Source organism: Cryptomeria japonica, chromosome 9, assembly GCF_030272615.1.
Source record: "Cryptomeria japonica chromosome 9, Sugi_1.0, whole genome shotgun sequence".
Lineage (NCBI taxonomy): Eukaryota > Viridiplantae > Streptophyta > Pinopsida > Cupressales > Cupressaceae > Cryptomeria > Cryptomeria japonica.
This window is the reverse complement of record NC_081413.1, coordinates 281068292-281140380: the sequence shown is the minus strand read 5'-3', so window position 1 is coordinate 281140380 and position 72089 is coordinate 281068292. Positions and strand designations below refer to the sequence as shown.

General features: G+C 36.4%; 1 protein-coding gene across 1 annotated transcript; it reads left to right on the top strand.

Annotated features, from left to right (window-relative positions):
- The first annotated feature begins 42724 nt into the window (after positions 1–42724).
- On the top strand, positions 42725–44375 carry LOC131048612 (12-oxophytodienoate reductase 3-like). Its single transcript, XM_059211601.1, has 4 exons — positions 42725–42834; positions 42984–43124; positions 43227–43357; positions 43567–44375. The coding sequence occupies exons 1-4, from the start codon at positions 42725–42727 to the stop codon at positions 44373–44375; spliced, it is 1191 nt and encodes a 396-aa protein (XP_059067584.1).
- Positions 44376–72089: the final 27714 nt, after the last annotated feature.

Here is a 72089-nt window from a genome sequence, read left to right as displayed (position 1 = left end):
CCGTTTGAATTCCTTAACCTAACAAGTTTAGGGTTTAGGGTTTATGCTACCGACCTATCTGTTTTCCTATAAGGTTGATATTGTGTCTCTTTCTGAGGTTGTTGGCAAAAGTTGTGTGTGTGTATCCAAGAGAAGGGATACGTGATTCTTGCTAGACCAAAAGGAGAGAAGTGATACCTGTAGAGTGTAAGTGCAGAAGGTGAAGAGGAGCTTAAGCGGATCTACATTGGCATTGAGTGCTATTATCATATCATTGTAATACCTGTTGATCTCTAACCACCTCAATAGTTGGAAAATCCCTTAATAGGGTAGCCTTAATCGGCTTGTTGTAAATCCTTTAACAGGGTAATTCAAAGCTATTGAGTTTGAAATCCTTTTGTTAGGTCTTGGAGACAATTGAGAGGGGGCTGAATCAATTGTCTAATAAATTGAAACCAAAAACTAATTAACCAACTTAATGCTTAATACTGGTAAACCAATTAAGTATGTCGGTAGACAGTGTTAACAGTCAATTGCTATACCGGTAAGGATTAATGCATGAAACATAAACATAAAGTCATCCACAACACATAACACCAATATTTGTACATGGAAACCCTGTAAGGAGAAAAACCACAGTGGGAAACCTTACCCATAATCAGATGATACTACTACAAATAGTAAGTGTACATAAATGGGGTTTGCACATGTAGAAAGGCCAACAGCCTAGAGCTCACTACTCAATCACAAAATGGGAGTCACACTGACTACAGTTGGATGATTAAATCCAATAAGAATGTACTGCACAAAATAACATCTTCATATGCTGGATTCAGTACTGGTGTAATGCTAATATGATTTTACAAAAACCTAACTTCACTTTCAAATGATGTCTTCATGTATATCCCTACTTGATCTCGCATATACCTTCACTCAATTCTTTTTCGCATTCCACACTTGATCTTACAAATAAGATCTTACATTTATACCATACCCTAAGACCAATTTTAGTAGGTGGACTCTACAAGATATTACAATAAAACATTTTTATACAATATAATATCCGATGCAATAACCAATTAAATATGTCAGCTAAATGCATTTACAACAATAATAAATCATCTCCATAGCGTGCCATGTTGATCTGGAAAAGATAAACCTGCTGGTGTAAACCTAGATAACCTGGACCTATTTATCGGTAAAAGCAAATATGTGAATATGAATATACCAATGATGAATTATTTAAATCAAAGTGTCCACACGATGTCTTTGACATTACCAAGTGTCTTCCATATCATTCCAGGTACTGGTGAACAATATATCTTGCTAGTGAACCATATACCAGTAACTGTTGCATAGTTTACTTGCTTGCTAGTGAATGTTGCTAGATCTTCAAAGTGCTTGTATTCAGTAGGTGTTGACATCAATGACAAAACCATACCAAAATACCAACAATCTCCCCCTTTGGCATTGATGGCAACACAAGATGGAAAAACCATCAAAGTGCCAAATCAGAAATGCCAAATACAAAAACCAACAATCTCCATTTCTCCCCCTGGGAGTAACATGTGTTTATCCAAAGATTTATTTTCAATACCAATCACTCCTTAAAGGATAATGTGTTTTTCCATAGATATCTCTCCCCCTTTGGCATCAAATGCCAAAGTCAAGTTCTTATAAAATACCAACTACTCCCCCTGGGAAGTAGCTTCCTCATCAAATACTGGAATAAAAGATTTGTCTTTTTAATTTTGCCAGTTGATGACAATCATCAACTGTCTAAGTCTCTACCAGTGGTGGTATGACTCCAAGCTAATCTCTAAGATATTGAAAAGTCTCCTTAGGCAAAGGTTTTGTGAAAATATCTACAAGCTGTTCTTTAGTATTCACATAAACCAGTTTTATCTCCTTTTCTTCAACTTTTTCCCTTAGAAAATTCGGTTTGATAGAAACATGTTTTGTTTTAGAATGTAATACCGGATTCTTAGATATATCAATTGCTGCAGTGTTATCACAATATATAGTAATGGGTTCCTTGCATTTTACCTTTATGTCTTTCAACATTTGCTTAATCCATAATACCTGTGTATAGTTAGTTGTTGCTGCAACATATTCTGATTCTGCTGTTGATAAAGATGTACAACTCTATTTCTTACTCAACCAAGAAACTAATCTCTTTCCGAGAAAGAATGCTCCTCCAATGGTGCTTTTTCTATCATCTACATCTCCTGCTCAATTTGCATCTGTGTATGCACATAGATCAAAATTTTCATCTTTAGGATACCATAATCCAAGATTTGTTGTGCCTTGTAGGTACCGGAAAATCCTTTTTACTACTGATTCATGATTTTCCCTAGGATTACTCTGAAATCTAGAAACAATACATACTGCATTCATAATATCAGGCCTGGTTTGTGTTAAATATAGTAAACCTCCTATCATAGATTTGTATCTAGTTGGATTAACAAGTGTAGATTCATCCCTTTGAGATAATTTTTCATTTGTAGTCATAGGTGTGCTTACCGGTTTAGAGTTTTCCATCCCAAATTTCTTTAGTAATTCTTTCAAGTACTTGGATTGACTAAAAAATATACCTTTACCAGTCTGAGAAATCTGCAAACCTAAAAAGAATTTTATTTCTCCAATCATAGACATTTCAAATTCTAGCTACATTTCAAGAGAAAATTCCTTACATAATCCATCTTCTCCTCCAAAGATTATATCATCAACAAATACTTCAATAATCAAGATGTCATCATTAGTTATTTTGTGGTATAAATTGCTATCTGCATTTCCTTTAGTAAAACCAATCTTCAAAAGATACTTATCCAATCTTGCATACCAAGCTCTTGGGGCTTGTTTCAATCCATTCAGAGCTTTTCTTAACTTGCAAACCATATCATTGTCATCTGTCAAAGAAAATCCATCAGGCTGTTCAATATACTTCTTCTTTAAGATCTCCATTCAAAAATGCACATTTAATATCCATTTGATAAACTTTGTAGTCCTTGTGAGCTGCAAAAGCCAAGAATAATCTAACTGCCTCAATTCTGGCTATCGGTGCAAAGGTTTCATTGTAATCAACTCCTTCTTTCTGAGAATATCCCTTACACACTAGTCTTGCTTTCTTTCTGACAACCTTACCATCTTCATTAAGTTTTTTTCTAAATACCCATTTAGTTCCAATTACATTTTTATCTTTAGGCCGGGGAACTAATGTCCAAGTATTATTTTTCTCAATTTGTCCTAATTCTTCTTCCATAGCTTTAATCCAAAATTTATCTTCACATGACTCATTGATAGATGATGGTTCAATTTGAGAAATAAGACATACCTCTTCATTTGCCAATCTTCCTCTTGTCATAACTCCTTTAAATTTGTTTCCAATTATCTGATCTTCAGAATGATTCAATCTTACATATCGGGGTGTCTTAGTTTGTTGTTGTTCTTCAATTATTGTGGAATCTTCTAATGATACCGGGGTGACTGGATCTTCATTTTGTACTGGTGGATTCAGTATAGGTTCATTTGTCACAATTTTTGTTGCCGGTTCAGAGTCTATATATCTTGAAGTTCCTTTGAATTGTTCATCAATCTTTACATTTGTACTCTCAACAATTTTCTGCAATCTTTTATTAAAACATCTATATGCCTTGCTCTTAGATGAATAACCAAGAAATATTCCTTCATCACTTCTAGGATCAAATTTGCCAATATACTCATCTCTTCTAATATAACATTTGCTTCCAAAAATTTTGAAATACTTAAGAGTAGGAGTATTAGCAAACCATAGTTCATGAGGGGTCTTACCGGTTTCACCTTTGATGTGAACTTTGTTGAATGTATAGACAAAAGTGCTAACTACCTCTCTCCAATACACATGTGGTAGATTTGCTTCTGATAACATACTTCTAGCTGCATCCAAGATAGTTCTGTTCTTCCTTTCAACAACTCCATTCTACTATGGTGTCCAAGGTACTGATAACTGTCTTTTGATTCCATTCACTTCACAGAATGTATTAAAGTCCTTAGATATGAATTCTCCTCCTTGATCTGATCTTAAACATTTGATTTTCTTACCAGTTTCATTTTCAACCATTGCTTTGAATAGTTTGAACTTTCCAAGTGCTTCTGATTTCTCTCTGAGAAAAGTAACCCAACACATTCTAGAGTAATCATCAATAATTAGCATGAAATATCTATCACCTTGTAAGCTTCTAGTTCTATCTGGACCACATAAATCAGTGTGAATTAAATCAAGAGCATTATTGGATTTTTCTGGAATACTTTTGAAACTAGCTTTAACTTGTTTTCCAAATTGACATTCCTTACAAATTGTATTATGAGGTTTCACAATTTTAGGTAGATCTTTGACTGCCTTAAAAGAACTGATTTTAACCATGCAATCAAAGTTTACATGACATAATCTCTTATGCCATAACCAAATTTCATCTATATGTGCAATTAAGCATGCCTTTTCATTGTTATTCAAATGAAAGATATTGCCTCTAGTCTGATTATCAGTTGCAATTTCCAAGCCAGTTCCATTCATGATTTTACATTTTCTATTTTTAAATTGTAATTGAAATCCCTTCTCAACTAATTGACCAACACTTAAAAGATTATGCTTTAATCCTTCAACATAGTAGACATTGTCAGTGTTATGCTTACCATCAAGAGATATTGAACCCTTACCTTTGATTGAACAGGCTTTGTCATCTCCAAATCTTACTAAACCTCCATTGTATTCTTGAAAGTTCAAGAATTTACCTTTGTCTATAGTCATATGATGTGAGCATCTTTAGTCAATGATCCATTCATCCTTTGCTTCAACTTTAGCTGCTAGGGCTTGTTCTACCGATTGAGCAGTAGGTGTCGGTTGATCTTCTGTTATAGCAACAAAAACCCATCTGTTGTCTACTGGATCTTCATCATAATCATCAGTCACACCTTCATCAGCAATGTAACAAGATTTATCTTTGTTCTTTTTAAATCTATATCTCTGATATTCAGGATTAGGCTTGTATGTTCTTCTAGCTTCTTCTCTTAGTCTAGCATGTCTATCAGGGCATCTTGAAGCCATATGACCAATCTTATTGTAGTTAAAACATTTAAAGGGTGCTTTATCTTCATACTTACTTTCAATTGGACCTTTTGGCATTTTCCTTGCAAATAGTGCTTCAAGTTCTTCAAGCTCTTCATTCTCCTTTCTGGATTCTTCAAGTTCTCTTGCATAAAAGGCTCTCCAGTCTGATTTGTCAAATGATGGAGTAGATGATGTTGATGCTTTAAAGGCCAAATCAGTTTTTATAGTAGCAACAAGACCAAATTCCTCAATTTCAAAGGCTGAAATTTTTCCAATCAATGTATCCCGAGTTACTGATGTATTAGGCATTGTTCTCAACTCGTTTATAGTAGTAACCTTCATTTTATATGCTGGTGGCAAACCTCTTAAGATTTTTGAAACAATTTCATCCTCACTCAGAGTTCCTCCACAACATTTAATACCTAAAACAATTTCATTTCCTCTTTCCATAAAAGCATAAATCCTTTCATCTTCTTGCATTTTCAGATGTTCATACCTGATTCAGAAGCTTTCAAGTTTTGCAATTTTGACTATGGAATCTCCTTCATTCAGTGTTTCCAAGTGATCCCAAATAGCTTTAGTAGTAGACCTATCTAATAATCCCATTATTTGTTGATCTGATAATGTGCTCAAAAGTGATTCTCTTGCTTTGCAATCATTTTCTTCATCTTTAGCTAAGGTAGTTGGAGCAATCTGACCAGCTACAACAATAGTATAACCATTCTTAGTAACTTCCTAGATGTCTTTACCAATGCAATTCAGATGTGTCTCCATTCTGATCTTCCATATCCCATAGTTGGTTCCATCAAGTTTAGGATTTTCCTTCTTGAAATAATTAGTAGACATTAGATCTCCTCAAGTTCTTAAACTTCTACAAGAGAGGACTAAGCTTTGATACCAATTGTTAGGTCCCGAAGACAACTGAGAGGGGGGGGGGGGGGGTGAATCAATTGTCTAATAAATTGAAACCAAACACTAATTAACCAACTTAATGCTTAATACCAGTAAACCAGTTAAGTATGTCGGTAGACAGTGTTAACAGTCAATTGCTATACCGGTAAGGATTAATGCATGAAACATAAACATAAAGTCATCCACAACACATAACACTAATATTTGTACGTAGAAACCCTGTAAGGGGAAAAACCACTATAGGAAACCTTACCCACAATTAGATGATACTACTGTAGATAGTAAGTGTACATAAATGGGGTCTGCACATGCAGAAAGGCCAATAGCCTAGAGCTCACTGCTCAATCACAAAATGGGAGTCACACTGACTATAGCTAGATGATTAAATCCAATAAGAATGTATTGCACAAAATAACATCTTCATATGTTGGATTCAGTACCGGTGTAATGCTGATATGCTTTTACAAAAACCTAACTTCACTTTCAAATGATGTCTTCATGTATATCCCTTCTTGATCTCACATATACCTTCACTCAATTCTTTTTCGCATTCCACACTTGATCTTACAAATAAGATCTTACATTTATACCATACCCTAAGACCAATTTTAGTAGGTCGGCTCTACAAGATATTACAATAAAACATTTTTATACAATATAATATCCGATGCAATAAACAATTAAACATGTCAGCTAAATACATTTACAACAATAATAAATCATCTCCATAGTGTGCCATGCTGATCTGGAAAAGATAAACCTACCGGTGTAACCCTAGATAACCTGGACCTATTTGCCGGTAAAAGCAAATATGTGAATATGATTATCCCAATGATTAATTCTTTAAAAAAAAGTGTCCACACGATGTCTTCAACATTACCAAGTGTCTTTCATATCATTCTAGGTACCGGTGAACAATATATCCTGCCGATGAACCATATACCAGTAACTGTTGCACAGTTTACCTGCTTGCCGGTGAATGTTGTTGGATCTTCAAAGTGCTTGTATTTAGTAGGTGTTGACATCAATGAAAAAATCATACCAAAATACCAACACCTTTAGCTATTGAGTTCTTGAAATTCTCTAACAAGGTAACCTTTAATAGGGTTTAACCCTTAACCAGGTATTCTAGCCATCCCTTAACCGGGTGATCCCTAACAGGATCAGTTCCTAGCAGAACCTATTGTAATGTCTCTAACCGGACAAGGCTCCTGATAGAGCAGACTTCTAAAGAGTTCAAAAATAGCTTATGGGTATTCATCCCCACTGTGGTTTTTCCCAATTGGGTTTCCACGTGAAAAATTTGTGTGTCATGTGCGATGATTTTATCTTGTGATGCTTTGCTATTGTCTGTCAAGCATATGATGGTTCTGTGTTTTATGCCTGTCAATAAAACATGTTGAACTAGCTATTATTATGGTTTGATGATAGATTACCTGTTTATGCATAAGGGTGAAATCGTAGTGTAGTCTTGAGTTGAGTGAAAAGCTAAGTGAGTAACTGGTTAATGCTTGTCTCAGTCATTCTTAGCTTTACCAGTTGCACTCTGTTTCAAACCGATGTCACTATTTGCCAGTCATTTGAAGTGTCTGCTGTCAAACTGGTTTAGAACTGTATTTTTGTCTACACTGATTCACCCCACGCCCTCTCAGTACCGGGTTAGTACTATCCATTCATCATTGAGTTATCAGTGTCCTCATATTAACCACTCCTAATAACCTAAGAAAGCTTAAATAATATGTGTAGGAAAAATAAATACCCCCCAACATAAGAAAAATAAAAAACCTACACTAACAATTAGAAGAATAGTAAAACTTGTCCTAGAGGTGGTCCTATTAAAGATAGAAAAGCACTCACTTGACATTTGGCTAATAGATTACATATTTCTTTGGATGATTCAAATATTATTTCTTGGAGCTCTAGTCCTAAAGGAAAGTATTGTGTTAGGCTTGGGTATAATGCTTTGGAGGTACAAAAAGGAAGAGATGTTGAATAGTCTTTATGTGATAAAATATGAAACAAGTTTGGTTGCCCAAGTTTAACTTCTTTGTATGGCTAGTAAGTCAAATAAGTTCCTTACCTAAGAGAATATTGTTAAAAGAGGTTTTCTGGGCCTTCCATTTATGTTTTTTTGTGGCTCTGAGGAAGGCATGATTTACCTTTTCTAATGCCCTTTCTCTATTGAAATAGGAAAGCTTTGGTGGCAACTTTGGAATAGGAGTACCATTCATTCCACATCTTTGTCTAAATTTTGGAAAAGTTTCGGTAGGCCCCTTGCATCAACCTCTTTTCTTGTTATTGCTTGGGATATTGTGCCCTCATTTATTCTTTAGAAAATCTAGTTAGAAAGATACCACCACATATTTTAAAATGATCAGAAGGAAGTGTGTGTGTGAAAAGTGGAACACGTATCTGCAAGTTGTAAGACACAACACTTCAATTAAGTCATTGCATGCATGGTTAGACAGATATAATCATGAATATAAAAACCATAAAAAATTGACTTATTTCCTTCTAAAAGACACGAGCATAGACTTGCTCTCATATTTTTCTAAGCAATACTAGTGACTAGGCTACACCAAGATGAAGGATTTAATCTATATGAGCACAAGAATAAGCTACATGGATGCAATATTAAGCTAGATGAATGAATATTAAGCTAGATGAGTGAATAATAAGCTAGATGAATGAATAATAAGCTAGATGAATTCAAACAATCATGATTAAACTAAATATGAAAAAAAGCTAAACTAAGATGCAATAATCTCAAACCACAATATTTTCAATGACTCTAGAGAAAAAACTACACAATAACAATAGATCTCTAGGGTGTTTTGAATGAGAGATGAAGGCTGAATTTATAGAGACTCAAAAAAGAGACCAACGATCAAGATCGATTAACAATGAGTGGTTGAGATTCTTCAAGAAAAAGCACAATCCTGGTTAATTGAAATAATTGAGAGATCAGATTAAGTTAATCTTGAGATAGATTCCAATTATAACTTGATTGAATCCATTCAGATTATAAGTCTAAGTTTGCATTGGAGATAAAATTTAGTTGATTCCATGCACTTGAGATAAAAATAGGTGATTCCATGCACTTTTCTTTAATTTGCTCAAGATTTTTATTTAGAAAAAGCCTTTTCAATGCAACTAAACATCTTTCCGCAAGAAAAGCTTTGAGTTTTATTTTTAGAGAAGATGATAATGTCAATTTGATTGTTTTTCTAATTTCTCAAGTTATCTCAATTTTACAAAAAGAAATATCTTCAGTTTGATTTCTTCTCTCAATTTAATTCTTTTCTTTTGTTTTCAATTTAACTCTTTCTTTTGCAGATTAATTCCTCTTTTTCTGACAAATCTCTTTTTGTAAATTAATTCCTCTTTTTGTGATTAAATTAATTCCTTTTTTGTGTGGTTTAAATGGCAGATTGATTTATTAATTAGATATGCTAGGACATTTAATTAAATAAATAGGATAATTGAAATAATTGATTTACTTGGAATGATCTAATTAATTAAATAAATATTTAATTAATATAGTGATTTATTTGCCATGTAACATTAATGATTGAAGAATTAATTAATTATGTGCTCAAGGTTGATTTAATTGCCTTTGGTTAGGACCTTGGTGATGTTGTCAAGATTAGGGGCCCATGGTTTAGGTGACCATTTTTAGGGTATTACATTTGCCCCTCTTTGAATTAATGTACGAGCAATGCATTGGTTCAAAGAATAGTTGATGTCAAATAGATATCAGTTCTGAACTTGATGGATCACAAACTGATGAAGAGCAAGATGTTCAACTTGATTTTAAGTGATGAAACTTAACAGATTGATTAAAGCGATACCGATCCTAAACTTGATTGAACTAGGACAGACAAAGAGGAAGATGTCGTTCTTGAGCCTAATTGATCAAGAAACAAGCACCGATATAGAACTTGATTGAACTAGATTGAGCAAGAGACACAACTGATTCCAAAATTGATTGAACAAGAATCAACTAAGAAAAATGATAAAACCAATTCTAAACTTGATTGAAAAAGAACCAATTAGCAAGAGAAAATGTTTAGCTTGATTTGATGTGATGAAACTGAACATCGATTTGAAGATTGATTAAGATAAGGACAAAAATTAAAAATTGATATGCCTTTAGAGATTTCTTTATTTGACATAGAAGAATCTCAACTTGATATGACATGATTAAGTTAAGATACCCCTAGTAACAAGGTTTAGTTGATTTTCTTTGTTTGATAAGACTTTTGCTTGACTTTATGAAGATTTGAAAAATTTCTCAACTTTTGATGATGATAATCACTGAAAGGATGTAATCAAGTATGCCCCCTCGGGAGAAAAATTGAAAGATAGCAAGGGTACAACAATTTTAGGCAAATTTGAAAAGATTAAAAAGATTTAGCGATGATGATTTTTTGAGCACGAAGATTGATGTAAGAATTAATTGGAGATCAGAGTTGAATTGAGCACAAAATAATGAGAAAATTGACTTGAGGATGAAATTGCTAAGTGGTACAAATTTTATGTCCATCGGAGCAAGTTTGAAAATTAGGGTTTAGGCTATATAAGGGGTTGAATGCCATTGTCAATTCATTTTTGCCTCTCAAAGTGAAAATTTGAAAAAACTCCCGCGAAGAAAAATGGCAATTCTGATTCAAGAGCATCGATTCGAGCGTCAAAGATGATATAATCAATCACAGAACTACGCCCCAATAGTAAGTGATCGATCTTAAGCCTTGCATTTCTCATTTTATGATTTTTTGCATTTTAAATTCCGTTTGAAGTTGTTGTGAGTCGTTTTACCGTGCAGTTTGTTACTGTTTGTCGTACGAGTTTATGTCGCTTTGTATTTCATCGTATGGGCATATAGGGTTTTTTGTTTGGTAGTCACCCTTCTTTTGTACAAGAATGTGTTTAAGTGACCATTTAGTCATGTGACATGTAATAAATTGTCGTTTGGGCCTGTTTACTCATTCGGCTCATCATGTTTGCTTGTACAAGTTGCTGCTTGTCTGTGGAAACTCATATGAAAAACAAGTAGTTTTTAAGGTTCAAATAACAATTTTTGATTTTGAATGTTGTGTATTTAGATTCATTAGCATGTTTATCACATTCTTAGTGAAAATTTGATCACATATTGACGATTTATATGTTCGATTTTGCAGATTCAATTGCCAAATATTCAGTTTTAGTGTACATATCTGTCGATGATGAGGCTAGTGCATGATTTGTCTAATGCACAGAGAGGTCATATTGGTTTATGTGGATTCGGATACCTGTTACAGATACCTGATATCTATGTGAATCATGGTATGTTGACCGCTTTAGTTGAGCATTTTCATTCTGAGCATAACACCTTTCATTTACTAGTTGAAGAGATGACCATCATGTCGGAGGATATATACAGGATATTGAGGATTTCGTTTGCTGGAGATAAGGTGGATTATGATTCTACTCCACGATCGAGTATTTTGGCTCTAAGATGGATATTCCATGATGAGACTATCCTTGATCATGTTATCACTTGGGATGATTTGATGAGTAGATATGGTGCATAGTACCCTCTAGCTTGCATGTTGGTTGGTATGACTGGTTGTTTTGTGATGCCTGATAGAAGACAACAAGGTTTTCTATGTGGTTGGGGTAGAATGATTGAGAGGTTGTTGACTCATCCAGTGAGATTATGGTGGGGATCATGCTTACTTGCTCATATGTACCATGAGATGCATGAGGTTGTCTATTAGGAGGGGAAGAGCATGACAACAAGTGTATTAGTTTTACATATATGGGCATGGGAGCACATCCTGGTATGCAGATCAATTGTAGATGATTCGCGGGAGGTGCACTAGCCTATTGTATGTTTTTTCTCAAGTTATGTTACATAACCCCACCTGGGCAAGACTAATTATTGGAGGAGGTAGTTGGATGATTTGATTGCTGTGGTATGGAGACCATATAGGGGTCTAGAGCTATGGGATGATTGGAGAGTACATAGGAAGGATATGTTTATGACTCAACCTCTCATTGGAAGATTGGTGTCTATCATTGAGTGATTTATAGTATCTAGGGTGATGAGACAGTATAGGAGACCACAAAGTATATCCCAGGAGTTCACAACCTATGCTTGATATGGAGAGGAGGAGAGAAGAGGATGAGCACCAAGACTATCATATGTGATAAGCATGTAGGAGTTAGCGGGTTTACAACTGTAAAGATGGGACTACCTAGAGGGTGTGGTAGATGCGGGGGTATTGCCCCAGTATAGAGATTGGTTTCAAAGACATCATTTTCCTTGGTTTATAGATCTTGGAGAGCGTGCGCCTCTGATAGAGGAGGTTGAGGAGGATGCACTAGCATAGGCACAGGTACCAGGTCAAGTACAGGGACGAGTACAGGTACAAGGGCAGAGAGCGGATGTACCTAGGCGAACATGTTGTGATCTTGGTGCTAGTAGTAGCAGGGTGGGTACCAGTGGGAGGTCGATAATGACAGAGAGGGGAGGGTGGATCCTTAGGAGCTGTTGGGGTTGAGGCTTGTAGTTCTAGGGCAGTAGAGGTTAGAGGTGAGGAGGAGAGAGCGGATCCTAGGCAGGTTAGGCAGTGGAGGGATGTGAAGGGAGGTGGAGAGGGGGATGTTGGGAGAGAGAAGGGAGTACCAAATGTAGTACAGTCTTTGAGGGCGAGGTTGATAGGTTTGCAGTCATAGTTGACAGTGGCATAGATGTAGCTATCAGAGTTAGACCGACAACTTGCAGAGGTCAGAGCTGAGTGAGATGCTCTTCAACGAGAGGTTTTACATCAGATGAGTCGTGTAGCTTATAGTGTAGTGGTCCCAGTAGAGCAGCAGGTTGTTCCATATTCTCAGTATATGGCTCGATCTGAGGGAGCTAGAGAACCCAGATAGGATGTTGGTCAATAGGCACCACCTCCTCCACCTAGGGATGAGGGAGAGGCAGAGAGATAGATTTTTTATATCTCCTAGATTTTGTTATGTACCCCATTTTTGTAGTCTATACAGTTCTTACTCCGATGAGACATTGTATTTGATAGTTGATATCATTTGTACTCTTAGACACTAAGATTATGATGAGATATACAAGCTCTTGATTTGATTTCATCGTACTTGTGTTGATTTATTATAAGATGTCTTTCTATATGCTTTATTCTATATGTATGCATGTCTTTTCAATATGGATGTATGTAATTTAGATGAATATGGATGGTTTTTTGTTTTTGTTTTTCATATGCAAATAAATGATGAAAATGAGTAACTAGTAATGTAAATGTTTATTTTTCATGTAGTAATATGAATGCAAATAAATACATAATAAAATATATGGATGTATATAAGATGCTAATGTATGCAACTAACATCTCAATGCACAAGTACTCGATCGGAGAAACAATGATGAAAAAGGGACCACTTAGCTGAGAAATGACGATTGCTTCAGACTCTCATTCAAAAGACAAAGAGATCATTGTTATCATGCCAAAATCACTTGAAATACATAAAATTTAGAATGAATGCAACTTAAATGTAGTCACTGGATTTGGTATGCTTAATTTTCATCACTGAGTGTTTACAAACACAACAGGCAAAATAGAGTTCCTTCCTTTATATATGTAATATTAATTATCTTGTCCGCAATGACCCTTTTATCGTTCATATCCTTGGACAGATTACACATGCATCCATATTGCACATTAAACAAGTTCCCTCAAAACAGACAAAGAAATGACGCCAACCTCCCTGTAGCATACAAATAAGCGGAGTCGAGGCATACATGGCAATTTCACCTTGATGTGAAGGCACTTATCACAGACACCCAACTTAATAGATGTTTCTAGATCATTGGAGTATGGCCCCAATCCTTGCTCCTCTTAGTCAAGATAGACTTCCTCAAGTTACTCAAAGGGAATAATAATCAAAAACCAATTTAAAAGACAACACACAAAGAACATTTCAATAATATCTCAAATAGTTTAGTGATTGTTTTCAGTAGTCTTATTTTGCTTGTTTACTTAGTGATAAAACTCAATGGTAATGTGGAGACAGGTGATTGACTTGGTTTGGATGACCTGGTACTACTGACAGAAAGATAACTTGGTTAAACTGCTTAGGACATTTAGATTATCAGTTGATTACCCTAAGACTAGGACATTGATCAGTTTCAATCCATGAGGGTTCCAAAAGAACCAAGATGTCACAAAAGTGACTAAATGATATGTACAAGTGAAAACAAAGATGTAGGAAAGCGGGAATGAAAATGGGAAGTGCCAAATTTGTGTTGATAAATGGAGTGCTTGAGTACAAGAGGCACCTGTTTACCAGGTTTTCACCTGCTTAACAAAGATCCTTTCTTTTTTTTACTACCAGGTGCTTGTTTACCAGGTTTTCACCAAGGCATTTGATTTTCTTTCTTTCTATTTATTTATTTATTTTATTCAAATTTTTATTTGATTTTTTTATTTATTTTATTTTTTCAAGACTTTTTAGCTATACAAGTTGCTGGAGTAGAGAATACTAAGTGAAGAATTTCTTTAAGTGGATGGTGTTGATCAGTTCACGGAGCTATTCTCCTTCTGGTGTTGAAAGTTGATAGGCACCAGAGCCAAATACTGTAGTAACAATGTAGGAACCTAGCTAGTTGGGTTCAAACTTCCCTTTGTTGTCTCAAAACTTTTGATTTTTAGGATTCTCTCTCAAAACAAGGTCACCAACCTGAAATTCTCTTTGTCGAACTTTATTTTTATAACCTCTAGACATTCTCTTTTGGTATGCTCTCAGATGATCAAATGCCACTTGCCGATGTTCATCTAGCAACTTGATTTTTTACAATCTAAATATTCTGTAGTCTTCATCAGTAATAAGATCTTGCAAAGAAACTCTCAAAGAAGGTATTTCCACCTCAATAGGCAAGACCACTTTGGATCCATACACCAAAGAAAAAGGTGTAGCCCTAGTAGGTGTTTTGATACTTGTTCTATAAGCCCATAGTGCAAGATTGAGCTGAAGATGCCAATCCTTTCCAGACTTGTTTACCGTTTTGTGTAAGATAGTCAACAGATTTTTGTTAGATGCTTCAACTTGTCCATTACCTTGAGGATAGTATATGGATGACCAGTGCTGTTTGATTTTGAACTTTTTATAGAGCTCATGTAGATCTTTGTTTTTAAACTACCCTCCATTGTCAATCACAATTGAAGAAGGTATCCCATACCTGCAAATGATATGGTTAAGGATGAACAGAGCTACTTGTTTACCAATTGCTTTGATTAGCAGAACTTCTTGAACCCACTTAGTGAAGTGCTCTGTGGCAGTTATGATAAACTTGTGTCCTCTAGATGATGTAGGATAGATTTGGCTAATGAGATCAAAAGACCATTGCTGAAAAGGCCAATGTGTGATGAAAGGTATTATATCCCTTGCTGGAGCATGTATGAGATTTCCATGTAGTTGATACTTCTCACAAGTTTTAGCAAATTTTATAGCATCTTTTTTTATATCTCGCCAGTAGTAGCCAAACCTTAGTAATTTTTGAGCTAAAGTAAGACCATTTGAATGAGATCCACAAATACCTTCATGCACTTCAGATAATGCATGTTGAGACTCTTTAGTTTCTAGACACCTAAGAGAAGTACTATCCAAACCTCGCCTATACAAATTGTTAGCAATAATGACATACCGTGAAGCATTTCAGATTAGGTTTCTTTTCTCATTACGGGTAAGATTAGTAGCAGTAATTTGGTCACGCAAGTAAGAGTAAATATGGTTGTAGCGAGATGAGTCATGTCCAATGATAGAATATACCATCTGGGAATCAGGGGAATCATAAGCAAGATAATGTAACTCTTCCACTAGGAATTCATAGCGGAACTCAGATTCGTGTAGCTGTGGTATAGATGCCAAGGTAGACATAGCATCTGCTGCTCTGTTTACTGATCTGGGAATCCACTGAAATGATACAAAGGTAAAGTATTTCTTGAGGTCATCGACCATTCTCTTATAGGGCATCAATTTTTCATCTCGAGTTTGATATATATCATTGATTTGGTTGATAATTACCTAAGAGTCTCCATAGATGTGTAACTCAACAACCTTCCATTCAATAGCTAGCTTAATTCCTTTTACCAAGGCTTCATATTTTGCAATATTGTTTGTGCAAGGAAAGAGAATCTTGTAAGCCTTTGGGATTGAATATCTCTGAGGAGTGATAAAAATTATTCCTGCACTAGAACCTTGTTGAGTGAAAGACCCATCAAAGAATATTTTATAGGATCACTGAGTAAGGTGCATGATAGATTCATCTGGGAATTTTATGTGTAAAGGTTGATTGTCTTCAAGCGGAGCATCAACAAGTTGATCTACAATGACTTGTCCTTTGATATCTTTGCATTCTATATATTCAATGTCAAATTCTGTAAGAATCATGACCCATTTAGCCAATCTCCCTGTAAATGTTGCTTTGCTGAGAAGATATTTGAGTGGATCAATCTTAGCCACTAGCTTGATAGAATGTGCTAGCATGTATTGTCTTAATTTATATGATGCAAAGACCAATGCCAAACAAGCTTTCTCTATGATAGCATAGTTCATCTCATAGGACACCAAGGTCAGACTGATATAATATATAGCTCTTTCCTTTTAATTCTCATCTTGTTGTACCAAAAGTGGCCCCAATGATGTATCAGTAGCTGATATCTAGAGAATCAATGGCTTGCCTTGAATTGGTGGCATCAATATAGGTGGAATAGAAAGATATTCTTTGATTGTCTTTAGATGTTGTTCACAATTTTCATTCCAATTATATGTGACTCCTTTTCATAATGCCTTTGTGAATGGTTAAGCCTTATTTTATAGCTGAGAGATGAAACATCTTATGGATTGGAGCTGCCCTTGGAGAGTCCTCATTTAATTGATATTCTTTGGAGGTGGCATTTCCATTATAGCCTTAACCTTTTCTGGATCCACTTCAATTCCTTTCACTGAAACAATGTATCCTAGGAGCTTACCAGATGTAACTCCAAATGCACATTTCTTGGGATTCAATCTGAGTTTTAATTTTTCCATCCTGTCTAAGATTGGACCTAGTTTTGATAGATGTGTTGACCTTTTCATAGATCTGACTAGAGTATCATCAACATAGTCCTCCATGTTTTTGTGCATCATATCATGAAAAATTATTGTTACACCTCTTTGATAAGTAGCGCCTGCATTCTTTAAGCTGAAGGGCATTACATTCCAAAAGAAAATTCCCCATACATAGGTGAATTTTGTTTTCTCTTGATCCTCAAGTGAAATTTTGATCTGATTGTATTAGGAAAAACCATCCATTAGAGAGTACATTTCATAGCTAGTAGTCATGTCCACTATCATTTCTATGATGGGTAGTGGAAAATCATCTTTTGGACAAGCTTTATTTAAATCTCTAAAATTTGTGCAAACACATATTAATTTGTTAGGTTTAGATACATGTACAGTCTTAGATATCCACTTGGAATAATCAATTGCTCTAATGAATCCAACCTTTAACAATTTTCCTAGCTCAGCCTTAACAAGTAATGCAACATGAGGATGCATTTTTTAGAGTTGTAATAGGTTTAACTCTGGGAGTGATAGAGAGATGATGCATTATGAGGTCAGGATCTAGACTTGACATATCAGCATATGTCCATGCGAAATTGATCTTCTTTTCCATGAAGAAATCAACACATTCTTTTAGTTCTTCGACTGACAAGGATTGAGCTGTACATGTATGGTGTGATGAGCTTCTTTTGTTCCAATGTTTGCTGGTTGTGTAGGTTCAATTAGAACTGATGATCACTCTTGAAAGTGATCAGGAAAAATGTCTTGTATCTCACCTTCAGGCACCTCAGAGAGGTTTTCACCGTTAGGTACGTCCTTTATTTTTACTATTTTTTATTCTGACACCGCCACAATGTGGTTTTCGCCATCAGAACTCTTATTTTTCTTTTTTTAATTTTTGTGACTAAGATACTTGACATTTACTGTTGTCATGTTCTCACTTTGTTCACTGGTGGAAGAGCCCATTTGTTCAACTACATTAAGATAATAGGCTAATGTATAGTGATTGGCAAAGGTAGGTATATTCAAAGGTTGATCTTGGAGAGTATGGTCAATAAGCTCAGGATGTACCTGGGATAAAGTGTTAACAAGTTCAAGGGAATTCATAGTATCATCATCACAACTTTGGACTGACAAGTTGAGTTCCAGAAGACTACCTTGCATAAGAGTCTCGAGACCAGGAAGAGTTAGAACATGATTATCAAAGTTGACGTTAGTATCTAGGGAACCTAACTCAATAGACCTACCACTAGCACCATCCTCTACTTCAGACTGGACTACATATCATGGTTCAATAGTAACAGGTTCAACAAATAGAGTATCGACATTCATGATGAAGTGGTCATAGTTTGGTGTCAAATAGGTAATGTCATAAATAGAGCTTATTTCAGAGTGATAAGAGTCAGAAGATGAAGCCTCTGACTCTTCTTCAAGTGGCTTAGTGAAAGCATGTGTAGTATCAATATCTACATCTTTGATGTTGCAAGTTCCTTTATGATTTGGTTCAATGATCCCTTGTAGTTGACATACCTATTCATATATCCTTGATGACTCTCCTAGTCTCTGTCGCCTTTTTCCATTTAGTTTCCTCTAGAATAATGACCATCCCTGCTTCTGTAGCTTCCAATTCTTCATTTGTAGTCCCATATCTGATTTGTGTTATCTCATTAGAGGGAGATATAGTAGGTGAAGAATTTTCTTGTGCTCTTTCTTCTTTCAGCTGTTGTTCATAGTCTTCTTGTCTTTTGAGTCTGATTTCCTCTATTTCCTTTTGCAACTTCAAGTGCATTATCTCTTGTGCTTCATCTATAATATCACTAGGTTCTTCAGGAGTTTCCTTAGTAGATGCATCTGAGAGAGTCTCTAGACCCCATTCATACTCATTCAATTTTGTTTCTGAATCATCTACTTGCATTCTTCCTGTATATGTGACCGAAATATTTAGTGGTGCAAATAATTCTTTGATTCCTTCCATCTCTTCTCTCATATCTTCTGGGATTTCTACTCCTTGTAATGTTACTGTTGATACAGTTGGAACTTGATTACACGATGCTTCTTCTCTCTTGATTGCCAATTCTTCTTTCAATTTTTCATACTCATCCTGAGTTTGTTGAGTGTTTACTTCTTGTGATGTTGAAGATAGTATCTTTTTCTTCCACTTAGACTTATGATGAGAAGTATGTTTCTTATTTGATGACTCTCCTAGATGGTATCCAAGTCCATATTTATCATTTGTAGACTTATTTTGTAGCTTAATAGGTTCAACAATTCTTTCTTGATGCTTGCCCAGAGGACCAGTTCCTGAATATCCCATGTGTTGAATCATCTTATAGCCTAGACTATAGTGTTCAGGGGTAATTTCACAATGTTGAGCTTCTTTGTTTTTACTATCTTCTTTGAAAATCCATTTGAGAACAACCTCCTCTTCTGTTTCATCTACAAGAGAAGTAGAGGACCACACAAAAATACCATCATAAATGATATTTGGAGTTGAATTTTGTGGCTTCATAGCCTCAGATGGTTTTCTAGACTGTCTTGGCAATGGAGGAAGAGACAATAGCAACAGTATGGGTTCTATCTTGTATCCATCTATGCTAGTACCTGTGATTTTCAATTTCTTTTCTAATTCTTTCATCAAAGTTTCTGAACTTTCAGTTGCAGAGGCTACTCTATTATGAGGAACAAAGGTATCAATACACCGTTTCAATGCATTACAAGTGTAGCTTGTATCAACAGGAATACTGACTTCAACTCCATTATAAGGAAATTTCAAGCACTGATGATATGTAGAGGGTACTGCTTTCATTTCATAAACCCATGGCTTGCCCAGCAAGATGTTGTAGGAAAGTGGAAGGTCAAGCACCTAAAAAATAACATTTCTTTCTACAGGTCCTACCCTAATCGGTAATAGAACCAGACCTTTAAAGGTTCTCTCTTCTTCATCATAAGCTTTGATTGTTATTTTCTTTGCTGGATCAATGACATTTTTAGAAAATCCCAACTGTATTAGTAAATTGGAAGTACAAATATTCAACCCCGTGCCTCCATCTATCAAGACACATGTGACTCGATGTTTATGGATCATAGCTTCGATGTGTAATGATTGGTTATGTGGGTGATTTAGTGAATTGTCATCTTCTCCAGAGAAGGTGAGGTAATGAGGCGAAGTTAGGTGACCCACCATAGATTGAAACCAATCCACATCTAAATCTTTAGGGACATTAGTAGTGAGCAAATCTTTGTCCAGGATTTCTCTATGAGTAGAAGAGATCTTAAGCAGTTCAAAAATGGAGATTTGAGTGTTAGTATGTTTTAATTGTTCAACAATGCTATAACCAAGAGAGGATGATGAAGCCGACTATTTAGATTAAGCCATGATCATCTATGATTGTCTGTTTGAAGAAGTTGGTAGGTTTGATGTTGTTTGATCAGGAGTTGAGGAACTAGCTCCTTTGATAGTAACTTTCTTTTGAGCACAGGTCACAACATTTGCAGTTTGTGTTTTATTTTGTTTATTTTTTACTATGATCATGTTGCAATATTCAGATTGGGAAGATTCAATCATGTTGATCACATTGTCATTGTTGGCGTAGGTGTAATTGACATTGTCACCTCCTTTAGATTTAGAGGATTCTCCTTTCTCATAAGCAGGCAAAGGATCTTTAAAATCTTTATGATCAACATTGGTTGCATGACTTCCAACAATAATTTTGCCAGCATCAATAAGGTCTTGTATCTCGTGTTTGAGTTTCATGCAATTGTTTGTTGTATGACCCTTGTTTCGATGATATTCACAGTACTTGTTTTCCCTCTACCATTTGGGTTTAATTTCTGGATCATATGGTTTAGAGTTGTCAGGGAATGTGATTAGATCATTTACCAATAGAAACTTAAGAGCTGATTCATATGATTCTTCCATAGGGGTGAAATCGTGTTTAGGCTTTGAAAGCCAAGGCTTCTCTTTAAACCACTCTTTTGATTTCTTAGGAGGATTTTCCGCCGTAGTTTCAACTACTTTGAGGGCTTGTGTGCCGCTAGCCATATTAAATATTGTGGGTTTTGATTTTGGTTTAACATTATCTACCACTCCATCATTAACAATTTATGTTGTTATCTTTTCTGTATTTCCAGTATTTGTTCTTTTCTTTGAAACTAGAGCCTTGTTGTGTTTCTTTATAAAGTGATATATCTCCTTTCTTTATAAGCACATCTTCCATTCTGAGGGCACTATCTACTATTTTGTTGAATGAAGGGTACACTTGCATTTGGATATTGTATTTCAATTCAAGGATCAGGTTATTGACAAAGATGCCCATCTTCTTAGAATCTGGAATAGGCTGTGAATATCTAGAGAACATATTTCTCCAATGTTGAAGGAAAGTGAGAAAAGGTTCTCCTATTTTCAGTTTTGTATTGCAAATCTCGATCATAGTGACTGGATGACGAATGTTATAGGATTATTATTGGAGAAACAATTTGACTAATTCCTCAAAAGACTTAATTCACATAGGTAGGCTGAAAAATCATTTCATAACTTGTCCTCCTAGACTCCTCGAGAAAAGGTGCATGAGATACGTCCATTCGTGCATGAACTCCATACATAAAGCACACAAAATTCTCTTACATGGGCTTTAGGATCTGCATTACCATCATATTTGTCGAACTTAGGAATTTCCACTCTTGAAGGAAATGGAGGCATGTAAAGGTTTTTGTCAAATGGGAATGGGCATATCGTGTCCAAAAAATATTGCTTGGATGATTTATCCTTGTTTTTCATTTCTTTGATTTCAACTTGTAACACTTTAAATTGTTTGTTTACCAATGCTAGTGGCGTCTCTTCCTCTTTAGTGATAAGAGTTTCAATATTATAATCACTTGGAAGTTTAGTGCTTTGTTTAGCTAGCTCTATAAAATGCTCTTCTTTTTCTCTAGCCATGATGATTTTCATCATTTTTCTGAAATCTTTATCATTTTGATAGCTATGTATAACAACTTCTGTAGGTTCGGAAGATTCAAACTCGCTAGATGAGGAATCATTGTCATTAGCATGGGTGCTCATATTGTCATGGGTATCATGTTTAGCAGCTTCTCTTTCTCGCCTTTCTGTAGACATGGTGGGAGATAAGGGTTGATAAAAAATTGGTATACTTGACGATGAAGGTTTGTTAGAGACGGGGTCTTCAACAAAGAATGGATTATTTTGTAATGAAAAGGATGATCCTTTACCTTTGGTAGCTTTCTTGTGAGAACTTCTGGTTTGAATAGGCCTTTATGACTTATGTGATTGAGAGCTAGATGTGATGTAGAAGTCAAGATCAAATTGAAGCTAGCTGTTCGTTCAATGACATAGTGATTTGAGAGAAGTGACTAAGACTCAATCTGGTTTCAAGAACGATCTATCCTATATAAGACATGATCTAAGTATCTTTAAGTTTGATTAAGTAGTTGATTGAACTAGCTGAAAGATGATCAACAAAATCATACAACACAACAACAGGGGCACACTATCAAGATTGTTTATGCTCAGAATTATGATGACCAGATATATACTCACTATAGACTGATTAGGCAAGTATAACAATTCTAGAAAAGTGTGTAAACAGATAAGTTTCTGGACTGACAAAATCATAAACTCGTATGATAGAGTTTTCAGACCTAGATGATAATTTAGTAGGTCCTAGACGACATAGATAGTTTCTCGTACGAGTTGTTGCCTATACTCGCATGACAGTTTAGTGTTCTCTAGATGATAATCTAATGAAGATAATGATTATTTGTACGACAGTTTATCTAAGGTTAGACGACAATTCTGAGGACTGGGACAAAATTTTTGACAAGACTAGACGACAAACTAACATGATAAATTCAGGTTCGTACGATAATAGGTATATAACCAAATTATAAAAGAACAAACTCGTACAATAGTATATGTATAGCTATATGATAATTCAGGAGATTTGTACAATAGTGGACTAGACAGAGACGAGATTCTGACATGGACAAAGTTTTGATCACTGATTTTTTGACCTTGTTGATTGTTTTTTTCAGTTTCAGTATTTCAATTTCAATTTCAAGGATGAAAAACACAATAAACATGCAAGATGTATAATGACTTCAAGCGCAACACGCTAACCCTATGGAAGTTGGTTTAGAGAAGAAAACCTTTGCTTGCAGACTCAGGTACACTCCCAATAGCTAATCAAAATATGAACGTTGAGTCTCATACAATGGATTCTCAACACCGTATTAGCCGACTCCAAATGCTAATAGGGGCACAAAATGTCAAGTATCTTGGGAGAGTTACTATCTCTCTTGCACAAATATTATCCCCCTTTCAGAGGTGAATCGGGTAGCCTCTATCTTATAGTTCTTAGTTAGGAATTCCGTTTGAAATTACCCCTTGAAATCATGCAAGCATGATTGAGGTCTATAGCTCGACAAGGTACTGAAACAATCCGTAGTCACGTAAACATGATTGAGACCATGAGGCCCTACAAAATGCTCGATATGAGAGATCTCAAAGAGAAAACTCAAATAAGCCCATCCTCTGAGACTTTAATCACTAGAGGCCTATTTATTATAGTGAGTTGGAATGCTCAGGTCCTGTTGTACTCACTTGGGTCATTCTCACAGGGTGATTACTTTTTCCCACTGTGACAAGCCCGCTAAAGGTACACAAATCTTAAAACTTGGAAAAAGCTTCGAGGATCTTGACTTTTTGATTGTCTGTGTAGACAAGAGCATACTCTCCTACCTCTTAGATTTTTCTTAAAAAACAAAAGATAGATTTTTTCATTAACCAGATAGCAATTTAAGTGCCTAAAAAATGAATTTAAAGAATACATGGCATTCACTTAAATCTCCTCAAGCAACCTGCAAAAACAACGAATCAGTAGTCATATTGTTTTTGTGTGACAGGCCTGTTCTTCGACAAATGTTCTGCAAAAACTGGTTAGGCTGTCAAAATATCTTAGGTAGACAAAAAACAAGCTAGGGTTAGCATTAGTACCATAAAAATTCAATAAGAAAAACCCTAAAATTGTAGTTTGTTTTAATACTAAAACCCATAAAATCGTATGAGTATTCTCACCCAGCCGTACAATAATTCATGACAAACCATACGAGATCTGAAGATTGTTGTTCAGGCCTCTATGAAAACTCGGATGAGTTTTTGCTGTAACTATATGGAAAAAATCTGAAAAATAAAAATGAGCTGATCTGTAAGGCCAAAAGATGAAGTCTTCGGCCCCATGGTGGGTGCCAAAAATGTGTGTGAAAAGTGGAATAAGTATTTGCAAGTTGTAAGAAATAACACTTCAATTAAGTCATTGCATGCATGGTTAAACACATATATTCATGAATATAAAAACCATAACAAATCGACCAATTGCCTTCTAAAAGATGTGAGTATAGACTTGCTCTTAGATTTGTCTAAGCAATACTAGTGACTAGACTACACCAAGACGAAGGATTTAATCTATATGAGCACAAGAATAAGCTAAATGGATGCAAGATTAAGCTAGATGAATGGATATTAAGCTAAATGAATGAATAATAAGCTAGATGAATGAATAATAAGCTAGATGAATTCAAGCAATCATGATTAAAATAAGGGTTAGTGAAGGATCAAGGGGGGCCAAAAAGTGGCGATGTGAAAAAAATAGCCTTCTTCACTCGCTTAAAAATGCAAAAATCCGTGTTGACTTTTTGCTTGGCCTAGGTGTCAGTACACCTTGGCCTGGTAATTACCTATGTACATCGGATATCGGATAAAATTGGATATCGGATTTTATCCGATATCCGATTTTTATTTGTAATTTTAATTTAAAAAATATATTATATGTTACGTATTATATAATACAATATTATATTATATATAATATAATATTATATTATATTATATAATATTATATTATATTATATAATATATAATATAATACGTATTATATAATATTATATATTATATAATAATGTATTATATTATATATTATAATATAATATAATATAATATAATATAATATAATATAATATTATATTATATATAATATAATATAATATTATATTATATATAATATAATATAATATTATACGTATTATATAATACAATATTATATTATATTATATATAATATAATATAATATAATATAATATTATATTATATTATATTATAATATAATATAATACAATATAATATTATATATAATATAATATAATATAATATAATATAATATTATATTATATATTATAATATATATAATATAATACAATACGTATTATATAATATAATAATATATTATTATATTATATATGTTATTTAAAAATAATTTAAATGTTGAAATCGGATATCCGTTTTTCTGAGACTTTTATATTTTGACAGTGACAGTCCCGTGAGTCATTTTTAACTCACGGGTCACGCGAATTCGTCAAAATTCGATATCCGCTCGATCCGATATCCGGTGTTTTGACAAAAAATTGCTAAAAAATAGATTTAGAGGTAAGAATTTTGTCGTTTTGAATCATTTTCATTCATTTTTTGTATTTATTGTGAATGTTTATTTGATTTTTCATTGAAAATATGGTTTTTTTTAATGAAAACTAGGTTTTTTTAAAATCAAATACCTGATTGTTTAAATTTGTTAACTAAATTTAATTGCTTACATTCAATTAGGTTAAAAATGGGAGATAACAATGAAAACACTGACCAACCACAACTACAACAACCAAACCCTCATTTGCCAAACCCCCCCTCAATTCAAGATTTGATTGCACAAAATTTGAATGAATTGAGGGGATTGCAGAAGTATATCATAGGATCCCTCATCTAAACCCATTGTTCGATCCTCTCACGTCGATCGTAAAAAGTATGGAAACCATGACTGAGGAGCACGATGCCGCCCTTTTGTGGTGAGATTCTATGAAGGAAAAATATGCAGATGGCTTGTCGTATAAGGATATCAAGGATCTTGAGATATCCAAAGCCGAAATCACCTCATTGTTTGTTAATCCCCGTACTGGTCAGCCCGTAGATCCCAAAAAAATAAAACTTTCTATCAAATGGTACACAAATGATGGGATTGTGAAAAAACTTTTGGGATTGTTGGTGGATGGTTTCGACAAACCACCCAACAACAATCTTGATATCCCCTTCTATTTCATAAAAAAATTGTATGCTGAGTTTGTTTTACATAAACATGTGAACTACTTTGACATCCAACCTTTCTAGGGTGTAGGTTTAGGTATGCCCCAAAATAGACCTGGGGCAGTCAGAGTAGTCCAGGGCCCATATGTCCCCCCTCCTCCCGTTGATCCCCCACCTGTAGTTCAGCATCCTGATATCATTTGTGAGGCGGCTTCACGAACCATATCGGCTATTCACTCTTTGTGTAGCCTTCTGGTTTCTCAGGCTGCGTCAGTAGCTTAGCCTACTCTTGATGGTAGCGGTGCATCTGGTGCTGGTGACACGTTGTCCTCGACTCCACACATATGCATGCCCCATAGTTGTGTCATGTGTGGGCACGTATGCTTGGGTCCAGTTGGACAGCCCGTTGATCCTCCTATGGATAGTGTAGATTATGAGGTGCATGATGCACTAGATGTTATTACACAGACTGAAGGATACCCTGGGGAGTCCTCACATGCTAGAGGCGAAGAGGCATCGTCATCATACATTGATGATGTAGTGGTAAGATTTGTATTTTCATAGTTCATGTTATATTTTAATTAAATATTTATAAATTAGATAATATTAAGTACTAATTTTTATTTACATGGTCTATTTAATAGTTGATGACCGAGGATGAGTTGAGACAGATTCGGGAGGGCACCTTGTCGGCCATTTCATTTGGCCTGGATAGCTTGACGGTACATATATTATTGCACCTAGTCGTTTGTATTTTATTGTACATACATGCTCATCATTTATATTTGTATTAATTAGATTATGTAGTAACTTGCATGTATATCTTATTTTACTCTTGTAGGGCACAAGCAACACGAGTGCGGTGCAGTGTGATCTAGGATCTGGTAGTGCAATTGGAGAGAAGGGAAAGGTAATTGAATGCAAATATGATTGAATGAATATTTTAAATAACTTATAGTGATTATACATGTCTAGACATAGATTGATAGTTTCATATACTTGTTGTGTATATATATATAGAGAACTCTTGGCTTCACATCCTTGATGATTACACCCAGTATACCTGAAGAAGAAGAAGAGATGCCTCGAGTAGATGTGTGTTTATTTTATTATTTAATTAGTAGATATAATTTGTTATTATCAGTGACAATTATATGCTAACTTGTATCAATGTCATGTTTCTGAACATTTGTAGGTTGTGTATCAAAATATTCAAAACATACCTCCTCTACCCAAGACATACATCAAGAGTCCTGCAAAGCTGAAGAGAAAATGTGGAGATGAGGTAAACATGAATAGTTCAATTAAATAGTTCATTTTTATGTTAACTTTTTGAATGTGAATTATATAATATAACTAATATTAATCGTGGTTTGTTTTTCTTGTGCAGGATCCTTTAGAGCCGAGCAGTGCGGTGAAGAGGATTGGTTTTGATGATCCATCAACAACTTAGGATGTTATAGATAGTTTTGGGATGCTTACATGTCTAGTTGGCATGTATATTTTGTATATGGACATACATTCATGTATTTAGACATACATTTTGTTTCAGTTGGCGTTTATGCCATATTTGTGTATGGACATACATTTGTAATCATTTGACATTTTTATATATACAAAAGTTGATATTTGATCATCTAAATTGTTGCTCATCTGTGCGTGGTGTTATCATGGAAATATTTCATCTTCATCCCAATAATTAAAAATGGTTAATAATGGGTATTTAATGAACAATACAATTCATTTCATTTCTCCATAAGTGTTGTTTTGATAATGAACAATATAATTCATTTAATGAACAATACAATACAATTTATTTAATGAACAATACAATTCATTTAATCAACAATACAATACAATTCATTCAATGAACAATGCAATTCATTTAATGAACAATACCCTACGCATGCTCTTATTTTGCCCCCCCACTTGATCGAACGCTCGGGGTCATACCCTACCGGTGTCATCCCTTGAGCGCCCTAAGTGCTCAAAATTGTCAAACACGTATAGGCCCTAAATTGAAATCTGTGGCACCTGCAAATGATCCGTTTGAACCTATGGGGCCACAAGAGGGGTCCCCCTACAAAAGCCTATCTTGGTTTTCCAAGTTTCCCTATGGTTTTATTAGGGCAGCAATTTTTCGGTTGGCAAAAAAATCGTCAGTCTCACTTAATCGAATGTTGTCACGTGGCCAATTTCTCGTTTAGCTCATCGTGATGATGAATCATCGGCTCTGACATGTCCAGTTAGGCATAATTATCCTACGCATGGTCCTGTTTTGCCCCCCCACTTGATCGAATGCTCGAGGTCATACCCTACCGACGTCGTCCCTTGAGCACCCTAAGTGCTCAAAATTGTCCAACTTTGATGGGCCCTAAATCAAAATCCATGGCACCTGTGAATGATCTATTTGAACCTACGAGGCCATGAGAGGGGTCCCTACAAAAGCCTATCTCGGTATTTCAAGTTTCCCTATGATTTTATTAGGGCAGCAATTTTTCGGTTGGCAAAAAAATCGTCAGTCTCACTCAATGGAATGTTGTTGCATGGTCAATTTCTCATTCTGCTTGTCGCGATGACGAACTGTCAACTCTGACATGTCTAGTTAGGAATTATTACCCTACCCATGCTCCTATTTTCCCCCCCCACTCGATCAAACGCTCGAGGTCATACCCTACCAGAGTCGTCCCTTGGGTGCCCTAAGTGCTCAAAATTATCAAACTTTGACGGGCCCTAACTCGGAATTCGTGGCACCTTTGAATGATCCGTTTGAACCTATGGGGCCACGAGAGAGGTCCCTACAAAAGCCTATCTTGGTTTTTCAAGTTACCCTACATTTTTATTAGGGCAGCAATTTTTCGGTTGGCGAAAAAATCATCAGTCTCACTTAATGGAATGTTGTCGCGTGGCCGATTTCTCGTTCTGCTCATTGCAATGACGAACCGTCAGCTCTGACATGTTGAGTTAGGCATAATTACCCTACGCATGATCTTTTTTTTCCCCCCCACTCGATCGAACGCTCAGGGTCATACCCTACTGACATCGTCCCTTTAGCACCCTAAGTGCTCAAAATTGTCAAACTTTGACGGGCCCTAACTCAGAATCCGTGGCACCTAAAAATGATTTGTTTGAACCTACAAGGCCATGAGAGAGATCCCTACAAAAGCCTATCTCAGTATTTCTATTTACCCTATGGTTTTATTAGGGCAACAATTTTTTGGTTGGCAAAAAAATTGTCAATCTCACTCAATGGAATGTTGTCGCATGGTCGATTTCTCATTCTCCTTGTCACAATGATGAACCATTGGCTCCGACATGTCCATTTAGGCATTATGACCCTACACATGCTCCTATTTTTCCCCCCCACTCAATCGAACGCTCGGGGTCATAACCTACCGGCATCGTCCCTTGAGCGCCCTAAGTGCTCAAAATTATCAAACTTTGACAGGCCCTAACTCGGAACTTGTGGCACCTAAGAATGATCCGTTCAAACCTATAGGGCCATGAGAGAGGTCCCTACAAAATCCTATCTTGGTTTTTCAAGTTGCCCTACGGTTTTATTAGGGCAGCAATTTTTTGATTGGCGAAAAAATAATCAGTCTCACTCAATGGAATGTTGTCGTGTGGCCGATTTCTCGTTCTGCTCATCGTGATGATGAACCATCAGCTCTAACATGTCGAGTTAGGCATAATTACCCTATGCATGCTCCTATTTTTCCCCCCCACTCAATTGAACGCTCGGGGTCATACCCTACCGACGTCGTCCCTTTAGCACCCTAAGTGCTCAAAATTGTCAAACTTTGACGGGCCCTAACTCAGAATCCGTGGTACCTATGAACAATCCATTTGAACCTACGGGGCCATGAGAGAGGTCCCTACAAAAGCCTATCTCGGTATTTCAAGTTTCCCTACAGTTTTATTAGGGCAACAATTTTTCGGTTGGCGAAAAAATCATCAGTCTCACTTAATGGAATGTTGTCGCATGGTCGATTTCTCGTTCTGCTCATCACGATGATGAACCGTCAACTCTGACATGTCCAGTTAGGCATTATTACCCTATGCATGCTCCTATTTCCCCCCCCACTCGATCGAATGCTCAGGGTCATACCCTACCGGCGTCGTCCCTTGTGCGCCCTAAGTGCTCAAAATTATCAAACTTTGACGGGCCCTAACTCAGAATCCATGGCACCTATGAATGATCCGTTTGAACCTATGGGGCCATGAGAGAGGTCCCTACAAAATCCTATCTTAGTTTTTCAAGTTGCCCTACAGTTTTATTAAGGCAGAAATTTTTCGGTTGGCAAAAAAATCGTCAGTCTCACTCAATCGAATGTTGGCACGTGGTCGTTTTCTCGTTCTGCTCATCGCGATGACCAACCGTCGACTCTGACATGTCGAGTTAGGCATAATTACCCTACACATGCTCCTGTTTTTCCCCCGCACTCGATCGAACGCTCGGGGTCATACCCTACGCATGTGACATCCATGAAGGGATATGAAGGGATATTTTGTAAACAATCAGAAACCTTTAATGATAATCAAGTTGAAGCCTTGATATTTATGCAATATGGTTCAAGTCCAAAACTGTACCCTGAAGCCACACACTCTTCCCTCTCCCAGCATACACTAACGAGTCACAAGTTAACATAGAATTAGGAAGGATTTGATGAGAGCATTTTGATTTTACTTATGTCTTGTGTATTATAATAAAGACCAATTTGCCAATGTGACATCTTCATATGAGAGAAAAGCTTCATTTTATCTCAATATAGTTGTACCTATTTCATTATTAGAAAAAATAAATATACAAAGATCTGTTATTAGTATCCTCTATATTATGGATTTGAATTGATGTTCTCAATTAGTTATTATCTGTTCAGCTTTTCTTCATAAGGCACAACCATGTGGTGGTTATCATATCAGGACAACCATCCATGACTTTCAAAGTAATTGATATTTATTCCTACACCTCACACTCACAAGATTAATAATGAAATGACATTTATGATTCATCAAATGCTGACAAAGTCTAATCAAATTTCAACTTCAAGATGTATACAACATATCATATTCAACTTCAAGATGCATACAACTTACCATATTCAAGCTCATGCCAACCAGCACTTGGAGATTGTTATATGTCGATTAAAGTACAATATATGTAATAAAACCATATAGTCTTACAAAAAAGACATCATAGACCATCTATGTCGATTAAAGTACAATTCATTTGTAACAGGGGCACACTCACAATCTAAAGTTGCAAAGCCCTGTAGGAAGCATCAAATTAGAAATTTACTAATCTGACTCATACTACTATCAAAAGAATCAAAGATGCTACTGCTAGAGAGTACCATGCTCCATTGTGGAGAGAATATTAGGTGCATCTGATGTCAGCATCTGAAAATGAAACAATGTTATTCAATTGCCAAAATCTAACTAACTTTATTTTATAAACCATTAATGAATAAAAATAGACAGGGTTAGTTGAGTGAAAGTTCGATGACCACCTTGACTAGTAGGTGTTGATGTTGAAGGCCCAACATTAACAAATGTCAAATGTTTGATTCAACAGACCACCTTGACCATCAATGTCAAATGTTTGGTTCAATAGATCATCTATCATGACAATTTGATCCACCGTAGATGTGTCTTGGCCACATGCATTTGAATCATCTTCATGATAATAAACACAACAAGACCCACAATTTAATCTCATTAATGCATAAAGGAATATGTATCATCACCAAGAGAGGGTCTTGTCAACAATGAATGATCTAACATGAACCTGTATTTTTAAGAATTGTTAGTCTACACATAAAATGCATGGATGAACATAAAGGATTTATGACAATCACTTCAACTAAAATGCATGATAATAAATGAAAAGGTGGGATTATATACCATAAAAATACATCCCTTCGAATTATATCAACAAAACCCACTATGTTGATACAAAAATCGTAATGTGATACTATTCTATATCATCAAAAAAGACCTTCATGAGCATAAAGGCTATGCGATAATTATATCATAAAAATTATCAAATAGTGTTGTCTAATAACAAAAACTGCAAAGCTCATCAAATGCATGATAATAAGTTGTGTTGCAAAAATATGTCCCTTCCAATTATATCGAGTGTACTCGCTATGTGCATGCAAAAACCGTGTTGCCAAAAAAAAACGTTCATCAATAGACTTGCATTTTGAACACATCCTTAATATACACGTAACAAACTTGACCATTAAGGTTTAATGATCATTGTTTGAAATGAAATGCATGATAAAAAAATAAGGCACCATTAAAGACCTACTACTCAAGTGTGCCTGAAGGGTAATCTCTTTGTTTAAGAGTATCCAGTATTGCTTCATGATCAGCAGTAGTCACTGTCCATAGCTCTTTGGTCTTCAGTTTTTCTTGATGCTTCAACAACTTGACATTTGTAGCTATAACAAGGTGTGAATACATTATAATGGTTTTGTGTCTCTCATAGTCTTCAAATGCAGGTATGCCATTCTTTCTAATCATGTATGTTCGCAACCAAGTTCCCACAACAACAACTGAACCTGTAGGATATGTGAACCCACCATCATTTGTCACTGGTTGTGTTAGCTTTTGTTTTCCCTATACACATCATGCCAACCAATATTCTGATCTCTCTTCATTCCCTTGCGGTGCAACAACTACAAAAACATGTCCTGGTTGTACAAGATCTGATAGATGATCATACTCAAGTGAACTTTCCATGTCATCGTTTGATAAGGATATTATTTGAGATAAAGGAGTTAGATAGTGGGGAACCCACGTATCAACCCACTAACTTGACTCGCACTAATCCCAATCACACCAAACACAACTCTGACAAAAACAAGCCAACGCTCGTGTCCAAATGGTCCATGTACTTGCATCTGAGCTGAGAAATGAATGCATCTTTGAAGAATCTTTAATTGTTTGACAATCCAATCTATCTCCCACTATTCCCTCCTCAACCAACCAAAAGAATCTGCTCACTACTGAATCAAGAGTACCTCCATGTGACAATGTTGAACTACACCAATCAACAATAGAACGTGCATCAGAGAAATTTGCACCTGAAATCCTCAATTGCTCCTTAACTAGAGCTCTCTTCAAACATGCACCTGCTCCATCATGCTCCCCCTTCCCATGCCCCACCTCAAAAAAAAACCAAATATGAGGTATACACCTCTCCACATGCATTCTACTCAACCAATAAAACATACGAGCATTCTTGAATTGACTCGTACAATTATCTAACCATATTATATGTCGGTCAATTGCAATATCTTTCTCATGCAAGAACTCAAAAAAATTCTCAAAAGAAAGTTGCACATACTCGGAGGAGTGTGATCTATCATCACTCATATAAAAATGATACTCCTTGATTATCTTCCTGTCCTCTTTTGTACTATCAGGAGCATGTCTATATGTAATGTGAACAAAAATAGCAATCTGGACTGAATTGTAGTACTGAGATTGTACCTCATTCTGTGGTTGCAATGTATAGTTCTCTGCAAAATCAACCACCGATACAATAGTGCCAATCAGGAAAGAGTTCTTACACATCCTGAACTGTTGATCCAACCATTGAGACTTATGGGTGTGCCTTGCATACTTGTAGAAAATATTTTCCTTAAAATCCAAAATAAAATCAGCAATACTCACTTCTCTTGAGACTAATTCGCATATAGAACCTTCACCTCCACTCTTCAAAGTATATTTCACTATCTCATATCATTTTTTCTGAACATAATTATTTCCAACCTTGTGTTCGCTACCCTCATGAAAACATGAAACAAACTTTGACAACCCACTGCATTCTGAGCACTTCTCATTCAAATAATCATTTCTATAGAAATAGCAGCCATCATCTCTAGGGCATAAAAATAGATCTTGCAAGTCTCTTGATGATCTTGGAAATAGCATTGCACCACACTCCTACAACATCTCATTAGTATGCATCGTAGAATGAATATGACATAAAAGTTCATGGTACATTGAAAACTCCACATGGTACTTGCAACAATAGGTATTGCCAATCTTAAGAGGAACACAATAAAATGGTTTCAAAGATTCAAAGACCCTTTGGATATTTGCAAAGTTGGATGTAATTCACAAAAATATTTGTACAACATTGTTTGGCTTGATTCCAAGAAATGTTTGGGATGTGGTGTGCGGTCTCAGTTGCCGATTCTTAATTTCAAAACGTCCTTTACATTGGGTGACACTCTAGAATTAGAGTGCCAAAATTGTTGAATCTCTTCCTTCACATTGTCAGTCAACTTTCTATCAACACGTGGAAGCCTCCCACCAAATGCCCATGTATCTTGTTGAAGTGGATCGTCAAGTCTTTGTCTTCGTGCAAGTGCTCTATCCAAAGTTTTATGGTTTATGTTAAAATCAACACAAGTTTGTCTCATTTGACGAGCCTTCCTCAATTGATGGCTTACTAAGGAGGTTGTAATCACTCTTCGAGCGACTCTCTTATCTCTTTCTTTGGTATTCTTTCCAATAAAATTGAGAGCGTCAAATAGATTTTTTGCAATAATAGAATTTCTCTCCGTCTTCTTGTTCATACGAATCTTCAATTTCTTTAGCAATGGTCTCATCTTTATCATCTTTAGCAATTGAACAAAGAGTTGTCATTGCTTTGTCAATGTCTTATTGCTAAAATTTTGGTTGAAAAGTTATGTAGCCCACAACCAAATGGTTCTTGTTGACCTCTTGCCTTCAAGATTCGCAATAATGTTCTCGTCGATTTCAAATAACCATTTTGGGGTTCTTGAAGGTCTTGGATTTGAAATTTGTCTTTCATCCATGAGAGGGTCTTCATTTCTAAAGTAATTAGGTGTTACATATGGTTCACTTGGTGAGACAATTCCACCTTCAATGTTAAAGTTTTCCACATTTTCACCTCCTATGTCAAAATTTTCCACATTTTGAGCATTTTCATTATCACTTTCAACATTTTCAAAATTTTCAATATTTTCACTTTCAAAATTTACATTTTCATTTTCAATAACTTGTGGCACATTTTCAATTTCAATTTCCTCTTCAGTTGAAATACCATTAGCAATATTTAACATACCTTGTCTTCTCCTCCTATGACATTCTCTATCTCTTCTCTATACACTTCAACTTGGTCATTTGAAAGTTTTCTTTTGCGTTTAGACTTCCGATGACTACTACTCCCCATTTCCCTCCACACATATGCTCCTTCGTGATTGACAATGTAAGTTTTCACTTTTAGAATCTCCCAAAAGCATAAATTTGTCTCTAGTTGTCTAAAACCCCGTGATCCTCGACAGAAAACATAGGACCTAGACTGTCGGCCATTTGAATCTATAGAATGGCCCACAAACCCTTTTTTTTTTGGTTTTTAGTACTAAAATCGGATATTAGATTTTATCCAATATTCAATTTTTGTACAAAAATATGTGGTCCCTGAAAAAAAATTCCCATTGCCACCATTTATGAACTAAACTGCCACATGGCAGAAATTCGATATCCGATTAAATCGGATATCGGATTTTATTGGTCATATTTTAGAGAGAGAGAGGGATAGAAGGAGAGGGAGGGAGGGAGAGAGAGAGAGAGAGAGAGAGAGAGAGAGAGAGAGAGAGAGAGAGAGAGAGAGAGAGAGAGAGAGAGAGAGAGAGAGAAGGAGAGGGAGAGAGAGGGAGAGAGAGAGAGAGAGAGAGAGAGAGAGATAAAGAGAGAGAGAGGGAGAAAAAGAGAGAGAGAGAGAGAGAGAGAGAGAGAGAGAGAGAGAGAGAGAGAAGGAGAGGGAGAGAGAGAGAGGAGAGAGGGAGAAAGAGAGAGAGAGGAGAGAGAAAGAGAGAGAAGGAGAGAGGGAGAAAGACACCATATGACACCAAATCATGTCGTTAGGGGTCATATTGTGTCCTACGACCCCGTAGGACACAATATGACCCCTAACGACATGATTTGGTGTCTTAAGGGGGTCCTATGGTGTCGTTAGGGGTCATATGGTGACCATAGGGGTCATATGGTGTCCCATGAACCCTTATGACCTCTTAGGACACCATATGACCCCTAATGACACCATATTGTTGTGTCCTAAGGGGTCATATTGTGTCTTAAGGGGTCCTATGGTGTAAATATGACCCCTAATGACATGATTTGGTGTCTTAAGGGGTCCTATGGTGTCACAAGACACCATATGACCCTTAACAACACCATAGGACCCCTTAAGACACCAAATCATGTCATTAGGGGTCATATTGTGTCTTACGGGGTCGTAGGACACAATATGATCCCTAACGACATGATTTGGTGTCGTTAGGGGTCATATGGTGTCTTGGGATGCCATAGGACCCCTTAAGACATAATATGACCCCTTAGGACATAATATGACCCAAAGCGACCCAATATGGTGTCACTAGGGGTTATATGGTGTCCTAAGGGGTCATAAGGGTTCATGGGACACCATATGACACCATAGGACCCCTTAAGACACCAAATCATGTAGTTAGGGGTCATATTGTGTCTTACGGGATAGTAGGACACAATATGACCCCTAACGACATGATTTGGTGTCTTAAGGGGTCCTATGGTGTCGTTAGGGGTCATATGGTGTCCCATGAACCCTTATGACCTCTTAGGACACCATATGATCCCTAATGACACCATATTGTTGTGTCCTAAGGGGTCATATTGTGTCTTAAGGGGTCCTATGGTGTAAATATGACCCCTAACGACATGATTTGGTGTCTTAAGGGGTCATATGGTGTCACAAGACACCATATGACCCCTAACAACACCATAGGACCCCTTAAGACACCAAATCATGTCATTAGGGGTCATATTGTGTCTTACGGGTTTGTAGGACACAATATGACCCCTAACGATATGATTTGGTGTCATTAGGGGTCATATGGTGTCCATAGGGGTCATATGGTGTCTTGGGACACAAGAGGACCCCTTAAGACACAATATGACCCCTTAGGACACAATATGACCAAAAGTGACCCAATATGGTGTCACTAGGGGTCATATGGTGTCCTAAGAGGTCATAAGGATTCATCAGACACCATATGATAGCATAGGACACCTTAAGACACCAAATCATAACATTAGGGGTTATATTGTGTCTTACGGGGTCGTAGGACACAATATGACCCCTAACGACATGATTTGGTGTCTTAAGGGCTCCTATGGTGTCGTTAGGGGTCATATGGTGTCCCATGAACCCTTATGACCTTTTAGGAGACCATATGACCCCTAATGACACCATATTGTTGTGTCCTAAGGGGTCATATTGTGTCTTAAGGGGTCCTATGGTGTAAATATGACCCCTAATGACATGATTTGGTGTCAACCCCTATGGACACCATATGACCCCTAACGACACCAAATCATGTCGTTAGGGGTCATATTGTGTCCTACGACCTCATAAGACACAATATGACCCCTAATGTTATGATTTGGTGTCTTAAGTGGTCCTATGGTGTCATATGGTGTCCCATGAACCCTTATGACCTCTTAGGACACCATATGACCCCTAGTGACACCATATTGGGTTGCTTTGGGTCATATTGTGTCCTAAGAGGTCATATTGTGTCTTAAGGGGTCCTTTGGTGTCCCAAGACACCATATGACCCCTATAGACACCATATGACCCCTAACGACACCAAATCATGTCATTAGGGGTCATATTGTGTCCTACGACCCCATAAGACACAATATGACCCCTAATGACATGATTTGGTGTCTTAAGCGGATCCTTTGGTGTTGTTAGGGGTCATATGGTGTCCATATGGGTCATATAGTGTCCCATGAACCCTTATGACCTCTTAGGACACCATATGACCCCTAATGACACCATATTGTTGTGTCCTAAGGAGTCATATTGTGTCTTAAGGGGTCCTATGGTGTAAAGATGACCCCTAACGACATGATTTGGTGTCTTAAGGGGTCCTATGGTGTCACAAGACACCATATGACCCCTAACGACACCATAGGACCCCTTAAGACACCAAATCATGTCATTAGGGGTCATATTGTGTCTTACGAGGTCATAGGACATAATATGACCCCTAATGACATGATTTGGTGTCGTTAGGGGTCATATGGTGTCCATAGAGGTCATATGGTGTCTTGGGACACCATAGGACCCCTTAAGACACAATATGACCCCTTAGGACACCAAATTTGGTGTCATTAGGGGTCATATGGTGTCCATAGGGGTCATATGGTGTCTTGGGACACCATAGGACCCCTTAAGACACAATATGACCCCTTAGGACACAATATGACCCAAAGCGACCCAATATGGTGTCCTAAGAGGTCATAAGGGTTCATGGGACACCATATGACACCATAGGACCCCTTAAGAGACCAAATCATGTCATTATGGGTCATATTGTGTCTTACGCGGTCGTAGGACACAATATGACCCCTAACAACACAATTTGGTGTCTTAAGGGGTCTTATGGTGTCACAAGACACCATATGACCCCTAACGACACCAATCGACCCTTTAAGACACCAAATCATAACATTAGGGGTAATATTATGTCTTACGGAGTCGTAGGACACAATATGACCCCTAATGACATGATTTGGTGTCTTAAGGGGCCTGATGGCATCGTTAGGCATCATATGCTATCCATAGGGGTCATATGGTGTCCCATGAACCCTTATGATCTCTTAGGACACCATATGACCCCTAATGACACCATATTGGGTCACTTTGGATCATATTGTGTCCTAAGGGGTCCTATGGTCTCTCTCTCTCTCTCTCTCTCTCTCTCTCTCTCCTTCCTTCTCTCCCTCTCCTCCTCTCTCTCTCTCTCCTTCCTTCTCTCCCTCTCCTCCTCCTCTCTCTCTCTCTCTCAATGTCTCTCTCTCTCTCTCTCTCTCCCTCCCTCTCCTCCCTCCCTCTCTCTCTCTCCCTCCCTCCCCCTCTCCCTCCCTCCCTCTCTCTCTCTCTCTCTCTCTCCCCCCCTCTCTCTCTCCCCCCTCTCTCTCTCTCTCTCTCTCTTTCTCCCTCTCTCCCTCTCCTCCTCTCTCTCTCTCTTTCTCCCTCTCTCCCTCTCCTTCTCTCTCTCTCTAAAATATGACCAATAAAATCTGATATCCAATTTAATTGGATATCGGATTTCTGCCATGTGGCAGTTTACTTCATAAATGGTGGCAAAAGGAAATTCTTTGGGGACCACAAATTTTTGTACTCAAATTTTCAAATTTCAAATTTCGGCTCGGGAATGCTTTGGTATTAAGCTTGGAAGTGACAAACCTGGAAAGTCAACTGAAAAAATGTGTTTTTCAGTATTCCTTGATTTTCCAGACTTTACACTGGTGGCTGACGACTTTTTTTTGTAGCCAAAATTGATAAAACGAAAAGGGTTTTTTAAGGACATTCCCAGCTTTCCAACAATATAAGGCTTGTCTTATTTCGACTTTAGTAAATAATTATTATTTATTTTCTAATTGAATTCTAATAATAGTTTTGATTGATATACTGATTGAAAAACACTCATAACTTTCAAACAGTATAACATTTTTTGAAACCGAAACATGCGTCACATCCTATGCTTCGTCTACTATAGGGAAAAATTAAAAAAAAAAAATTCATAAGGTTTTGACCAAGTTAAGGTGGTCAAACGTAGGAGTTTCTGAATTTCTGAAAAGCTGTAGTAAAAAAATCATAAATAATTATTTAATTCATAAAAAAAATAAAAATGTGTCACATCCAGACATGAGTCTAATACTTATATTATAAATATTATAAAAAAAATTAAGATTTGATTGTGATTAGGGTGGTCAAACATACGTCTACTTCTTATTTTTTTCTTTATATTTTAGTACCACTGCATTGAAATTTGAAATTTTCATCAAATAGGATTTTTTTTTTCCAAAAAACTAGTAGCTTAGAAACTACATTCAATTTTCTATATATTCTCTTCTTACATATTTTAAAAATAAAGTTCACAACTTATTCAAATTTTCATGTCAAGCTGCATAACTCCGATTTTTCTGAAATTTCATTGCCACTTAAGGGCTTGTTTTGGCACACCATGATCCTACACATACCCATAAATATGCAAAAAACTAAACTAAGATGCAATAATCTCAAAGCACAATATTGTCAATGACTCTAGAGCAAAAACTGCACAATAACAATAGATCTTTAGGGTGTTTTGAATGAGAGATAAAGGCTAAATTTATAGAGACTCAAAAGAGAGACCAACGATCAAGATCGATTAACAATGAATGACTGAGATTCTTCAAGAAAAAGCACAATCCTGGTTAATTGAAATAATTGAGAGATTAGATTAAGTTAATCTTGAGATAGATTCCAATTATAGCTTGATTGAATGCATTCATATTATAAGTCTAAGTCGGCATTGGAGATCAAATTTAGTTGATTCCACGCACTTGAGATAAAAACAGGTGATTCCATGCACTTTTCTTTAATTTTTTCAATATTTTTATTTAGAAAAAGCCTTTTCAATGCAACTGAACCTCTTTCCTCAAGAAAAACTTTGAGTTTTATTTTTAGAGAAGGTGATTAATTCAATTTGATTGATTTTTTGATTTCTCAAGTTATCTCAATTTTAGAAAAAGAAATATCTTAAGTTTGATTTCTTCTCTCAGTTTAATTCTTTTCTTTTGTTTTCAATTTAACTCTTTCTTGTGCAGATTAATTCCTCTTTTTATAAATTAATTCCTCTTTTTGTGATTAAATTAATTCCCTTTTTTGTGATTTAAATGGAAAATTGATTTATTAATTAAATATGCTAGGATATGGGGATGACCTGTTAGTGTAACGGTGAGATGGTTGCATTGTTTATGGTGCAACCAAGGTTCAAATCCCTGCCTGGACCAAAGCAGTGTGTTCATATACCGGTTTGGTCCCACCTTGGTAGGTGAAATTGATGGCGACTGATTTTTGAGGATGTACAGGTGATCTTGGCGGACGCATGGACTGACCAACTATGCTTGACCCCTGCTGGGTTGGTGTGCTTGTGAACCCCGTTCCTCATAGGTGTGTGCTGCTCGTGGACTTCTGTCGGACCCACATGGGTCTTTCATGCCTTGTGATGCTGTATCGGACCCACATGGGTCTTTCACCTCTATTGGTTCGTGGTCCCTACTAGGCTACCTTGCTTGCGGTTCTTCACTGTTGGTCTTGGAGATATAAGGTTGAGGAAGGTATCACAGAGAGATAAGGGTGTATGAACGTCGTAACAACTGAGGATGAGGCCCCTCAAAATGTGGTCTCACTGGTGCATAGCTCCAGTCAAAAGCAATTACCGATTAAAAAAATTATAGGATATTTAATTAAATAAATAGGATAATTGAAATAATTGATTTATTTGGAGCGATTTAATTAATTAAATAAATATTTAATTAATATAGAGTGATTTATTCGCTATGTAACATTAATGATTGAAGAATTAATTAATTAGGTGCTCAAGGTTGATTTAATTGCCTTTGGTTAGGACCTTGGTGATGTTGTCGAGATTAGGGGCCCATGTTTTAGGTGACCATTTTTAGGGTATTACAGGAAGTTATTCAAGTTTGGTAGAAAATAATGGGTATGCTTAAGTAGAGTTTTGAAGCCAAATTCTTTAATGATGACACTTTTACTTCAAATCTTTAAATTGCCAATATTTTGGAGGTATCCTTTTCTCCTTCTTCACAAAATAGGTTTTAGAGTTCAACATATCGAAAATACCGTTTAAGTAAGTGATCTCCACCTACTAGAAATTTCCTAAAAATTAATAAAGATGGATCCTCGAGAGATAACCTAAATCATATTGATATTGATGGTATTGATTGTGATTCTATGAATTTCATTGAATTTTTTTCTGTTTCTCTTAGAATCTCGTTCTAATAATTTTATGAAAACCTGGGTTATTTTCTATGCTCTTGGAGAGTGTTTGCTAGAGGTTGGACTGTTAAATACTTTTCTATAACAATTTAAGACTACCGTTAATTTAACTTCAAAAGTTATTCCAATATTCAACGAGATCGAACTTTTAAATTAGAATTATTTTTTTTCCGTAACTTTGATGGATTCTCACATTGAATTTTTATTTTTTCGAAAGGACTTTTTGATAATTAGGAAGAAAGTATGGTACCAAGCCAACAGCCAACCTTTGAAGGTTTCTTCCGTATATTTCGAATTTGGCAGCTGCCGTTGATGGAAGTTCCATCGGTAGGCCAATACATGCCTGCCTTTTACTTTAGTTAACGTGTAAAACACGAACGATTCATTTAGAAAGTTAGTCAAATTATATCCGCATGAAAACCAATGTATTTGGTAAATATTTATCCTGTTTTACTAGCCAGGATTGACTGTTGATTGTTGAATGACCAAAAATCCTTGGTAAAAAGCCTATAAATACCACCCCATGAGACGCTCCAAACACCAAACAAACCAAGCTCATCCCAAATTCTCTGGTTTGCCACAATCAACGCAGGATTTTATTACAGTCGATCTATACTTATTCTCCAAAATGGAGAGGGGATATATTTCTCACCAAGCCCAAGCTGAAGTGCCAGCAGATACCTCTTCTCACCTTCTGTCACCCTTTCAGATGGGCCCGCTCTTCAAACTTTCCCATCGGTAAAACAATAAATATGTTTTCTCGTTTACCAATTTTGATAACTTTTTATTTAATTTCTTGAATGCTACTGTAGGCTCTAAAGTTATTATTTAATATCTTGAACGTCACTGTAGGCTCTAAAGTTATTATTGTTTTTTAATTTGTGTAGAGTTGTGTTGGCTCCTATGACTCGTTGCCGGGCAATAAACAGCATTCCTCAACCTTGTCACGTGAACTTCTATTCTCAGAGGACCACCAAAGGAGGCCTTTTGATCACAGAAGCAAACGCAGTCTCACCCCAAGCTATTGGGTATGTCAAACTAAATTACAAAATGTTAAAATTGTTTGTGTACAAGCCTAGTTTTAATCGAAGCAGGATTATTCATGATGAGATTGAGAACTTGTTTTGCAGGTTTCCACATTCGCCGGGTATTTTCAGTGAGGAGCAAGTGAAGGCGTGGAAAGATGTGGTGGATGCGGTTCATGCCAAGGGCGGCATCATTTTCTGCCAGCTCTGGCATGTCGGCAGGGCTTCGCACACAGGTTCCACATTTCATCAAATTATCTTTTATATTGACATTTATTTGATGATACTGTCACGGCCAAGATTTAAATTTAGGTTAGACAGCTATGCTCATGACAGACTTGGTATTACCAACCAAACCCCCCCAAAAAAAATCTTTTATATTTCTGTGCGCACTGTGGATTTGGTTTAATGTTTGAGTGGTGTCCGCTGTGGATATTTGTTGCAGTTTATCAGCCCAATGGAGAAGCTCCCGTATCGTCCACAGGCAAGGCGATATCTGAGGAATGGAGCGTCTTGATGCCGGGTGGCTCCAAGGCTGCTTTCTCCCCACCGCGCGCCCTTTCCACGTCCGAAATCAGTGGTGTTGTTGAAGAGTTTGGTAAGGCAGCGAGGAACGCCATGCGCGCAGGATTTGATGGCGTGGAAATACACGCGGCACACGGTTACCTGATCGACCAGTTTCTCAAGGACGGCATTAACGACAGGGTGGACGAGTACGGCGGGTCCTTGGAGAAGAGATGTCGGTTTGTCATGGAGGTGGTGGAGAGAGTGGTGAGGGAGATTGGTGCCGAGCGTACCGCCATAAGAATATCGCCCATCATAGACCACATGGGGACTACTGATTCCGATCCGCTTTCTCTCGCCTCTCACTTGATTGGTCTGCTGAATTCTTATGCTCTTGCTTACCTCCATGTGACTGAGCCCCGATTCACTAAGGAAGGCCTCAGAGACGAGGGTGCGGCAGAGGGCGAGAGCTCGACTGCGGCCATGTGGAAGATGGTGAAGGATGAGTATGGAGGGAGGGTTATGAGGAGCGGTGGATATAAGAGAGAGAGTGCCATGAAGGCGGTCTCCAGTGGCAGCGCAGATTTGATATCATTCGGTAGGCTTTTCATTTCGAATCCTGATCTGCCACTGAGATTCGCTATTGAAGCGAAGCTCACCAAGTATGACCGCTCTACTTTCTACACTCAGGACCAGGTCGTGGGTTACACTGATTACCCCTTTTACGTCCGTGAAGATCTTGAGGAGTAGGTTTGTGGAGGAGAAGAAAAAGAAGGTATTGAAGAGAGTATAAAAAAAATTAAAACTCTAGATTGAGCTATTAATCTAAGAAAGGATAGTAAATTAAAGAAAACATTTTTTATTAATTGGTTGAAAATTTGGTCAAATGAGAGAAAGCTCAATCTATGAAAGTAAAATAAGTAAAATATATTTTTTTTTAATTAAGGTTATTCCATTCACTACGTTACTATCCCTATCCTATTTGAACATCTCTTTCACTGTGTATTCTTCAATGCCAAACACCTCAATACTTCAAATCTATTAAGTCCAACATACATTTAAGCATTAAAGATACTCATCCAATCTATATGTATAATTCAAAGAGTCTCTCCATGCATTAATGACTGGAAATATAAAATGATAATCACCCCTCATATCATCCAATCAAATCTACAAGTGTCAAGAGATGATTCTAAAGTATGAAAAAAGAAGATATGACATGAATCAATATCAAGTTACTAAGAAAATCTTCAAAAGCGATCAAGACAATCAATTTCATTTGATTTTTATCAAGATATACAATCTATGATCAAGACATCTAAGCTAATATATTTTTTGATCAAGATCGTATCAATAATGAAGAAATCCAATATACCCCAACAAACTTCATTTCCTAAAATGAGACTCTTAGCTCTTTTAGACACACTAATAAAAAAATGACAGGGATCACATCAATAATATAGATAAACAATCTACTATGGCTTTCAATGAACTTCCAAATGATGAAGTAGCAACAAGCATGACTGAGGACAAAGCTCTAGTATTCTATCAACTAGGTCTTTTAAAAAATGAAAAAATAACAAACATTGATTGCTATCAACTACAAAACATGGGTTAGCATCTTGCTTCCAAAGTAATAAAAGTCCTAGTGAAAATAGAATCCCTCGATTCATGTATTACTATCAAGGAAAAGGATTAGGCATGCATGAACAAAGCATTTTAGAACTAGTATAGTTTTATGCAAATCTTAGACATCAAGGTCTAAATTATTCCATTGATCAACAAATCTAATGATGTTAGCGATATATTGTCAATAGAGGGGACAAATTCATCCACTATGAGCAACAAAATAGGGAAGATGAATACTCCTTACCAAAAGGTTGCTAAGAATTTCATATGAGACATGGTGAATTCAATGAATAAGTTAACGAGGAGTCTATTGATAGAATCAATAAAATAGTACGCGTAGAAGCTACCTCCCTTAAAGAAGCTAAAAAATATTGAAGTGTGGAGGAATGATATGCAAATCGAGCATGATGATATTTTGAAAAATGGCACCAAGGAACACGAAAGTTAAGCATACGTGTAGAAAATGAAAAATGAAGCCACTTTTCTTCAGGCGAGTATCGTATGGTCGTCGTGGGTCTGTTTATATGTTTTGCCGGTTTGCAGAATTGAAACAACTGAGACGAATAAACATTGAATTTGATACAAGATGGCTAATAAGTATAACTCACGACTTGATCATGAGTAGAGAAAATAGAGCGGTCATACTTGTTGAGCTTGGCTCCAAGGGCGAATGTTAAATAAGTCTATATTAAAATTCAACATATTAGTTTTATTCTATGTTTTGCTAAATGTTAAATAAATCTAGGGGCTTTACTACATCAAGGATTTCAGTTACTAATATTATAATAATATGTTTCAATGGTATTTCTTATAAAAATTTTTTAGAAGATTTATTTAGTTTGGTTTGAATCAAGTGTGGTTATAATTAGGAGGTCTTATTCCTAGCATGGACGCATAAAATCAATGTGAATAGTCAAGGTTCATGAGCACAATAGCTCAACAAGGGCTCAAAGTTTGTGAGCATACTAGCCTAACAAGTGTTTGGAGCATAGTTTGGAGCACTCAATTATCAGACATGAATGCTAACAACATCAATATGTAGGTTTAACCTAGTGAGCATATTAGATCAGTGAGGGCACCAAGTGTACGATCGTAATAGCCTCATTGAAGTTTTGGACCTTAGCAGAAACAACAATAATGTCACACCTTAACCATTGCACTATGGGATGCACCCCCTTACAAACATATATATTAAGAAAACAATTTTTGCAAGTATTGAAGTATGTTTATGTCTAGAATTGAAATATGAAATCATAACAAAACCACATGACTTCGAACAAGTCTACAAATGCAACCTCATCTTCCATAAAAGTCTAAGGATAACAAGATTCATATTTTATTATTCTACTTCCAACATGTTTAATAATAGATGATTTTGAGATAATATGGTTAGAAGTTATTATGAAAACAATGATATTTCTATCAATCATCAAAATCAACTAAATCCTCCCACTTTAAATTTCCATTCCATTTTAATCTTTGTCATAAATCTATCATGGTTGTTTATCAAATATTTTATTTTATTTTATTGATCTTTGTTCATTTTCTATCTCTAAATATATTTGTATGGTGTTTTCTTATCTCTACATTTTGGTGAACACTAAATTTTCTATCCTACCTAGTTTTTTCTCTCTCTCTCTATGTATCCTTATTTGTTGATTTTTCTAAGTCTATCAACTTAAACTCAAATCTTAAATTTCATAGACCATTCATTTTCACTGTATACAATGGATGCATTCAATTTGATTCATGACTATCAATTTTTTTTACCATATGGTCTCTCATGATTTGATTGTTAATGGTTTTGTTTCTAGTATTCTTTGATTCATAATTTATTTATTTCCTCCCCTTGTTCTAGTGTGCACTTTCTATGAGACATATGCCACAAAACCTCAATTATGCATGTTTTAACAATGTTATGTGTGTGTCTGTGCATACATGTGCATATATATGTATGTGTATATATGTACACATAGATATGTATCTACATGCATATATATACATTACATATATATATCACACTATCATATAATCAAAATGTATTCAATGAATCAATCACACACACACACACACACACATAAATACATTACATCCATACATACATATATATCTGTGTGTGTGTGTGTGTGTGTGTGTGTGTGTGTGTGTGTGATTAATTCATTGAATACATTTTGATTATATGATAGTGTGATATATTCATTGATTCTTGTTTTGTCTTATGTCAATTAGGGAGATCATTTCCTAAGCTAACAATGAACACACCCATACTTTTTTATCATACATCTCTTAAGGCTATCCATTCTCTCCAACCTTTTGTATGACATGATGTTTTTATAACAATTAATGTTATCATTCACATAACTTATGGTAGTCCTTACTCTACACCCTTATATTCATTATCTCTTGGTGGTTCATTTTTTGACAATAGCATAGTGATACTCAATTATTCAGTGAACATATAGATTATTTTTTCCCTTACACATAACCTGTTATTTATGATTTATTTCTTAGATTATACCTGCATAGTTATCAGTAATGCTAATATTTCAACGGGTCCAATGTCCATTCCTTAGGACATTTGGTAGATATTCTATGTTTCACATTAGTACAATATTTTTAAAATGTCTATAATATAATGACTCTCTTATGGATTTAACATAAAATATAATTAATGAGTTTCTAGCTTTAAATATTATATTAATATGCATGATCAAATTAAACATGATTTAGAATTACATAAAGACAAAGAATATTTCATGATTATGTAAATTTTATTATATTTATTTTTTTCATTCAATGACTTTTTTTAATCATAATTGACTATACTATTACATCTTACTCAATACTCAAACATGGAATTCATAAATAAAATGACATAGGAAAAATCATTTATGAGGTCTGCAAGTTCCAAGTATAGTGTACTATGCTCTCCAATCTTGTGCTATCAAAATGAAGTTTCTTCTCATAGTTTTTGCTTGAGCTCCGAGTTAGATTTTTTTTTTCCTACATTAATATATGGCCCATGAGAATTCTTCTTCTAATCCACTATGTTGTTTATTCCTAATTAATACATCCATATTCATTGCATACATACTATATCCATATTAATACTCATCTATTGACCACCCATATCCAAAATGTATGTATAATATGTTGGAATCCAATAACACTGAGAGGGGGGGGGGGGGGGGTGAATCAGTGTTCTACCGGAATGATCAATATTATATAAGATTGAAAGAAGTAAAGCAATCAATAAGTGAATCACACAAATGAATACCATAACATAGAGAATTATACGTGGAAAACATCAAAGAGGAAAAACCACGGTGGGATTTGTGACCCACAATATCAATCCACTGGTCATATGAAAAGATATTACATAATATGGGGGCTTGCACTTGTAGGAAGGCTTACAGCCTAGAGCGCACTGCTCAACACAAAAAGGAGTCTCACTGACTACATACAAGTCCAGACTACAATCTGGTCAAAGAATGAATGAACTGCAATGATAGCATCTCCTATACCTGAATACAGTTTCAATTAAGATTTGACTGTTCTGGTTCTGAAACCCTAAACCCTTACCAGAATAACCTCTTACATAAATGTCCTCATATACATGATCTTAGCATTACAAAACATCATCATATTCTCCTATATTTCACATATCACAAAATTATCTAATCAATTAACCTATATACCCTTACAATCCTTCATGCCTCATGTCAGCTTACATAGATAATTACAAAATGAATATACATGTCGGCTCAATTACATATATACATAAATATCAAAATCAATTGCCCATTGCCAGATCTCCCAAATGATGTTAGCCTACTATACCAGTATCCTAGATGTAAGTCATGTCGGTCTCCAATGCCAATACCCAAAGAATCCTTCCTACCGGTGAAGATACATGTCGGTGCCCGTGCCAGTGCCAATGAAGTGTCTATCGATTAACAACCAAACCAAAGAATGAAAGCTGGAACATGTTGCCATCAATGACAACATATGAAACCAATCAAATGAGTGTCAATTGCCAATAATCTCCCCCTTTGCCATTGATGGCAACACTCCTGTGAAAAATGATAATGGTTTCCATCTTCTGGTTTCACCCTGAGACTGATCCCCCTAAGTTGAATATCCATCTGTGATCATGATCTATATAAAATACTCCATATATCCATATGTTAAGAATATATTTTTCACCTATACCTCCCCCTTTGACATCAATTCCAAAAAAAATACCAAAAATTGGGATGAAGAATGAAATACTATCCCAAAATCTCTTACCAGAGCTAAATATACTTGAATTTGTTTGGATAGGGTTTCTCCAAAAGCTATAGATAGGTGTCCCAACCTGATTTGAATGTGCTAGAAATAGATACAAGTCCATTAAGCATATGAGCATATGACTCTTTATCCTTAAGCTATGCCGGTGTGGGCCTACCAACCAAATCAATGCATTCCTCCTTATGTACACTCAATCAGTCCAACTGGGGGCTCACCAATCCTCTAAGACCTTTAGCTCTCCCAATATTTTTTTCTTTTTCCCTTTCAAGTGCCGAAACTTGAGCTTCCAATACCAAAATTTGTCCATCAATAGATGTAGTCAAAGAATTGACTATACCTACGATTTTCTCCCGAGAATCCTTAATCCCTTTATCTATATCCTCAGTAAGTAAACCTATGTTGCAGCATACTCTACTAATATTAGTACATTTCCTTAGAGCATTATCAATCAACTTCAGTTTATCAGAAATCTCTTTCTTCTCTGATTCAATCATTTGATCAAAATTAGCTCTCTTAGCTTGTGTGAATCTCTCTAATGCCCATCGGTTAGATATCTACTGTAAAGATTGAAAGTCCTTAGAAATGTGCTTTGTGATTATTTTGACCTTGCTAGATGGGCTTGCTCCTTTGTCAAAATGGCACTCTGGGACAAGTCTATGAAAAATTTGGATTGACTGATCAATAATTCCTTTGTCCAATGATCCTTCCTTCATCATCTTTTGTGCAACCATCATCATGAGCTCAATAGAACTCATCTTTGTTATACTTTTTTGTTCTACATGTGAGGTGTCAATTGACAACAATGATGTGCTTGCTACCGGTTCCCTATCGGATTCCTCTTTCTTCTCCTCTGATGGTTGATTAACTTTTATAAATTCCTCTTTAGCACCGGTGGCTTGGCCACTTGGTGTAGTATCAGTTACCATCGGTTCCTCCTTATGAGTTGTGTCCTCAACCTGTACATTCTAATCTAGAGGACTATTGTTCTCAACATTTGTAATATGTACACTATGTGAATTTGTCGGTCTCTCTACATTCTCTAGTATTACCTCTGTATCTTGTACAATAGATTTTACTAGGGGCTCTTCATCCAATGCCTTATTAACTTTCAAAATTGTAGATGAGGTACCCACTATACCTTTGCCTTTCCCTTCAACCGGGATGTCAGTAGTATCTATTTTAACTTTCGGTGAAGTGTAGAAACCAGGGTTTTCAGCAAAGAATTGAACCCAAGCCTTGTGGGTCTCAGTGTTTATCTCATTAACCCTACCTAACATAAGACTAACTATCATGTGCTTGCTGTGAAATATTTTCCTATTTGCAAACTCAATTGTCAGAGCCAACTCATTTGGAGTAATGGATCCACAAGTAGTTAATAGTTCTTGAATCTTTATATTCTTATCCTCCATAGATGATAATCTCCTAGCATCTAGGTTGTCATATATTTGTGTCGGTATTTGATTCTCAATTTCCAACAAAGATTTCTTATATATATCTAGATACAACAAAACTGCTTCTTCAACTTCCCTCTACTCATCATTATCTAAGTGCTCATAATAGAATTGTACATTTTTAGACATACCATCCTTAGCTAGTCATTTCATCTACCAATTATGCACAAATCTTGGGTGGAATAATAGTTACATTACAAGATACAATTGCAAGATTTGTGTCATCCATCTTCTTTCTTCTTCTAGTACCAAATGGGGCAGAAGGTGTTTCATTTGGATCTCTTTTCTTTGTCGGTACCTTGATTGTAACCTTCCTTATCAGTTGCTTCCTTTCTGCCTCCTTAGTCTCCTCACCTTTCTTCCTCAATACCCTCTTGAATGCTAAAGGTGTGTCATCTTCAGTTTCAGAGTCTGATGGAATAGGCTCAATAAAAACTTCAGGCTCTTTCCTCTTCCTTCCTTTTTCCATATTAACATCCATTAATGCTTTTATGTCCCGAGATGCGTGTTCAACAATTTTTTTGGCCTTGCCTTGTTGTTTCTCCCTCTTCTTCCGATTAAATTCAGTTCGAACTTCTTGCTTCTTTTGTTTTGCAATACCAAAGGATTTCTTAGCTTCATCAATAGATGCATCAATTAACATCTTTGCATAAGCATCCAAAATCTTAGCATAAACCTTATATCCCATTTCCTCTATCCATATCTTCCGAGGTTTGACTGCTTCCATTAAGGTTTCATCTTTTTTAACCATAAAGCAGATCTTGGTTGAGTATTTCTCAACAATTTGTTTTGGAACCCTCTCTCTAGATTTCATAGTCTTCTGGAATGCCTTGAAGTAACCCCAAACCTTATCATCTCACTGACTACCTAGATTAGCAATAGATTGTTTCAGTTGTCTTCCTATCGGGATATCAAATGCCCATTGTCTCTTTCCAAAACTAGGAGTTTCATTAATGAAAAATAGCATCAAACAGACAATAAGATTTCCATACCAAAATGTCCCCATCTTCTCTCCTTTGATCTTCCCAAGGCTAATTAACAACTCATCTGACATCCATCCACAGAGATCTAACTTCCCATTTCCCCTCATGATCTTATGTGTTGCACAAATGCAATAGCTACAAACAGAATTCAGACGGTTTGATTGAGTTACCTTGTATCCAATGATCATGCTGCCAAATCTAATGTCTCTATCAGTGATGGTACTTACCCTCATTGATTGTCAGTCCGAAGTTGTGCCAATGAGTTTGTTAACCTAATGATTTGAAATCTTTTTCTTTGGATACTGACCAATTTGTGACAAACCGGTGATGGCCCTAATGGCCTTCTTCGAGATCTTGTAAGGTCTTTCCAACCAAATGAATTCTTCATGCACTCTACTTAATACATATATGATCATCTCATCTTCAAATTCAGGGATATCCAAAATGCCAGTAAACCCTAGATCCTAAATGTGCTTATAATTGGGCTTGATCTTTATAGAGTCTCCCATCAAATCGCTCATATGCATGCTCTTGATATCATTGGCACCCAGATCCTCAATGTGGTAGTGAATGTATGCTCTAACATCTTTCACATATACAACTCCTTCAGGAACATGGGAAAATACACCAACTGAATCATCCAAGGTGGCCATAAGTGGGCATTTCTTGAAAATTGGCCTAGGACGATCCTTAGCCTTGAAAACAGTAGGATTTGCAATAAAAGTAGGTGCAGAGGATGATCATGCTTCCATGATGAAAGATGATATCGATAAGTACTTGAGAAATAGTTTATTTCGCATTGATTCTTATGTAAGATTAGTTGTTCTTCTGATTCATGTTATTAACCCAAGGCTACCACTTTCATTGAATATATATGTGTGCATGTGTGGTTCATTATTGTACCTGAGATTGCAGGTACAATACCGCATGGGGTACGGGGTTCGTCTCCACCTGGCTTCGCAGTTTTGAGTGTACCTTATTGGTCCAAAGGAATTGGATTAGGTAGTCATAAGACCCTACGTTTTATCCTAGTCGTGCTCAAGTGAGCATCGTCAGTCATCGTCAGGTTTTCCCCTTTGTTGAGTATGTGGTTCGTGTTTTGGTTTGGCTTCTTCAGTTGTGTTTTTTTTTTTTTTTTTTAAAGTGGTAAGTCCACTGAACTTATATTAATTAAAAGAAAATTTTACATCGGGTTCAGACATGGCATACCGGTAGGAAAGAACCCACAAGAAAACCTCCAGTTGTAGCCATTTTAAAATTTACAACAAAGATATATATAGCCCTTACAACCAATATGTTTTGACTAGAATCCCCACCCTCCTACCACTACCTATTTTTACAAAAAGTCCTATCTGACAAATTTAAAGTAGAATAAATCCAACCCAAGAAGAGATGGGTGTGAAGAGATACAAGACAACTGCATGAGAGAAAATTCACTTTCAGAACCAATGCAAACCATTTCGAACAGAAAAAAAGCTATGCTACCTGCAACCTTGCAAAAAAACCAAAAAACCACCAGCTAAAACAAAGACAATATGTTAGATATCCAAGAATCAGGAACTAGTGCTCTCTTCTAGTGGCAGATGAGAAGAGAACGAAGGTGAAACCACCCTTAAAGGGAATGCCACACAAGCCAGAGTAGAGCACAAAAAACCCAAAGAGATCAGTGAATGCAAAGCTTGAAAAACAACCCATGCTTTATCCACAAAATAGTCAGGAGCCAAATATAACAAAAAATCCAAAGAGGCTTTAGTAGTTTCCAAGGAATCACATGTCAATCCCATTCGTAACTGATGAAGCAAATGACCAAACCAGCCATTAGCCAAAATCTCATGGCGAGGAAGAAAACCCCCGTAAGGAAAAGAGCCCATGTCAAACTGATAACTATCTAATGCAACAGAGACCAACTCCCAGTTACACACTGTCGGAAAGACAAACAAGGATACCAAGAGGTGAACCAAATCCAAATCGAGTAGAACTTCATAACAAATAGTAATAAAATGAGAGAGAAGCTCACCATAAGAAATTTGGTGAGCAATCTATAACCACCTACATCCCAAAAGCCTGCGAAGCTCAAAATCCACTGCGGGAGTAAATAAATTGAAAACCTTGCCAAGTTTAACAGAATTATCCTCATTTTCATCATCATCCCCTAGTGAATGAGCTTCTAAAACCACTCTATATACTCCACATGGAAGAGAGGACAACATTTGTAGGAAGAAGGGCATCGACAACCAAATAGAAAAAACACAAAAAACTGCTTTTGACATTGACAAAAGAGAAGTGTATTTGAAGGAGAGAATGGCCTAAATTTCCCACAAAGGTACTGAAACAACCAATACAATCACACTTGTATCAATTTGCATGCATTTAAAATCCTTCCATTAAAAATCATAAGTGACTCTCCCACAAGTAGGATACCAACACGCAAAGATAAACGATCTGTACTCCAAAAGTGACAGACCCAGACAAGCACAAGGTGGCCAACAAGTAGATATTAATCATCGGATAATAAAACCTTACAATCGTATCAGCAGCTGGAGGAGACGAAGCATGAAGAAAAGAATGTAGGCCTAAAGGATAATGATTACACCAAACACACATGCCACAGCCATAACATGATATAAATGAGGATAATACTGACAAGACATAAAAACACATAAAAATTGGAAAGCAAATCCTAAGTAAATCTGTCTTCAAACTGAGATAGAAAAGAATTTGAAACTTTAGAGCAAAATTCCATAAATTATCAAATAAAACCATTTAACTCGAAGTGGCCGAGATAAAGACTCCATCCTATAGCTTTAACACAATGTGCACCATATGTGAACAAATGACGATATCCATGTGTGAGAAAGAAAAACAACTTAAACCTCATAAAGAAAATAAATTTCTTGCCCCCATATGTATGTCGAATAGAAAATGAGTACACCATATTAAAGAACAAGCTGATAAAATATGATGCCATCCAAGCCTAAATCTCCAATCCTTAAGAAATACACACATTACCATCTAACTCAAATACAGAGATGTATAACTACTCCAAATGCAGATAGATATAAGGCCTTCTATCAACACATGAAGCAATGATACAAACTGTATTGAGAAGAAGATAATATGAATACTTCAGTAAGAAATGGAGAAAAAACCAAAGATTTTAACATGTAATGCAACCAGAAAAATAACCGCTCCAATCTTCTAGAAATACATACATTAACATCTAACCCAATTGCAGAAGTGTAAAGAACTCCATATGCAAATAGGAATAAAACTCCTCCTATTGCCACATGACGACTAGATACATATTGAATTGAGAAGAGGATAATACATATATTTCAACAAGAATGGAGGAATAATGCAAAATAGATAACTTAATTTGAGGGATGAGGCATATACCCAAGGAGGACTTCTTGAGGAATGTCGCCTACTACTATATTCTTATTAATAGCAGTTGAGTCAATAGCCAAATTAGCCATGAAATCTGCCACTTTGTTTAACTCATGAAAGCAATGAGATAATACATAAGTATCAAAAAAGGATAACTTCTCCAAAATGTGATCAATTAAATACTTCAAATACCAACAATTACTTCTACAGTTCAACACACTTTGGATAACTACCATTGAATCCCCCTGAATGGAAAGGTGTTTGATCCCAAGAGAGATAGCCAAGTCAACCCCAAGTGACAAAGCTTGACATTCAGTGAAATTGTTTGATTGAGACCCAAGGGCATGGCATTGAGCAGAAATTAGGACAACATTATGATCAAAAATGGCCATACCAACCCTAGCCAAACCTGGATTCCCCCTAGAATCACCATCAAAATGAAGTTTGAAATGACCTAGAGGAGGAGGAGCCCAGTTTGCCATGATTCACTTTGATTTAAAAACCAGACTCTTAGCAACAGACCCATGAGAAGGGATGCAAGCCAAAGATTTCCAAGTACTAGTGATCATGCCATCCCAATGGGAAAAAGATGTCAGATTATCTAAATTTTTATGAATATAAGACAAGGCCATCTCCGAGATAGAAGCCTCTATCTTGACTAAGATATAAGAGAGCGAAGAGGATGTCTTTTTAAAGATCCTATTATTTCTCTCTAACCAAATGTTCCAAACAATAATCGATGGAGCTATGATCCAAAGATAGCCATAAAAGGAAGAGGAAAACAAAAAAGTCCAAGCTCTAAAGTGAGAGAGAAGATCCCCACTAGTGACAAAAGACAGGCCTAGCTTCTCAAAAAACCAATTCCAACATCCTAAAGCAAAATCACAATGAAGGAAAAGATGAGATGACGGTTCCAATTTCTGTTTACACAAAACATAAGGGAAAACAACCGATAAGCCCATTCTATCCAGTCTCATTCCGATGAGAACCCTATCTTGAACCACAAGCCAAGCAAAAGCTCCAGCCTTCTGTAGGCATGTAGGATGCCAGAATAATTTGTAAGGCCAAGAGGAGAGAACCATAGCCGGCATAAGAGAATTGTAACCATCTTTCACTAAGTATTTTCCAGAAGAATTCTTAGTCCAAATCAGCTCATCATCCTTCTTAGACAAGATGATGATTTTATCTTTGAGGGTCAAAGAAAATTCTACCTTCAAGCTAGGGCTAACAAGAAGAAACTCAATCGATTTCCATTTAGCCAACACCAAATTTCCATATTGAACTACATTAAAGTAGTCTGATAGAAAAACCCCCCATTTATCAAAAAGTATTGATTTCAAGGGAGACCAATCCCTAATAGAATCCATAGGACAATAACCATTCCAAGCATCATCCCAAAATCTAACTTTTGAACCATTGTGCATGACCCAAGAAAGATATGGTAACAGGACACTTCTGCATTTACTCATGAAGTTCATAATAGGCAACCCCTTAGGCAAAGTCATGGCCCTGAAAAAAGACTCCCTAGATCCATTAGAAAGATACTTGGCGAACATGACTCTAGCCCAAAGGGAAAGTGGATTATCATATAGTTTCCATACTAACTTGGCCCCAAGAGCCAAATTTTGACTCTCCAAACTGCGAATGCTAGCCCCCCCTAGTTCTTTAGGAAGATAGACCTTGTCCCAAGCTAACAAGGGGATCCTAGACTTCCCATCCCTATTATTATTCCAAAGAAAAGACCTCAAAGTATCCTTTAAACTAACAATAATAGCCTTAGGATCCTTTAGAATTGACATTAAGTAAATTGGCACTGCATTCAAAACAGAATTAATCAGCACAATTTTCCCAGCCATGGTGAGCCATTTGTGGTTCCATGCCAAAATTTTCTTCGACACCCTTGAAACTACTTTATCCCAAAAATTGACCTTAACCTTATTAGCAAAAAAGGGAACTCCTAAATAGTTACAAGGGAGAACCCCCTGTTGGAAAACCCAAAACCTTTGAAGCTTATCCTGAAGCAGAGAGTGAGTATTTAAGAAAAAGATCTTAGATTTCTCCTTATTAACCATCTGGCCTGAGAAAGCTACATAATTCCTGATCACCTGATCTATAACTTGAGCCTCCTTCAAGGATGCACAACCAAATAAGAGGGTGTCATCAGCAAAAAGACAATGGGAAATCCTCTGATCAAAATTCTGAATTTTGATACCCTTCCATAAATCATTCTCTTGGGCTGAGCCAATTGCTCGACTTAGAGCTTCAGCTAATAAGATAAATAAAAAAGGTGAGAGCAGGTCCCCTTGCCTTAAACCCCTAGAAGAGTGGAAGAAACCACAAGGGGACCCATTAATGAGAACCGAGAACCTTGCCAAAGAGATACAAGCCATAATCCATTTCATCCAAGCCAAGGAGAAACCCAACCTAACCAGAACTATTTTTAATGCCTTCCATTCAACCCTATCATAGGCTTTAATCATATCTAACTTAAGGATCATGGTAGGATATTTCTGGGCAGAGATCGAATGTAAGACCTCATGAGCAACAATAGCCCCTTCAGGAGTTTCCCTATGAGGAACAAATCCTCCTTGTTCGAGGGAGATAATTTTTGGTAAAAGAATGGCTAGCCTCATAGCAATCACCTTGGAAAATATATTATAAATAGTGTTACATAAAGCTATAGGATGATAATCTGCAAAGGTTTTAGTGTCCTCCTTTTTAGGTAAAATTACTATTAAGGTAGTGTTTAATTCTTTAAGAATAGACCTATTTCTCCTAGCTTCCTCTAAAGCCAAAAGAACATCCTGGCCCACAAAATCCCAGCATTTTTGGAAAAACAAAGGAGTAAAACCATCAGGCCTAGAAGCCTTATCTGGATTCATAGCAAAAACTTCCCTCTTAACCTCATCTAATGAAAAAGGAGACATTAACATTTTATTATCCTCAGAAGAGACAAGAGAGGGAATGAAAGATGAAATATTGCTAGAATCATCAATATTCTCCGATGAAAGAAGATTCTTAAAAAACTTAACTGCTTCCCTAGAAATATCCCCATCATCTGAGAGAATATTCCCAGGTGACTATCCTAAATGCAAGAAATCCTACTCCTGACCCTTTGCATTTTAGTGCTAGCATGAAAAAAATTTGTATTCTTATCCCCATCAGCTAACCATAACTCCTGAGATTTCTATCTCCAATAGACCTCTTCTCTAGCCAAAATTTCATCAAGTTCACTCCTAAGAGACCTGATTTCATCTAATACATTACAACCCAAACCATGTTGCAAGACGTTCCTATTCAAGACTTCTAACATATCTAAAATCCTTTGTTTTTTTACAAAAATATTCTTGAAGTGAAGAGAGTTCCAACTCCTAATATGTTTTTTTAGAAAACTGATCTTCTTGACCAACTGAAACATTCTAGACCCTCTTAAAAATGGATCCTCTCCCCACCATTGACGTAGGAGGGGAAGAAAAGAGGTATCCCCGAACCACATTGACTCAAACTTAAATGGAATTTTGAAGGAAGATCTATCCCTGACGACAGTCAGCGAAACTAGGAAATGATCTGACCCAGACAGGGGAAGGAAGAAAAAGACTCAATGTCAGAATCAAATCAATTAGAAGAGAGTAAAAGTTTGTCCAAACGTTCCGCAATCTGAGAGAAATTTTTCCTCATGTTAGTCCATGTAAAAAGACCATTATTAGGTTTGCAATAAAAAAGAGACATGTCAGAAATGAATGCATTGAAATCCTCTATTGACTTCTTGTTTGGAATAATCCCCCCCGATTTTTCAGAAACATCCAAGATAGCATTAAAATCTCCCCCTAAAATGACAAAAGAATGATCCCTAAGGGGGGCTGACACCCTAATGAGTACTTGCCAAAGATCATATTTGGCCAAGATACCTAGGGGGGCATAAATATTAAACAACCATACTTTAAAGCTAGAAGCTCTGTGGGAAACTAAAGACAACATCCAATTTGGCTCGGACGCTACCAACTTCACATCAACTACAAAATCATTCCATAACAAAGCAAGGCCTCCCGATGCCCCAACAGTCCGACATGAGAAAAACTTCCACTTTTTCCAAGATGAAAAAACTAAATCCGAATTTTGTAACGAGAGTTTGGTCACCTGGAACAAACCTATATCCCACTTAACCAAGTCTAACTGAGACTTGATCAAGTGTCTCTTGTTAGGGGCATTTAAGCCCCTAACATTCCATGAAATAAACTTCATTGGTCTTGAGGGGAGGTCGAAACTCCCCTCTTTTCTGAAATGGGAGATGAACAATTCTCCCCAAAGCTTTTATTTAAGCTTCGCTTGACCGCAACAGATCTAGTCACTGGAGGACTAATAACACACATTTTCTTCTTTTTAAGGGAACCACCACTTATTCCCTTCCCCAATGACAACTTGGAAGTCTTCTTGAACGAAGATGACAAAACTTGTTGAATGCTCGTATTTATTTCTAGCTGAGTTTTATGATTCTTTGGAGGTCTACCCCTACCCGGGGACACTAAAACATTAGGGAAATTCAGTTGAACTTGAGCAATTGATGATCTAATGGGTGTTTTGGCTGGGGAAGAATGAAGAGGTTGAGCCACTTCCTGAAGAACCACTCGATTTGAAACATCCTAAGGGGAATTGATAGGGACCTCAGAAGGGTTTAACGAAGGAGAAAAAGGTAGGCTCTTATGAATTAAATCCAGGTCAGTTCCCAAAGAGCACAAAACCTTTTCAGAGACCTCCTCTTCCACGAGATCCATATTAGTTTTGAGTTGTGTGTTGTGCGTTTGGTAAAAAATGATTATTAAATCCCAAGTATTTAATTAGATTAAATGTGTCATTCATAAATTAAAGGGACTAAATTAAATATGATCCCTTTGTGTGATTAATCAATAATTAGATTGCTAAATTCATATTTGTAGTAAGTTTGGTTAAATGGTTATTTTTAAATGATGAATTAATTAAGTATATGTATTTTGAAAGAAAGGTTAAATAGAAATTGGAAAATATAAATATTTTATCCTCATTAACATTTTGTGATAGAAATGTTAGTTTTTAATTTACTAGAGCAAATTAAATGAGGAAGAAAAGAAAAAGCTTCTAGGAAGGTTAAATTTTAATTATAAAAGATTTTTAATTTGATTAAAAATAATTTTAACCTAAAAATAGATTTTAGGTCAAAATTTCCTTTTAACCCAGGTTTTCATAAAATTGAAGGGGGTTGTTTTTTGGAATGGAAAATTTTGGGAGCATTTGTGGGAGAAGAAATTCTTGAAATTGGAGGTTGGGCTCTTCACCAAATCACTTCCAGGATTTCTTATAGAGGTAGGATTCTTGTCTAATTTCTTGGTTGCTAAAGAAATTCTATTTTTGAATTGAAAGAAATTTGGGTGTGTTTTGGTTGAAGATTCCCTTAAATTTATGGAATAGGAAGAGTAGAAATTAAATTATAAATTTAAACCCTCCCGGATTTCTTTTCCCACTTCCAAATCGAATTCTTGTTTGCTCAAATGGATTTCAAATGGAAATTGGGTGTGGTTGTTCTCAATGGGTTTTGGTTGAAAATTTCATCTGAATGAATACAAATTTGAGCATTCTGTGTATGCTAGTAATTTTTTCCCAATTTTAGTTTGTTGTGATTGCTTATTTTCAAAAAGATTGCATTATCTTTCATCTTCTCTATCATATTCTGAGTTAAATGTTTTTGGGAATTCATTGTTAAAAAAACAAACAAACATATATTCAAATCATTATGTATTCTAGAAAATTATTTTCTCAGAATTTTCTCTCTGAGTCTGAGACCACCCAGAAATATTTGGGAGTGTTTTTATTTTAGAAAAAAAATAATAAAAAAATAAATGTGTTTGGGCGTGGGGAGCCATGGCTCAAACCACGGCCCACTGTGGTGCCCACAGCTTATGGCACCACGATTGTGGCAACCACAAGTCCTAGTTCTCCACGACTGTGGAGGCCACAGTCTGTGGAGAACCACAGTTCTCCATAGATGTGGTAACCATAGTCCATGGTTTTCCACGGTTGTGGTAACCACGGATGTGGGGGCCACCGCATGTGGTTTTAAAAGAAGAGAAAAGTATTTTTTTTTAATATTTAATTTTAATTTTTAAATATATTTAAATTTATATTAAATTTATAGATTTTTAATATAAGCTCGTAAAAAAGGGAAATAGTATATGTTATTGGTAAATTTTTAGAAAGTGAATTAATATATGTTATTTAGTAAATTTTAGAGACATGAAATAATATATATATTATTTGGAAAATCTTAGGAAATGAAATAATATATATATATATTATTTGGAAAATCTTAGGAAATGAAAAAATATATATTATCTGGGAAGTTTTAGAAAGGAACTAATATAGTATTTGAAATTGGAAAAAGAAATATTATATTATTTGTCAATTCTTGGAAATTAAACAATATATTATTTGGAAATTTTTGAAATTAAATAATATGTTATTTGGGGAAATTGAAGATGGATAGATATAGTTAGAAATTTGATGACATTCTCTTGTAATGAAATATGGATATTAGATGAGAAAATACATTTATTAATGTTTTATTTTGGAAAATAGGTTGGATCATATAATTGCAATTTTAGTATCGAAATTATTATGTAATGGTGATTTTGTTCAAATGTTGTATTTGGAAATTTAGATCAATTAGAAAACTTGATCGATTTGTATTTTTAGCGATATGGAAAAGTGATTGTCATTACAGATTTATGTCAATGCATGTTTAATTTTCTGTATTCGCGTTTGATTTCAAAAATGGCAAGTCCTTGATTGCAAGTGATGGATATTGTCATGTGGTTATTTTGTAACTGGTCATGTCCTTGATTGCGAGTGTTGGATGTTGTCATGTTGTTGATTGTATATGTCATGTCTCTAGTCAGAGAATTGTGAGTTAGTACACCTCGTCTACGGACTTGTTTGGCCAAGTGGGTATTCCTATCGTATTGAACTCCGTATGCTTGTCCTTGTGTATACCTTGGTTTTAGGAGTTTCGTTTGTTTGTGGTTTAGTGTCATATGAGAGTGTGGCTTTCAAGTGAGGGTCGTGCCCAAAGTGGTAGTAGGGTAACCCATCAAAAGTGTGTCTAAATAAGAGACAACTTAATAGTTTATTAGGAAGTTTAGTAGATGAAAACACTAAGTAAGATAATTGTGCCTCATGCATGGGATGAGTGCTAGTATAGACTTGGAATGTAGTGAGAAGGCCTAAAATGGTAAACCAATAACCTTATCTTCACGAAAGGATGTGTTGGGTCCACATGAAACTTGGATGGGCCATAGGTTCGGGAAAGGTTGCCAGGGTAACCCAATGGATGGGGCCAGGACCTATGGAGACCTGCTAGGGTAACCATACCAAACTATGTGATGACACTCGTCCCTTATGTTCGCTAGTGTGCATTTTGTGTTGTCTTTTCTAGGAGCACTATTGTGGAGTCATATCTGATTGCTTATACCTTTGAGAGTACCCGATATTCATGTTAGACTATGGGTTTGTTATGGTGGGTTGCAAGGACTTAGTCTCGTTGGTGCTCTAGTTGTTCTTTTGTATTTGCTCCTTATCATTTTTCAGATGGATCCTTTTTCTTCTTCTTGGATCATTCTTGTATCTTTTGGACCAATGTGGTCATATGTATTATTTATTATGTATGCCTTATTCGCCAAATGTTATTAATATGAACCTTATGTATTCTTCACCCTATAATTTATTAGAGGGGTTTTTCCATTGAGAAGACCCAGAGATGTAGCCCACTAGGGGTGAACTCCGATATCAATTTGGTGTTATGTGGTGTTTGGGTTCATCTGGTTCCTTTTAATTTTGCATGTATGGAGGGCATTATGGTTTAAATCTATAATGTAGATTAGATGATATTAATCTTAAATGCATGCATGAAGTTAATAAATGCAGTATATGAATCATGAAGAATGTAGGTTTAGTGTAATGCAAAGTATTTATTAGCTTTTAATGCAAATAAAGTGTGTATGGAAATTAAATGTATGGCATATGTTTTAATTTAAGATTGGATGTAATGTATGGTTAAATTGCATGAATGAACTTAATCATGTTATCTATATTTTTAATGTATCGAATAAATTTAACCATTGTTTAAGTATAATTACGTCATTAAGTTAATCAACTTAATTGGATTAATTAGTGTGAGTTGAGTTAAGTGTTGAATCAAGTAATCAAATTGGGAAACCCTTTAGGTGTGAGTTAAGTCTTCCATTGTGTAATCTGAACTTAATGTTAACTCAATGTATCATTATTATGTTTTAACTTTAAAAAAATAATATTTGCACTCTATTCTTGTGTTTTAGTTTTATCCCTTCAGGGTTTCCTTGCAGGGCATTACATTTGGTATCAGAGCCAATGTTGCAAACATTGGGATCTCTGGTGTTGCTTGTGCCCTTAGTTGGTGTGAGGTGTATAGATCTTACATTGTATGCTTTTCCTCCTATTGTATGCTTGTGATTGAGGCATGGGATCTTGAAGATCTTGAGGACTCGTGCTCTGTTCTTTTTGCGTATTATTTTGAGAAAATCCTAATTGTGTGTAACATGTGTGTTCACACCTTGCTTTCACCTTCTTGATGTTGATGCTTTTGAGCGATTATATGTGCTTTGTTTTATTATTAGATATCTTGGTCTATGATTACTCTTATTGCAAAGAGAGTCATATGTGTAAGGAAGTTAAGTAGCGGAAACAACTTCCTACACTAACCTTGAGAGGAGGGTAATGCAAAACTTTATCAGATCATTACAACAGTTACAGAAAATAGAAATAGATATAATAGCATTCATACCACAACACAATGATTTACGTGGGGAAAACCCTTTCGGGAGAAAAACCCCACCCTCCAAAAGCAGCTCAATATTTTATTCAGCAATCAAAAACAGATTACAAAATACTTGCAGAGCAAACTCTTCGCAGGAGTAGCACTAATCAGAGATTCAGAGGCAACTCAATAGCCATAAGACTCTTACACACAACCTCTATCTCACACACCTCATAAATAGGAGATACAATACAAGAAACCGTCAAACGGTATTACAAAACCATGGGCTAAAACCACCCAACAAGGTGTAGCCGACCTTATCTCCCTTCTATGACATGTTAAAGCACACATCAACACGTGTCGCTCCCTTTTACAACTCATTTATGTATCCGATACAAATTATTTTTCCTATTTCAGGAGTACAAACTTCCGGAGGCCATAACTTGAGAACCGGGTGTCCGATTGACGAACCGTTTGAAGCGCCGGAAAGCTCGCGAAGTGCTCTATCACCTCGTAACCGGCTTCGCCGGTTACGGCCACTTTTTAGGGCATTTCGGAGCCTCTAAAGTCCCCAAAATTAAGTTTAAATATTTTATTGCACCCCTCCAAGACGAAAACTTTAATATCTTCAAAACTAGCTGTGACCTTGCGACGAAACTTTACCGGAATGCTTATCTAACCAACCAGAAGCTTCAGGGAGAGTTTTGCACCATTTCGTGCTCAAATGAAAACTTACTATAAATAGTAACCTCGCATAAATGCAAGGTTGAGACACCATTTTTCCCAAAAAATCTCCCACTTGTCGAACACCTTGCATGAGCGGAAGGGAATGTCAACACAAAGAATCAATTGCTAGGGGCCATAAGGCCCATAGACTCTGAACACCATCTGAACTTCTCTGTGCTCACAGCCTTAGTTAAAGCATCTGCAACATTCATCAAAGTTTCCACCTTAACCAGCTTCACCCTACCATCTTCGACCATATCTCTAACAAAATGATATTGAATATCAATATGTTTGGTCCGGGCATGAAATGTCGGGTTCTTAGCTAGGCTAATTGCACTCTGACTGTCACAGTAAACTGTCACTGTACCTTGTTTTATTCCAATATCTGAACACAGTCTCTTAAGCCAAATGGCCTCTTTACAAGCATGAGTAGCTGCCATATACTCTACTTCAGTAGTGGATAAAGCAACCACAGCCTGTCGCTTACTCATCCAACTAATTGCACCACCAAACAAAGTAAACACATAAGCACTGGTGGATCTTCTGCTATCAATATCACCTGCCCAATCTGAATCCACATAACCATGGATATCAAGGGAAGTCATGTCTCCAACTGAATTACCATGATAACACAAAGAATACTCTGAAGTACCCTTCAAATATCTGAAGACTCTTTTGACTGCATCCCAATGAACTCTACCAGGATTAGACATATATCTAGAAAGTACTCCCACTGCTTGGGCAATGTCTGGTCTAGTACAGACCATAGCATACATCAAGCTTCCAACCGCACTTTGGTAAGGCACTCTGCTCATGTCTTCCATCTCCAATGGGGATGTAGGACAATCTGAAACAGATAGTTTCGTTCCAACTGTAAAAGGAACACTCAATGGTCTACAATTTTGCATGTTGAACCTCTGTAACACTGAATTCACATACTTACTCTGGCCTAGCCATAGCTTTCTGTTTGCCCTATCTCTTCTAATTTCCATCCCAAGAATGTGCTTTGCTGCACCAAGATCTTTCATTTCAAATTTAGCAGCGAGCTGAGACTTCAGTTCTGAAATCATACCTTTCCCTTTACCAATGAATAACATATCATCAACATACAATGCAATGAATAAGAAAAGATCACCATCAGATTTATAATAAACACAGTGATCTGATTTAGAACGTTCAAATCCCAAACTCAACACATATGTATCAAATTTCTGGTACCACATCCTAGGACTTTGTTTGAGGCCATACAAAGATTTCTTCAATTTACAGACCAAATTACTTTTGCCTTTCACCACATAGTGCTCTGGCTGTGTCATATAAATATCTTCCTCCAAATCACCATGAAGGAAAGCAGTTTTCACATCCATTTGCTCAACCTCTAAATCATAAGCAGTAGCAATAGAAAGCAAAAATCTAATGGATGTCATTTTTGCAACAGGAGAAAATATCTCACCGTAATCAACACCCTCAACCTGAGAGTAGCCTTTTGCAACCAACCTTGCTTTATACTTCTCAATGCTTCCATCTGAACCAATCTTTTTCTTGAACACCCATTTACAACCAACAGGTTTTCGTCCTTCAGGCAATGGTATAAGATCCCATGTATCATTCTTTTTCAAAGCTGCCATTTCTTCCTCCATAGCAATCTTCCAGGATTCTGCATCATTCATACCTAATGCCTCTTCTACAGATTTTGGTTCATCCACACTAGTATTCAGAGCAAAAATACATCTCCAATCATCAGGTGAATACCTTTCAGGTGGTTGTCTATGTCTTGTAGACCTTCGAACAAGCTGAGTTGGAGGTTCTTCCTCCTCTTCTGAAGATTCAGAGCTAGACGAGCTCTCCTCAAATTCTTGCCTATCTAGGGGTCTTGATTCAACTCTTTCAGGTGTAGAAGGAAGTTGAATCGCATCTTCCTTTTTAGTCTGTTCTGGCTGCAATGTAACAGAAGGAGACTTAATTTCTCTAAAAATAACACTTCTACTGTGAATTACCTTTTGTGCAACAGGGTCCCAAAGCTTGTATCCTTTCACACCATAACTATACCCGATGAAGATACATTTCACAGCCTTGTTCTCCAACTTTGTTCGCTTCTCCTTTGGCACATGCGCATATGCCTCGCAACCAAAAACTCTAAGATGTCTCAATGAAGGCTTGTGACCTGACCATGCTTCCATAGGCGTTTTATCAACAAGAGCTGATGTAGGAGACCTGTTAATCAGGTAGCAAGCAGTGGCAACAGCTTCAGCCCAAAACTTTTGTTCGAGACCAGCACCACTCAACATACTCCTAGCCTTCTCCATCAGTGTCCTGTTCATTCTTTCTGCAACTCCATTCTGCTGTGGAGAATACGGAGTTGTCTTCTGCCTGTTAATTCCACAGTCTTTACAGAATCTATCAAAATCATTAGAGCAAAACTCACCGCCATTATCAGTTCTCAAACATTTTATTTTCTTTCCAGTCTGCAACTCAACCATTGCTTTAAATTCTTTAAAACGACTAAAAACTTCAGATTTACTCTTTAGAAAATATACCCATGTCCTTCTACTAAAATCATCAATAAATGAAACATAATATGTGGATTTTCCAATCGAAGAGACATCTACTGGACCAAACACATCAGAATGGATAAGATCCAAAACACCACAAGTTTTATGAGAACTCGAGTAAAACTGAACGCGGTTTTGTTTTCCATAAATGCAATGCTCACAGAAATCAAAGTCAAGATTACAATCATTCAAACCTTCAACAAGATTTTTATTTTTCAAGGTCCTTAGACCCTTTTCTCCAATGTGGCCAAGTCTCTGGTGCCATAACATAGTCTTCTCTGCAGGTAACTTTGCTTCAGACGAAAGAGCACCCTTAGGTACCCAAAAACCATTTCCATCTGCTGAAGGTGAAACCTTCAAATCTTCCAGTGAAGTATCCGCAGATTTACTTTTTACAGAAGTGCTATTACATTCAACAGTGTATGCTTCAAGCTTATACAAAGTGCCAAACCTGACACCTCTAGCAACTACCATAGCACCCTTAATCATCTTACATCCTGTTTCAGAAAAGACTACCTGCACACCTGCATCTATTAGTTTGCTCACAGATAACAGGTTTCGTTTTAATCCAGGGATATGCAACACACCATTAATCCTTTTTATTCTACCATCAGAAAACTTGATTCTAACTTTACCTCGACCAACAATGTCTAAATGTGAATCATCACCCAAGTACACCTTACCTCCATTAAATCCTTCATATTCAGAAAACCAATCTCTATTGGAAGTCATATGAAAAGATGCACCTGAGTCAATTAGCCAGGCATCATTACCTGCATGAGTCGCCAAAGCCGCAATAAATGCATCGCCATCTTCCTTGTCGGACTCAGAATCAGAATCGAACTTTTTCTTTTTCTTCTTCTTTTCTTCTTTGCAGTCCTTACGGATGTGACCCGGTTTACCGCAATTCCAGCAAATGACTTTGGACTTTCCAGGAGATTTCGATCTCCCTTTAGATTTGGACTTGCCGCGCTTCTCATTCTTCTTGCCTTTATCCTTAGGTCTTCCACGAACGGTTAGGGCTTCCTTTGAACTGATGGATACCTTCCTTCGCATCTCTTCACCGAGTAGGGCACCCACCACGTCTTCAGATTTCAAAACAACAGAAGTACTACCGATAGCCATAACAAGAGAATCCCACGAATCAGGCAAAGAACAAAGCAAGATCTGACATTTCTCCTCCTCGTCCATCTTAACACCGACGGATACTAATTGAGCCACAATCATATTGAATGCTTCTAGGTGGTCTGCAATTCGTCCACCCTCTTCCATCTTCAAAGAATACAGTTTCTTTCTTAAGAAAATTTGATTTAATAAAGATTTCACTTGATACATCTCACCAAGCTTAGTCCATAGCTTCTTTGCAGAGTTCTCTTCATGGACATTGATTAGAACAGAGTCTGCCAGGCACAGTCTGATTAGACCCTTGGCTTTTCGGTCCATAACATCATACTGAGCTGCCGCAGTAGGATCTGAGGGCCTTTGGACATTCGCGTCAACAGCATCCCAAAGATCTCGATCTATTAGCAGATCTTCCATCTTTAGCTTCCACATCTCAAAATTACTTCCATTAAATTTCTCCACCTCTATTCTCCCTGACGAACTCGCCATCTGAATATTCCTGCAACAAGATCAAAAAGTGTCTTCTGCACAAGCTCCCACTCAAATCTGAATTAGTTCAAAAAACCCAACTGCCCACAATAGAAACCAAAGGTGATCAGGCTCTGATACCACTTGTAAGGAAGTTAAGTAGCGGAAACAACTTCCTACACTAACCTTGAGAGGAGGGTAATGCAAAACTTTATCATATCATTACAACAGTTACAGAAAATAGAAATAGATATAATAGCATTCATACCACAACACAATGATTTACGTGGGGAAAACCCTTTCGGGAGAAAAACCCCACCCTCCAAAAGCAGCTCAATATTTTATTCAGCAATCAAAAACAGATTACAAAATACTTGCAGAGCAAGCTCTTCGCAGGAGTAGCACTAATCAGAGATTCAGAGGCAACTCAATAGCCATAAGACTCTTACACACAACCTCTATCTCACACACCTCATAAATAGGAGATACAATACAAGAAACCGTCAAACGGTATTACAAAACCATGGGCTAAAACCACCCAACAAGGTGTAGCCGACCTTATCTCCCTTCTATGACATGTTAAAGCACACATCAACACGTGTCGCTCCCTTTTATAGCTCATTTATGTATCCGATACAAATTATTTTTCCTATTTCAGGAGTACAAACTTCTAGAGGCCATAACTTGAGAACCGGGTGTCCGATTGACGAACCGTTTGAAGCACCGGAAAGCTTGCGAAGTGCTCTATCACCTCGTAACCCGCTTCGCCGGTTACGGCCACTTTTCAGGGCATTTTGGAGCCTCTAAAGTCCCCAAAATTAAGTTTAAATATTTTATTGCACCCCTCCAAGACGAAAACTTTAATATCTTCAAAACTAGCTGTGACCTTGCGACGAAACTTTACCGGAATGCTTATCTAACCAACCAGAAGCTTCAGGGAGAGTTTCGCACCATTTCGTGCTCAAATGAAAACTTACTATAAATAGTAACCTCGCATAAATGCAAGGTTGAGACACCATTTTTCCCAACAATATGTACCTCCCTTATTGATTGATGTACTCTTTAGACTAACCCATTGCGTTGGATAGTGCTTGTCTTGAATATGGAAGTATGAAATGTGCTTTTATTATGATTATGATACAGCTTAGTGTTGTGAACTTGAAGGACTTGTATGGTAGATGTTGAGTGTTTATGATGTAATGAATTGAATGTTTATCATCTTTCCTCCTCTTTCTCTATAGAAATTAAAAATTTTGTTATATGTATATTTATCACTTGTGTAAGCTCTCTAATTGAGAGAGAATGGTTGGGACTTCTTTAAACCTTGTGTGAGCTTAATGATTCTACTATGTATTTAGATAATAAGAGGGCTATAGGTTTAAAAGATCATGATGGTTATTGGGAGGAAATTATATGTTTTTCATAAATAAACTCACCATGTGTATTGTAGGAGTAACATAATGAATTTCCATCTTAGGTAATGTGTGATAATGTACGAATAGTTGATATGTGAAACTGTCTTGTTTGTAATAAGATGTGTGAAAGGGAACATGTTATATTGGCTAGGAGTGTAAGGATGTATGTTCATGAAAGATTTATTTATGTGTTTCATATTACCAACTCAATTGAGGACCTATTTGAACAATGCTATATTGAACTTGCTTTTGGATATATATATAAAAAAATTTGACTTAGTATGAATAGAAGGTGCAAATGAGAACCATGTTTGATGTGCATGCATAAATATGTATTATTTAGTTGACAACTCCTCTTCCACCTTCTTATCATACTTTGATTTTTGATGAAAGGTTGCAGATTATGATATATGTTGTATTGATTAAGATTAGTAAGTGTTTGCAAGAGGTCTTGCATAAACGAAAAGATAGTCTGTCTTGATTTCATTTTTTTTTTGGAAATTTAGGACATTGAGTTGCAACCATAGTATTTGGAAATGTCATGTTAGGCCAATTGGCATTCTTCTAAAATGACAGTGAAATGAAAACCATACAATTAAGATGATAGGCATGTCGTGAGAAATTTAAGCATGTTTGTGTGATCTTGTTGATTTTGTGCATGTGTATGAAATGGGTTGACTATCAAACTACTTTCCCTTCTCCTTACCTAGATTATAAGATTTTTAGAAATGCTACTAAAGAATGCATTGATTTAAATAGAATGTATATAAACCATATGAAAATGTATTTTTGCATTTTGGCTTCATATTGAAAGATGGAAGTCTTGAGCTTCAAAAAGAAATTTTGCATGGTTAGTAATGTGAATATGAATGCTGAGTGGAATTAGTGAAAGATATAAGAATGACATTACTTCCTTATTTAATTTGAATAATAAAGAATTATAGTACTTGTATCTAAAAATAAATTTTATTCAGTTATTCATGTGGGAAACATAATAAAGAACTTACTTGAGTAGATGATAGTGTTACTGAAAAGTAATCCCCGTAAATGTGAATAAACCAGTGCTGGTGCTTTCGTGGTGTATTGTGAGAAACCAGTGCTTGCTATGTGTGCCATGGGATAGAGAAGTAATCAACCATGGAGGATATGTTTACTTATGAATATGGGGAAACCATACTGTTTATGTGATGTTGCTTATTTGTTACCCTACTGAGTGCCAACCTGTGGGTTGTTGGTAATTCAGTATGTAAAGGGGTAGTATTAGAAGTCACCATTCCTTGAATGGTATTTTTTGGCATACAAGTAATGGCGGTGCGAAGTGGATTTAGCTTCTCTATTTCAAGGAAAAATATAGTTATATAATGAAACTTTATTAAAGGTGTACTCAATACTTTCCCTTTTCATGAACCAACTTATATGGTTTACGTGTGCCAAACTTTTCCCCTCTTTTATTTGAGAATATTGATGGCATTTCTTGAGCATAATGATGATGTAACTTGGAGGATCTTTTTCCTTGTCTTCATGAAAGGTATGTTATTTCCACATGAGCTGCCAGTTGGCAAGCGTTGGTAGACATGCGGGGGAACCCTAGCCATGTATACCGTTGGCTTACGACGAGTATCC

Excerpts from the sequence above, each read along its gene's own strand:
- LOC131048612 (XM_059211601.1), top strand. The coding sequence starts at position 42,725 with ATGGAGAGGGGATATATTTCTCACCAAGCCCAAGCTGAAGTGCCAGCA. Across the intron at positions 43,125-43,226 it reads GTCTCACCCCAAGCTATTGG|GTTTCCACATTCGCCGGGTA; the intron begins GTATGTCAAACT and ends CTTGTTTTGCAG. Across the intron at positions 43,358-43,566 it reads CGGCAGGGCTTCGCACACAG|TTTATCAGCCCAATGGAGAA; the intron begins GTTCCACATTTC and ends TATTTGTTGCAG.